The sequence below is a fragment of the Callospermophilus lateralis genome, chromosome 10, assembly GCF_048772815.1.
Source record: "Callospermophilus lateralis isolate mCalLat2 chromosome 10, mCalLat2.hap1, whole genome shotgun sequence".
In the NCBI taxonomy this organism is placed as follows: domain Eukaryota; kingdom Metazoa; phylum Chordata; class Mammalia; order Rodentia; family Sciuridae; genus Callospermophilus; species Callospermophilus lateralis.
Window position 1 is genome coordinate 93,980,923 of NC_135314.1, and position 72,089 is coordinate 94,053,011.

The following is a 72,089-nucleotide window of genomic DNA, read 5'->3' on the forward strand; positions in this document are numbered from 1 at the left end:
CTGTTATTTCCATTTTATCAGGTAAAGAAACTAAAGGTACATACAGAAAAGTCACAAGAAGCCACTTGTTTAAGGTCACCATCAATAAAGTGTTGAAATTCAAACCCAAGCCCTTTACTCTCTGAAGCTTATTCAAGTACTGTTTAAGTCTGTAACAGCCTCTGGCCACCCAGCCCAGCTCTGAAGCACAAACTCCACAGTACTGGTTCTCCATAGAGAGAAGTGTATTTGCCTCCCATGTCCCTGTCTTTGTCATCCTCATAACACAGCATGATAGCCCAGCATATTTCAGTTTCTACAAAAGGCCCCACAGATTCCTCCTTTCTTCTGATCCCCATAATTGCCATACTTAACACATGTGATCACCTCTGATTTGTAACTTACTCCTAAAAAGATCTGTGCCCATTTTCTTTCCTGATGGAACAAAGGTATTGCCCCAGGTCGCTGAGGCAGAGGATTTATTGATTAGCTTCCATCAATATTCAGCCTCTGTTGGGAAGATTAGACTTGGACTCTTGGTTTGAGGTAGCCCTGCTCCTCCCTCACCTTGCTCCTCCTCCTACAATGTATAACTAGAGCTTGGACATTCAGGCAGGGGCTGTGACTACACACTCAACACGGGACCTGGAATTAAGAGGAGGACTCCTGCCCAGTACAATGACAGAAGATAAGGTAAAGCAGTACCAGGTTCTCTTTAGAATCTGTCTTTGAGGAAATGAATAGGAGAATCTGTTCAAGTCAGTAAGAGGGTTTGGGGATGTTGGGTGAAGCTACCACAGATCAAGGCTATATCCCTTTACTTGGCCAATTGATTATTAATTTGACCACTTTACAAAAGCAAACAGTTTCTTATTCAATCACTGGGGTTTTAAGGACATTGCTGTTTTCTGACTAGTCCGAGTAACTTTTTTCAAGTAATTCTGCATAACCACCTTGCTGAAGGAATGTAACTCTCCCCACACAGGATAGATTCACCTGAATACAACCATGAAAACTGATCTAGAATTTTCAAAAATGTCAGTGCATGAAAGACCAAAGAGGTGGAAGGACTGTTTTAGGTTAAAAGAGACTAAGAAGAACAGACAATGAAATGTGACATGTGACCTTAGGTCATGGAAGAAGAAAACAGTTGTGTGAGACAAATGGGGATAGCTGGAAATTTTCGAATATGAACTCTACCTTAGTTAATATGAACTAAGTTAATATGAACTTAGTTCTTGGAGGTGATAATAGTATTGCAATCATGTAGGAAGATGGCTTTGTTTTTAGTACTTGTTGAAATATTTAGTAATGAGATGACAGAAATAACTGCAGCTTATTTTTAAATAGTTCAGATGCGCACACGCACACACACAGTGAGAGTTAAATGAATGTAATGTTAACCACTGGTGAATATAGGTGAAGACTATGGAGTGTTAACTGCATTACTAGTTCATCTTCTCTGTAGCTATGATGCTTTTCACAATAAAAAATTTTAAGGGATGTACACTCTTGATTCCTTATAAGTTTGCCCCGACCAAACCCATCCACCCCGTGCACAGTCATACAGCTGATAAACCTGTGCCTGTGTTAGAGTAGGACCTTTAAGCTCTGACCTGATCACACTTGCTCTGCTGAACAGTCCTTCCTGTCAGTAAGTGGCACAGTTTGGAGCAGGAGTTCTGGAGTCAGCCAGGTTCAGATCAGGTGTTAGCAGATCTGCCTCCCTGCTGTGGGACCTGGGTTAAGTTATTCAGTTGAGCTTTTGGTTTTATATACTATGATAAAATAAGAACATATTGGGATATGATATGCCCTATTCAGGGATTGTCCTAGTACTTTTAGTTTTGAGAATAATTAAATGATAGTAGTAGAAAGGCGCCTTAAATGACAATTTTTTAATAATAATAATTGTCTATGTAATGTGAGTTTAAAGAATAGTTAGCATGTCATTATTTTACTGGTGTTATAGCCCATGATAAAGCTAAGGTAATTGGAACTTTAAAGATCATATAAAGATGAATATTCAACTAATAACTATGTAGATGGAATGTATTTTGGGCAAAAATCATGAAGGTTGTATTTAAATAATTAAAATTTGGAGGATATTTGCAAAGGGGAAGGTAATGTGCCTCACATAAAGTCAGGCATAAAGCAGATGCTCAGGGTTCATTTAAGTATAATTAAATTCCCTTAGGGGATTATCAATTATATTGTAGGACTCTCCTTGAGAACCAAGGAATTGCCTAATAACAGACCCCACAAAGAATGAGAACCTATTTGAAGAGCAATGTTTTCAGCCACATGAATCCACCCAGTGTTTGAAATGGGTAGGATAATCACCGGACTGTGGGTCAGGAGCCCTAGGGTGCAGCTCTGGATGTGCCCTGACTGTGCATAGAACTCAGACGAGGGATGTGGCCTGGAACTTCAGTTTCTTCAGCAAAACTGGGAGAATAGATAAAAATCCATTGCTCTCTATGCTCTTATTCAGCCTGAATATTCTGTAGCTTGAGAAGCCCCTGGGCTTTTCCAAAGTTGGGTGCAAGATCACTTTGGCTTTGGCTCTTAGAAGCATGTAATTTAGAGGAAAGTGCATAAAATTGTGTTCCCTACATAGTGAATCTACTGTTGCTGGAAAATCTACTCTTTTGCTTAGCAGTGAGAGTTAAGAACCTCAGCTCAGAGTCCCATAGTAGGGTGTCTGTCACACAGGAACTTAATCTTCCCTGACCCTATTTTACACAGCTGTAAATTGAGAATAATTCAATGGATTTATAGTATTATTGTGAAGATTATTGGTAATATATAAAAAGTTAGCACATTATTGTGTGGCAAAAGCAATTAATGAAATGATAATGTAATTAAAGATGCACTTGTTTCTTTAAAGAAAGACCAAATTGTTTTTCTTTTGTTTTTACAGTAATCCTATCCTATGCATTAACTATTATCATATGTGGTTCATACTCAAAGAAACTGAGGCTTGGGATGATAGAAGCCAGTTAGCACTCTTTTTTAGGGTTTTTTTTGGGGGGGGCACTGGGGATTGAACTTAGGGGCAATCAACCACTGAGCCACATCCCCAGCCCTATTTTGTATTTTATTTAGAGGCAGGGTCTCACCGAGTTGTTTAGTGCCTCACCATTGCTGAGAACTCACGATCCTCCTGCTTCCTCTTGTGCCACTGGAATTACAGGCATGTGCCACCACACCTGGCTCTTTTTTAGTTTTATGAAATCCACATCTACTTTTTTTTTTTCCTGGATAGACACCATCTGACTTCTAAGCTACAAAACACTTACCACGTTTTGTTTTATGTTATGGTTCAGCTTCTTGCTTAATCTAACCTTCCACATTTATCCTGCAGCATATTTTACATGGATATGGGACTTTGTTTCTCTAATTTAAAATTATTGAGCTCTATGTAAAGGTAAGCTTTTAGAAGTGCCAGCTGAATATCTTGTAGTCTATGAAGAACTTTAGAGAAAAAGAGTTGAAGATCTTCTGCCACTTACTAGGGTTGTGGCCTTTATACAGCTAGCCCTTTCCATATACACTTGCTCATACCTTAAATGATATCACTAATTCCTGTATACAGGGTTATTAAGATAACAGATCCTGGATGGAGTAAGTTCCTCTCTAAGTTCTCATTTTCTTTTTATGTACATATCCTGTCAAACTCCTGAACCTCAGAGTGAATGGATGAAGGTTGATGGGGCTTTCTCAGACTTAGTAGTTTTCAGAAAATTTTCCCTCTCATAAGCAAAACTTTCTTGGACTAAGTCTAGTGTCAGGTCACATAGAAGGCAAAATGTACTTTGCACATGTGATTAAGGTTATAGACCTTAAAATGGGGAGATTTTCCTGGATTGTCCAGATAGATCAAATCTAATCCCATGCATTCTTAAAAGGGAAGAACTTTCCTGACTGTTTTCAGCATCAGAGCGATGCAACATGAAAACTGGACCTGCCATTGCTGGTTGTGAAGATGGAGGAAGGGCACCATTAGCCAAAAGACTATGGTGGCCTGTGCAGCTGAGAATGGCCCTCAGCTCACAACCAAGATGAAAACAGCTCAGTCCTACAACCATGCGGAACTGAATTCTACTATCAACCCACATTTTCTTCTACAACCTCCAGAAGGAACATAGCCTGCTAACACCTTGATTTTAATCTGCTGAGATGCGTACTGGACTGCTGACCTACAGAACTGTAAGATAAATAAGTTTGTGCTGTTTAAACCACTGAGTTGGTGGTAATTTGTTAGAGCAGCAATAGAAATCACAAGGAGTACATGAGATAACCCACCCAGAGCAGTGAGCAGGCATGAAGTAAAAACGGATACTCAGCATTAGACGCAGAAGCTGTGTCTGCACTGTACCTCACACCACGCTGTCCAGACTGGAGTGATGGAACGTGACAGAGGGAGGCTGAAGCCCTTCACAGGCCCCCGGCACCCTCACTGCTGTGATAACTAGTACTCTGGAGGGGAAAAGAATTTGAGGAGAAAACACCAAGCAAGTCAATGGTACCCTATCTTAGCTTTGTCTGTCTGGCCACTGGGTTCTAAATGTATAGTTACATTTTAGCAGATAGTTCAAAGTTTTTCATAATCCTGTTACCATATAGTGTGTGTCCATGCCCATACTTTAGATATAATATATACTAGTTATTTCTAGTAAACATAGCAAATATAATATGGTATGTGTGTATATTATATTATATTATATTATAATCATATATTTTGGGTCAGCTTTGAAATCTTTCAGAGAAGGAAGTTGTTGGGAGGGAAAGTATCTATAGAGATGCCACCTACAATTAGTGAAAAGAAAGGGAGTTTTGTAAACCTGCAGATTCCCAACCCCAATTTAAGATTCCAATCCAGCAGAAAGTCTGGGTAAGTCTCTGGAAGCTACATACATAACAAGCTCTCCAAGTAGGGGTCTGGTTTTAGAGCCACCAGACTCCATAACTTTTCCAGCTTTATCGGGGAATCAAGGTCCTGGTTACTAAGCCATACTTCATGCCTGAGTGGGGAGATTTATAATCATCCTACAATTTAGACAAAACCAAAGCTCCTATTGAGGAAGTGGGTTGAGTCATATATCACTGAAGTAAAAAACTGGAAACTAGAAACCATGATTCATTCCTTCATCCAACAATGTGCCTATTATAACCCATGCTTTTATTTAAAAATTTAAATTATATAATTAAATATATCAAATCTTTTCTCTATAAAATATTTAATAATATAAATAAAAGAACATGTAACATTCCTTCTCAAAGATTATCATCTTATTCTTCAAGAAAATATTCTATGCAACATTCACAAATCAAAGAATATTCATGTTTAAGGTTTTTATAAAAACAGTCATATGATCAACAACTTCTTTTACCACTTAAAAATAAATTATTGCATACAATCACTTTATTTATTTATTATTTAATGGTACTGAGCGCTGAACCCAGGGGCGTTCTACTATTGAGCTACATCCCAGCCCTTTATATTCTTTATTTTTGAGACAGGATCCTGCTAAGTAGCTGTGGCTGCTTTCAAACTTGTGATCCTCCTGCCTCAGCCTTCCAAGTAGCTGTGATTACAGATGTGCACCACCATGCCTTACTATTTACTAATATTTTAAAGGATTTTTACATTTATATTCTTTTTGACTGCTATACAGTATATTGTATGTATCTGACATATGTACCAGGATATATCTGAAGCTATTTGACATTTGTCATTAAATAACATCAAAATTCTTTCTACAGTTTTTTCCATTATCCACAAATGTGAATCTGCATGTATCATATAATTTTCCTAAAGTTGGTTAGATATATAATTATAGGTTGATGGAGATGAAAATGCTCTGTAATAGCTTCATGGAGTTGGGGAGAAACAATATAGCTTGAGCCCCTGACTCTAGGCTCAATTAGATGCAAATCCTTTAAGGTAGATCACAGTGAGGCTAGTTGATGCCTCTTATATGAGTGCTGAAGTGTTTCTGTACCATGGCAGTGTCCAGAGAGCTCCCTGTCCCTTCATTGTATGTAACTTCTGCCAACAACATAAATGTTTCCATCTTGGTGATTTTTTTTCTTCAGTAGCAATTCTAGTTCTCAGTTCAGATTCTGAATTCTAAAAAATATATATGTAAGGAAAAAGATGTTTGGTTCCTCCCCTGGGAAAAGCCATTCCAAACCTTTTTCAGTTCTAAAAGTGTAAGAAAAGATGAATGGTTTTCACATTCTCCTGTGAATAACCCCTACTCTGCCAAAGTGCATAGTGGATATCGAGGGAAAGAACCAGCCTGTGGAGCCATTGAGAAGCCCACAGTGCAGCCTGATGGGATGATGAGGAGCTGAAACTGCCTGCTGTTTCCCAACTCTGTGTTTCATCCCACAGATCACTGGAACTTTGATTTTTGCTGTCTTCACTGCTGCCCTGAGTTCCTTCCAGTTTGGGTATGACATTGGTGTGATCAATGCACCTCAAGAGGCAAGTGAAACATACACAAGTTCTTTTGGGGGCATGTCCTATGAGTTCCTCATGTCCAGAGAGTATCACATATTCCCCATGTGTAAGATAAAGTGTGTCCACGTGGTAGACACGGGGTAATCCTGGTCTGCCAAGTACAATGTGCATGGTTCCAAAGCTGATAAGTTGGCCTTGACTCTCCAGTTAACAATCCTCCCAGAAAGAGTGAAACTAATTCTTGATCTCTGGCTCTGCTAATCGCTGAGCTCATAGAAATCTCTAACTAGAGTACCACATGCCCAGGATGTTTTTTGAAAAAGAGTTTATTGCAGCATTCTTCAGAGCTCTCATCCATACATGAATGAAAAATGCCAGAGAATAAAGAAAACAGCAGAAGGCTATGTTTCACTCAGTGAACCTTTCTTTATTGGACACTTACTGCATCAGGTACTTCAACTATCCCCAATGGAACCTCCCAACAACTTTATTAGGCCTGTTGCCAGGCCAGATTATAACCTTTAGGAGCCCTAACACTAAAAAGATGACAGTCCTTTCCTTCCTTCCTGCCTCCCATGGGTTATTCAACATAAAATAATACAACATTTTAGAACCAAAGTAAAAAAATCCAACAAAGTTTAGATTTTCTCCATGATGAGTATTTTCCTGGTAACTAAAAATGTATATCAGGTATTTTCTACCATTTTTCTCATTATTTTTTTACATCTCTACTCAGTTATCTAGAGAATATCAGAAAATTAGATTTTATCCTCTCAAGGTCCCATAGCCTACAAAGGGGGCAAGGAGGGGACCAGAACTTCATCCCCCTCTGTCACTATTGTCAAGCACAACAGTTGACATAAAGAAGGTGCTCAAAAAAGTGTTAAGTAAATAATGGAGAGGGAGGGAGGGAGGAAGAGAGAGGGAGAGGGAGCACACCTGGGAGAGGGTGGTATAAGGTGGAGTTATGAAAATTGAACATCATGTGAATCCACCACGTTTCATCTGCTTCTCTTATAGCACAGAACTTCAAGAAAAATTCGACACTACAAGTTGTGAATGTGTGTAATGTATAGGGTACAATCCATTACCTGAAAAGAGCTTCTCCTTTGGCCAAAAGATGTGTCCCCATTAGGGGATATGGCTCAGTGGTTAAGTGCCCCTGGGCTCAATCCCCAGTACCAAAACAAACAAACAAACAAAAACCAAGATGTGTACCACATTCCATCATGAGTATGGCAGCCTCACTATGGCTAAGATCCAGGGAATAATACTGGGGGTCAACAGACGGGGCTTATATCTTTTTTTCTTTCTTTTTTTTTTAAAAAAAAAATTGTTTTAATTGTAGTTGGACACAATACCTTTATTTTATTTTTATGTGGCACTGAGGACTGAACCCAGCGCCCTGCACGCGCTAGGCGAGCCCTCTACCACTTAGCCCCAGACTGAGCCCCTCATATCTTTTTTTCTTGGGTGATAACAAGTGTCAATTTAGGAAGCTTTCTAAAATTCAGTTCCACATTACCATGACTTCAAAAGAGAAATTGGTAGAACTTCTATCTTTATGGAAGACCTTTTCACATCTTATTTAACCATCCTCTCCAGTCTTAGAATGAAAATTAGGCTAAGATCTCCCATCTCTCCATCTCCATCTCTCTGACTCTCCTGAGTCAGAGCTGAAAAACAGGGACCATAATTATTTTTTTATAACATTTTTTAGCTGTCAACGAATGTTTAGCTTATTTATTTATATGTGATGCTGAGAATTGAATCCAGTGCCCTCACACATGCTAGGCAAGTGCTCCACCACTGAGCCACAACCCCAGCCTGAAAACAGGGACCCTTCTAATTTATCAGATTAGTGCCTTCTTGACAAACCCCTCTGTGTTTAAAGAGCTGCTTAAACACCATTAATAATAATGGGCATTTAGGTCCTCTATTTCTTCATTAGCTGAATGATATTTGGAATGTATTTTAAAGTCATATTTTTTATAATTCTAAAACTACAGATACCTAGTACAGAAAATATATGAAAAAAATCATCCATAATTCTATGTTATAGAGCAAACTGCTAAGAACATTCTGAATATTTCCTTCCAGCCTTTTTTTTTTTTTTTTAATGGCATGTTATCCATGTAAGGCAGCCATCTAATGTTTCTCTCCTTCACTCAGGTGGCTTTACCAAACAGGACTTTCCTTATAACTGGTAATACAGAGCAACTACATTCCAGGAACTGTCAGAGAGGACCCCCAGCTCACTATGGCTGAATAGTGATCTAATCAGCAAGAAAAATGACATGGGAGAAAGATGACCTGAAGGATATATTTCTACATGATTTTTCTTTGGTATCATATTTGTCTCTACCAAAGCACATTATAAAATATGGCTCTGTAAAATTTAGTTTTGAACATCGTTCCTTCTGTTACACACTGAACTCTATGAGGACCCACAGGACAAACTTTCTTCAGTCTTTGTACCTTCTCAGGGCCCACTAGGATATGTTTTTCTTTGTAATTCATGCATCATTGTTTTCCTCTGTACTGACCACCTAGAAGTTAACTGCTAAATTTATAACTCAATTCTCCCAAGGATACAATACCTAGTGTTTTAATTTTGTATAGTACCAACTTTATTTTTGACCCTCATCTTATCTTCCCTAATCATTTTTCTTTTATGTTTCTATTTCAGTATTTAAGTTAATTTAAATCCTGCTGTGCAGAAGTAATTCTGGTGTAAACACATCTTTTAACTTGAAGAATATTTTCAATATTTAAAGAGTTGCCAGCATTTAAAACCTGAAATTTTTAATATAAAAAAAAATACTAGAATTCTGGTTTCCGTTAAAAAAATTAAAGGTCGTCCAACACTAGTCTAACCTTTTAGCTTCCTCCTTTAGGTGGAGGAAATGCTACCATTCCACAAGCCCACACTCCCTATTCTAGCCCGGGGGTGGGGTGGGGGGGGTGGATGTGCACTTCAGGACTCTAGTCACCAGGTACCATGCCTCCTTCACTCATCTATCTGTCCCTGCCTGATTCCTGGTGGCCTCTGTTTTATAAGATATGATCAACGTAAATACATCTATCCATGTTTATTAATGGAATGGTCCTGTTTAAATACCTAACAAACATTTTAATGAAAAAAATCAAACAAAGTATATAGAATGTTTAAAATATTGAATTAACTTTTCTTTATTTTATTTTCTCAGATAATAATATCCCATTATAGACATGTCTTGGGGATTCCACTGGATGACCGAAAGGCTACCAACAACTATGCTGTCAACAGCACAGAGGCACTGCCCACAGTCACATACCCAGCAAACCCATTACCACCTGGGGAAGAGGCTATGGCATCTGCTGGCCTAATCACCATGCTCTGGTCCCTGTCTGTGTCCAGCTTTGCAGTTGGTGGAATGATTGCATCATTTTTTGGTGGATGGCTTGGGGACAAGCTTGGAAGGTGGGCATAAATTCATAAATATGCAAAAATGCAAAAACTTTCGTATCTTAGAGGTGTTAGAATTTTTTTTTTTTTTTGGACAGATGCCATCTTTCTTTTTATGGAGTAGTTTTAGAGCTGTTTTCTCAACTCATAAACATATGAAGCAGGTCAGTGTTAGACCAAATCAGCAGACAATGTTCCTGCAATTATCTAGTTAATTATGTAGTCAAAATAGCAAAAGTGAATTTATTGTGTATTTCTAGATAACTACTTTGATACTTTGGCTTTGTAAGTTATAGAACATACTAGAAAACCATTGCATAATGGTTACCTCGGGAACTTAGAAGAAGAGCTTAAATTGGATTTTTTTTTTTTAAACTGGAGATTGAATCCAGGGGGTGGTTAATCACTTTGCCATATTCTCAGCACCACCAGTCTCCCTTTCAAATTTTGAGACAGGGTCTTGATAAGTTGCTTAGGGCTTCACTCAGTTGCTGCAGCTGGCCTTGAACTTGCCATCTCTTTGCCACCGCCTCCCAAGTCTTTGGGATTACAGGCACGCATCACCACATCCAGCCTAGATGGGAATCTTTAAACTTGGAGCCCATTGTATACTTCACCAAATCATACCGTTTCTCAAACATCAGCTTTTTCATTTGTAAATTAGAACTTGGCTTTTGGTTTAGTCAAGTCCTAAGGTCAAGTCAACATTCCTGATTCCCAGTAACCCTGTGTACTTGGCATGCATTTCTAGCTGCTGCTTTGGCTACTGCTATCTCAAAGTCTGGACCCGAGTGAAGCAAGATGAAACATTTCTCAATTCTGGCTTCTATTAGACATTTTACATGGAAAATATCTGTGAAACTCCTTTACCCTCAAGCTGCACTGAGACAGAGGATATACTGTAGCTGCTGGGGTTTTCCTACCATATAGGAAGGAAATAAGATTAGAAAATCAAATGATATTTCTTTAGCTTTATTTCCTGCTCTTTGAGCCCATATTTTGTGTATTAATTATCTTTTATTCTTATAATAAAAATAATACACAGATCAGGAGACTGAGGCAGGAGGATCACAAGTTTAAAGCCAGCCTCAGCAAATCAGTGAGGCCCTAAGCAACTTAGCAAGACCCTGTTTCTAAATAAAAATATTTTTTAAAGGGCTGGGAATGTAGCTCGAGCACCCTTGGCTCAATCTCCAATACCAAAATAATAATAATAGTAATAATAATAATAATAATAATAATACATGCCAAATTTGGAAAATTTAGGAATTGCAAAAACTTCTAAAGGTATAAATAAAAATATAGATGACTAACTTAATAATTCTGAATTACAAATTATTTAGTATTTCCAATTTTGCTACTATAAATTAGAGTCTTTAGTTTTCTGGTTATTTAATTGTGATGATTTCTTCCTCTTACACTAGAATTTTATATAATAACACTGTAAGACATTTTCTCAAGGGTATCATGGTAACTCAAGTTTTATTACTTAAATTGGAGTCTCCTTCAATTTCTTACATTTTTATCAATGTACTGGTATTTGGTTGAAAACAGATTATGTACACAACAGAATAAATAAATCGCCTTTCATCATTTAAAAAATGCTAAAAATTAGCCGGGGCACAGTGGCACATGCCTGTAATCCCAGGGACTTGGGAGGTTTCGGCAAAGAGGATTGTAAATTCAAGGCCAACCTCAGTGACTTAGTGAGGCCTTGTCTCAAAAGAAAAAATAGAAGATAAAAAGGTCTGGGGATGTAGCTCAAATGATAAGACCCCTGGGTTCAATTCCCAATACCACACACACACACAAAAGTAAGAGTCATTTCAAATTGCATCGGATTGGCTTAAACAGTAAATGGAGAATTTTCTAGATTATTTATAAGTCAAATCAAACTGAGCAAAATTAAATTTTAAAATATGAACAAATCAATTGGAGCTACTTCTCATTCCTAAAGGAAAAATTAAACCCTTCCTGTATTCAGAGATGAGATTCTCACAGGCCTAGTGACTTACCTTGAAACATGTAACCAGTTGCCTAGCAATAAAGCCAGGATGCATATCCTCTGAAGCCAAGATTTAGCATCAACAATAGTCATAACCATATCAAATGACCATTTATTAAATAACCTATTATAAGGAAATTGAAACTTCTTCCAGCACAATAAAAAAAATCATCTTCCTTGAAAAACAGCCATAAATCTCATAAATTCAACTTAAAAATTAAGATAAAAAGTTCAGTATCTCTTGTGAAAGTTTTTTTTTCTTTTTTCTGGGGAAAGTCACTGAGAAATGACATGAATAAAAGTGTTGCTAGGATGATTTCTCTACTAGTTAAAAGTAAGTAAATAAAAATGTATTCCTTTCATTATAGCTTAAAAAAAAAAAAAAAAAAAAAAAAAAAAAGTCTTTCCCTGAAACTGTGTTGTAGTCAATAGACCAACATTTTATAGACTGGGTTTGCAAGGTCAATTTTTCCAAAGACTGTGCACTTACCTTTTAAGTAGGAGAAAAGTGTGTTGGGCAAGACATGGTCTATGCAATCCACACTATCACAGTCAAGGGAGGCATACACAGCAAACAGAACTCATAGGGCAGGGGGGATAGCTCCAAGGTAGAGTGCTTGCTATGTCGGAAGCCTGGGCTCAGTCCCCAGCATCACACACACACACACACACACACACACACACACACACACACAGGAATTTATTAAATTGCAGCATCATTAACCCCTGGTGTTGCACAGATCAGGTTCAACTCTGTCACTTAATATTAGTATGAAAATGACCAAGTTGCTTAGGTTCTCTAAGACCGTTTTCTACCATCTGCAACATGGGATGGGGGAATATATACCTACCTCATGGCATTCTTATGAGGATTAAATTAGAAGGAATATAAAAGTTTTGGCCCGATGCCTGGCATATAGTCAACAGGCAACAAATGTGGCCTTATTTTGATGATGATAATAAAGACAATTATGACAGTACAAGAATGATGATGATGATGACATTCATAAGAATGAAACCAACACTAACAGGGGTATTCAGAGCAAGAGCTTAAAAAAATACACTTAGGAAGAATTAAGTTTCTTTCTCCCTGGTTCAATCACTGCATGTATTTTTGTGATTTTCATATGATTATTTTTGAAATTATTTTCACTTATTTTTGGCCATTTCTCACATCTGAGTAGAAATTAAAAATCATTTATATTGTGTTTTGTGTTCCAGCAACCACTGTTTGCAGTAAGGAAGAGAAACAGTCTTGTATCAAAAATCTTCTCAGGACTTTATTGGTTTTACTTTTTGTCTTTTTTCCCTCCTAACAGAGTGGACTATAAGCTAGCTGCTAATAATTTCTTAGGGTTAATTGGTGAATTTGCATGCTCTCTGTCCTTGTGAAAAGAAAAATCATTTCACAGTAGTCTAGCAGAGAAAAAAAACACCCTTTATTTCTCTATGTGGCAGCTCAGGGACTGGCAAGTTCTTTTTAACTGTTCCCTATATTTGGATAGTTAATAATTTCCTTATATTAATTTCCTATTGCTGTTGTAATTAATTACCACCAACTTGATGACTTAAAACAACACAAAATAATTTTCTTACAGTTTTGGAGGTCAGAAGTCCAAAATCAGTTTCACTTGGCTAAAGTCATGATATCAACCGGGCTGGTTTCTTCTGGAGGCTCAGAGAGGAGAGAATTTCTTCCTCTCCTTTTTCAAGTTTGCAGTGGCCCCTTCCTCCACCTTAGAAGTGCATCAATTCAATCTCCACTTCTATCACATCATCTTCTCTTCTGCCTTCCTCTTATGAGGTCACTTGTGATTACATTGTTGGGTTCACCTGGATAATCAGACACTCTCCCTGTGTCAAGATACATCATCACATTTGCAAAATCCCTTTTGCCACATAAGGCATCATTTACAGAATCTGAGGATTGAGACTTGAACTCTTGAGGGACATTATTCAGCCTATCAATGGGAAATCATTTCACTATGAGATTTTAAAGTTTTACTCTGTAGAAAATAATGTGTTTAGTGTTAAAGATATTTGCTTAGAAAAGGCCAACCTATCAGAATTTGAAACAATGAAATAGAATACAGCAAGGTGCTTACATATCTTCATGGCAAAAACATTTTTATACTGACCAGTCAGATTCTTTTATTTACTTTGGCTATTTAACTTTGAACAAGGTTTTTGTGCGATTTTTGTATGATTATTTTTGAAAGTGATGTTTTTGTTGCCGTTGTCAGCTTTATAACACATTTGACCTTGGTTGACATTAATTCATGGATTCTGGAAACATGCTGGTGTACAGTGTTAAAATGAGGATAATTATAATTATAATTATGATAAGCTTTAAAAAATATGTTTTAGTTATCAAAATAATTTATACTAAAGGAAATTTGACTTTGAAAGTTCCTCTTCAATCTACATCAACTGAAACCTTTACATTGAAAGAAAACAAAAAGAAAGAAACAAGTTATAGATTACAACCACAGAATTGAATTCATCTATCACCAAATAATTATTCCTTAAAACAATCAATTTCTGGGAAACTTAGTTAACTGTTTGGAAAAGTGTCAGAAGTACTATCTTAAATCAAACTAGTCATCATTGTGAGTGAATCATCTCTATCAAAATGTGGAGATTAAGTGTATAAAACCCAGGTTGTCTCATCATAAATATTACTTTTGTTAACATATTGGTCCACAGATGAGTCAAAGTAACAATACTGGTTTAAGATTTCTGAAGTAGCATTTATGGCAAAATTAAAATAATTGAACTTAGGTAAAAAAAAATCTCAACAAGCTCTGGAAGCCAATAACTTTATTAAGTTTTGATGCCTAATTTGTAATTCTGGCTTTATGAAATTTCAGAATCAAGGCCTTGATGGTAGCAAACATTCTCTCATTAGCTGGAGCTCTTTTGATGGGGTTTTCCAAATTGGGACCATCTCATATTCTTATAATTGCAGGAAGAAGCATATCAGGACTCTACTGTGGTAAGTGACAAAAACACATATATACATCTTTTCTGAAAATCACTCTGAAGCACATGTGTTAACTTGCAGGGATATTTTTGAGCTTAGGGTTAAGTCACAGAGGGAAAGACAATTGCATAAAGTTAGGTCCTGAGTTGTGAGTTTTGGACCAGTAAATGGGAATTGTGATGTTATCTTAGGACCTATACACCACAATAGCAGCATCTTTAGTTGTCTGATCTCAGACAAATTGTTTAACTCTGACTCTTAGTTCCTTCATCTGTGAAATGAAGAGAATGAAAGTATCTACCCTACAGGGTAATTGTGAGAATACATGTAAAACACTAATCATGGAATCTGATATACAAAAACTGCTGTTATTACTTTTGTGGTGCAGTAAACAGTGGAAGACTGCTGCACTCAGACCCCCCAGTGCTGACCTGTGATCTACCTGGTTGTCTCTGTTTCTCATACCTGACCAGACATAGACACCTGTACCCATCTCTTTAACCATACACCCCAGCCCTGTCTGATCCCAAGCATGGCTGAGTGAAGCATTAAAGAGGTGGTGTCTGTAGGGAGAGGAAATCAGGCAAAAGCAGCAGCAAAGTTCATAAATCTCCTCCCAGGAACTTCATGTCTCAATATGGGAATCACTAGTTTTTGGATACAGATTTTCAAATGTCCAGAAGCCACAAATTATCAGAGATTTGAACAAAGGCAGGAACATTCACTCACTAAAATAGACAAATATTTAATTTCTCAAGGCCAGTGGATCCTTAATTCTGATGGTTCTGGGCTGATGTTTTAACCTATTCTCACAAACTGGAGTTGCCCTTCAATGCACTAATACCAAGCGGGGGCAGGGAAGGAATGATGAGGGCACAGAATTTGTATGTAAAGTATTTCTAATATTTTGACTATTAAAGTTGCTAAAATTTATAGAAAATATAATTTGACTTCAGATTCATATGATTTCAGACTTGTGAACTTAGCTGTATCATTTTGATCTTGAGATATAGTATTAGATATTATGAAAGATAGTACAACCTCAAATGTTTTTTTTTTCCTTATTGAAGCTGAATAGGCAGCATGTTATAGTCACATGTAAAATTCTCCAGAAGTTCAGATGCCATATCAGATATTCAAATATTCACTGGAGATATTAAGAGTTTGAAGCATTAAATATGCACATTGAAAATAGTTGCCAAAGCATCTTTCACACAGAGACCATCTACTTCCATTTGATAATCAGTAGGCAACCTCTAAGAGATTGCCTTCTGACAGATCTTAATTTTTAAGAAAATGCCAAACACTGCAATCAGCCAATGGCTGGATGGGTGTGCCACCTTTTCAACATGACTGATCAAAATTTTCATATTCCTTTACAGTACAAAAGTCTTTTTTCAAATAAAATCTTTTCTGAAGCCTAATACGTAGAAGGAATAAAGGAGCTGGGTTGCTCTGACAACTGGGGGAAGAGCCCTTGAGTTCCTTAACTCTTCCAACTCTTCCACCTACCTCTCCACCCTAACAGGGACCTTGCCATACTTCCATATTGTGGAGATTGGTAGTTCTCATGCTAACCCTCCATACCATGGGATCTTGGCACATCATTTCTCACCTCCATTGAAAGGATGGTCTGTTGGTGTCCTAGTTTCCTTTAATTCCATGAGTCTATTAAGAATATTATTTAAACATTCTTCAGTCTCTTTTCTCAAGAGAACTTCAGGCACTATGATGTAAACTAAACATTAAGGTAGGTTTTTTTTTTTTTTTTTTTGAAAACTGAGACAACACCATGAAGAATTGCAAAATACATGACCAAGCATTTCTCTATATCAATATTTTCAACTACACCTTCATCATAAGGTTGTATACAACCTTCATTGATAAGGTTGTATCAACAAATTTGTTTTGCATGAATTGTGTCTTTGGCTGAAGACAAGGGCCCTTCATCTCAAGGAAGGGAGTTTCAGTCTGGATATTGGGTTTACTTAGATCAAATCATTGTTATTGAGATGTTCCTGGATGTACTTTAACATTTGTTATATTCATGTTTCATGCAGGGTTAATCTCAGGGCTGGTTCCAATGTATATTGGTGAAATTGCTCCAACCACGCTCAGGGGTGCTCTTGGCACTTTTCACCAGCTAGCCATTGTCACGGGCATTCTTATTAGTCAGGTAAAAACTCCTCATCCTCCACTTTACTTATCCTCTACTTCACCCACTTCTCCTTTCCTTTCTATTTTCATGGTAGACTAGCACAGAGGAAGATAATGATAATAATAATTATTATTGTAATTATAGCAGCAGATTAATTATTTAAGTATAACAAACAGCAGTAGTGAAAATGGTACAGAAACACAGGCGTTTTAGCTCAAAGTTAAACTATTACCACTTCTGACTTTTCTCCTTAAAAGTTGTTTGGTGGGATTGGCACTAAAATTGAAACTTCCAATACTATTCAGGAATTAAATTATTTGATTTAGATTTCAAAAAATAGGAAACTTCATGTTTTTGACTACATGGGTTTCCTTTGTTTTGATCATCTTTCCTGGAAACCTAGCATGCAAATGATGATTACAGGAGCTCTTGTTCCGATGGTTCTCTCCTTCCCTTCTACCCTATGGCCTCAGAGGGAGTTTTAGAACCTCATATTTAATCATCCAGAAGGATCTCTGAAATAGGATTCATAAAGCTGATTTTCGCTAAGCAATTGTTCTATCTATGATGGAATTAAGGAGCTGGGTTGCTGAGTAATCTAAGCAATTTAAAAAAGAAATATTTTCTTCTTTTTTGTACATTCTTTTTTTTAAAGAATTTAACCTTTATTTTTTATTTATTTGTTTTTATGTGGTGCTGAGAATTGAACCCAGTGCCTCACACATGCTCAGAAAGCACTCTACCACTGAGCTACAACCCCAGCCCTAAGAAATATTTTCTAAGAAAAAACTTTGGAACAAGGTCCCAAAATTATGTATGATTTTAATACAGTATTTTTCCATCTGGTTGCCTAGAGACTATAGCCATATGTCGCTTTAGATATCAAATGTGTTTTTTAAAAATTGGGTTGATTCCCAACTTAAGTGTGTAAATGAAGTTAATACAAACAAGCCCAGTTAAATTATTTGCCAAGTAAATTGTCCCTATTTTGGTTAAGATGAGATGTAATGGTTTCCAGCTTGTGCTTACATGAACCAGGACTGTTAGGGATTACTACTGAATAGCCAATGTGTTTTTTCAACAAATTGTAGAAGGCATATGCAGAGCATTGTGTAGCTGATAAGTTTCCTCCTTATTCTCTCAGATAGTTGGCCTTGAGTTTATCCTGGGCAATCATGATCTATGGCACATCCTGCTTGGCCTGTCTGCTGTGCGGGCCCTTCTCCAGTTTCTGCTACTCTTCTTCTGTCCAGAAAGCCCCAGATATCTTTATATCACGTTGGAAGAAGAAGCAAAAGCAAAGCAAAGTGAGTATGTAGATGTTTTTTTCTTTCTTTCTATTGTTTTTGAAATACCTACTTTCTATTGTTTTTGAAACACCAAACAGTGTGTATGAATGGTTGCTAGCAAAATTATTCCAAATGAAGTCAGCAATTACATGTAATAAGAATGTGCAAAATCACTTTGATAGGACTGGTGTGTGCCATATCACACCTGTAAGCATGCACTAAAGCCCACATACAAGGGACTTAACCAGAGACTTCCAAAAGACTGTCTAGATTTATGCTTCTATGATAATGAGGATCATAGTTTTCTGGCAAAAGATGAAGCCAAATGTTCTGCCTTTTTACATCAAAGAGCAGGATTTAATTTAACAAAAGAGAATTTCCAACCCCCATGCTATAACGTAATGGAATGGGACATGCAGAACTATAGCTGTTTCATGAACACAGTAAAAAATAAATTAATTTTTGTTTTGATCTGAGTGAATTGTTTCAACTTGATAATTTGGGGGAACAGGCTTAAAAAGACTCAGAGGAAGTGATGATGTCACCAAAGACATAAATGAGATGAAAAAAGAAAAAGAAGAAGCATCAAGTGAGCAGAAAGTCTCCATAATTCAGCTCTTCACTGATTCTAGCTACAGACAACCTATCATTGTGTCATTGATGCTGCATGCGGCTCAGCAATTTTCTGGAATCAATGGGGTAAGTTGAGAATATCTTCTAAATTTAAGAACACAGAGTGAACTAAGAAGGAAAGAGGTTAAAGTTTAAATAACTAAAGGATGCTTTAAAACATTGACATCAAGTGTTACTACATAGATATCAAGTGTTACTAAAACAGAAAATTAAGTGAAAATTTTCTATTCTAAAATAGGTTGCAATTCTTTAAAATGTCAGTACTCAATGGTGATTTATTTCTATTAAGATGAAACAAGGGAGGGGAGGGGGGATAGTAGAGGATAGGAAAGGTAGCAGAATACAACAGTTACTAATATGGCAGTATGTAAAAATGTGGATGTGTAACCGATGTGATTCTGCAATCTGTATTTGGGGTAAAAATGGGAGTTCATAACCCACTTGAATCTAATGTATGAAATATGATATGTCAAGAGCTTTGTAATATTTTGAACAACCAATTAAAAAAAAGATGAGACAAAAAGGCAAAAGTCATAGTAAATGCAATGAGAAAAAAGGAGAATAATCATCATTTTCAAAGGGGGAAGGTCCTTAAATTACAAGAGGCTTCCAGAGGTGAGAATGAAATTTAGGTTTTTTTGATAGTGAGGGCAATAGGGAGTCTATGGTTCTTTTTATTTAAATGAAGGATGCCAGATAGCTAGGTGCAAAGAACAGTTTCTTGCCATCAAAAAACTTTTTTATTTGTGAAGACAGCCTATAAAAATAAACAATAGAATGAGTTGGCATAATATTGATGAGTGAGGGTAGTAGATAAGATGTGATTGAAAAATATGGTAGTATCAAACTTTTAGGTTCTGATTTTAAACTCCTTACTGTTACACTGTGTGCATGTATAAATACGTTACGGTTAATCCCACTATTATATATAGTTATAATGTGCTGATAAAAAATACACAAAGAAACCCGTGTGTCATGCAGACTAAATTAGCCACTAGAAGAAAAATGTAAGGGAGCTGAGGTTTTGGCTCAGCGGTAAAGTGCTTGCCTAGTATGTATGAGGCACGGGTTCGATTCTCAGCACTGCATATAAATAAATAAAATAAAGATCCACAAAGCTGAGTATATGCATACCCTAAGGTCCAGCAATTGTCTATTTATAGGTATGATTACATATTCACCAAAAGGACTATTAGACTGTGTAGAGCAACACTATTCATAATCACCCTAAGTGCCTAAATATTCATCAGAAGTGGATTGAATAACCAAATTGTGGTGTGCTAATACAACAAAATTCTATAGAGTAATGATATGAACAGTCTGCAAATATGACAATAAGGTAGCTCATAAGGGTAACTGTGAACAAAAGAAGGCAGACAAAAAATAGTACATATTATGTGGTTCCATCATCAAGTACAAAACTAGGCAAACTTTATCTATAATGTTAGATGATGGGAGAGTGATTTCTTCAGGACAGTGGATGAAGGAACAAATAGGGAGTTTCTGCAGAGTGTGCAATGATTCATTTCCAGATCTAAGAGCTGGTTATACAGGTGTGACCCATTCATTAAAACTAATTCAGTTGTACACTTATGTGTATTTTCATATGTGTTATACTTTAACAAAAAGTCTACAAATTTAAAAAATAGTAGCAAAGTTTTCTAACTGTAAATGTAAGGAGAACTTTTAAGCAATCAAAAGCTTTAAATGCTAAAGGAAGTCTGTTATCTACTCTGGAAAGAGAGGGTGGAGAAAATCTTTAGGAAGTTCTAGGGACTATGGTTCTAGAGGAACATGGAAAAACAAATAACCTAAAATATTTCTTGCCTTAAAGACATGAGTGTGAGACTTCCTGATTAAGGCCAAACTGTTTGTACTTTGCAGATATTCTACTACTCAACCAGCATTTTTCAGACAGCTGGAATCAGCAAACCTGTTTATGCAACCATCGGAGTTGGTGCCATCAACCTGGTTTTCACTGTTTTCTCTGTAAGTCGATACCCTAGATAAACACTGCTTGTTTTCTAGTCCAGAAATGGAGGGAAAAACTTGTGATATAAAAGTGATCAATGATTTCTGTCCACGTGCAGTGGGTGTGTAGAATTAAATGGGTCATGCAAAAAGTCCTCTCTGTAAATAAGCCAACTATTGCACTACCAATAGGCTTAACTGAGAATGTGAATCACTGGCTCACCCCACTTCTGGTATGCCATTCAATTAACTCTTAGTGAAAGAATAACTTACTGGGAGGCACAGAGGAAATTCCGTTGGTTCCTTCTTCATCACTTTATACTTAAACCCTTTGAACTGGCTGGCAGCTTGTCATTTCTATCAATATGTATAGTCAGTATGCACAGTTTACCCAGGATCCTCTCCTTCCATGTTTGAAATACTTTTTCCATCCTGATGTCTTGGGGAGAACATTTAAAAATAATAGACAAGTTACTCTCAGATATCTTGGCCTCTAAGCAGAATTCAGCAAACTTGGGAAATTCCTATGATGTTAAGTCATTGGACAGAAGTTCTAGGTAATTCCCAAGGAAGTAGCTTCTGGTGATGTATTAGAGGTTTATGTGTGCTTTAGAGGATGGGGTAGAAGTATAAAACTAGAAATGTTATTTATCCTTTTGCAACTACTACAAAAAAAGAGGTCAAATGTTCTTCTTAAAACCAAATATTGCATATAAAGAATGATTCAACATCTTGACAACAATATTTAACATAATCTAAAAGATAAAGTAAGTAAACAACGAAGACAAAAACTTCCAGCTAATATAATTCACTCTAAAGTGAGGATAATTTGGCCCATTTTAATATTTGAATAAAAATATTAAAAATAAATGTGCTTGGGCCAGGGTTGTGGCTCAGTGGCAGAGCACTTGCCCAGCATGTGTGAGGCACTGGGTTCGATCTCCCGCACCACATAAAAAATAATTAAAAATAAATAAAACAAAGGTATTAAAAAATGTGCTTTTCTGTGTCAGTCATAATACTATACTCCACTTATTTTAGACACTTGTTTTTCATTCTTTGAATATGGACTTTTAACTATTACCTTGGGGTGGTCAATAAATTACAGCCTGGTTATCTAGACCAAAAAGCAGGTTTGTCTAGACCACATTGAACAGTGCTTAACCTTGGAATGAGAAGGAAGAACAAATAGCAACAGAACACCAGGGTTTCTGTAGAAATAACTCAGAGATAATACCTGCTCAGGCCAAGAGGCCACTCTCAAAGAAGGCCTGTTACTGGGATGGAATGCAAGGGACTACATGCCCTTTTTGTCTCCTGGAATAATATTTTTTATAGATACTGCTGTATCATCTTTTCACAATATGAAGATTATTATTCAAACACTTGTGACCAATAAGATTTTCTATATAAAGTATTGAGTTGCCAAGACTGACCCAAAATTTGAAAAAAACCTAGAGAGGAACTATTTTTTTTACTATTATTAATTTTTTTGGAATTTATATATGACAGTAGAATGCATTATAATTCTTATTACACATATAGAGCACAAAGTTTTCATATCTGTGGTTGTATACAAATTATATTCACACCATTCGTGTCTTCATACATGTACCTTGGATAATAATGTCCATCACATTCCACCATCATTTCTAAGCCAATGCCCCCTCCCTTCCCCTCCAAGCCCTCTGCCCTATCTATTCCTCCCATGCTCCCCCTGCCAACCCCCCTATGAATCAGCCTCCTTATATCAGAGGAAAATATTCAGCATTTGGTTTTTTGGGGTAGGCTAATTTCAATTAGCAATTATATTCTCAAACTCCATCCATTTACCTGCAAATATCATTATTTTATTCTCTTTAAATGCTGAGTAATATTCCATTGTGTATATATGTCACATTTTTAAAATCTCTTCATCTGCTGAAGAGCATCTAGGTTGGTTCCACAGTTTAGCTATTGTGAATTGTGCTGCTGTAAACATTGATGTGGCCGTGTCCCTGTAGTATGCTATCTTTAAGTCCTTTGGATATAGACTGATCAAATGGTGGTTACATTCCCAGTTTTCCAAGGAATCTCCATACTGCTTTCTATATTGGCTGCACCAATTTGCAGTCCCACCAGCAGTGTATGAGTGTACCTTTTCCCCCACATCCTCACCAACACTTATTGTTGTTTGTCTTCATAATAGCTGCCATTCTGACTGGGTGAATGAAATCTTAGAGTAGTGTTGATTTACATTTCTCTAATTGCTAGAGATGTTGAACATTTTTTCATATATTTGTCGATTGATTGTATATCATCTTCTGGGAAGTGTCTGTTCAGGTCCTGGGCCAATTATTGATTGGGTTATTTGTTTGTTTTTGTTTCGTTTTGTTTTGTTTTTGTTTTGGGGGCTTAGCTTTTTGAGTTCTTTATATACCCTAGAGATTAGTGCTCTATCTGATATGTGAGGGATAAAGATTTGCTCCTAAGATGTCGGCTCTCTATTCACCTCACAGATTGTTTCATTTGCTGAGAAGAAACTTTTTAGTTTGAATCCATCCCATTTATTAATTTTTTATTTTAATTCTTATGCTTTAGGAGTCTTATTAAGGAAGTTGGGGCCTAATCCCACATGATGGAGATTAGGACCTACTTTTTTTTCTATTAGATGAAGGGTCTCTGGTTTTATTCCTAGGTCCTTGATCCACTTTAAGTTTAGTGCATGGTGAGAGAAATGGGTTTAAATTCATTTTGTTGCAAATGGATTTCCAGTTTTCCCAGCACCATTTGTTAAAGAGGCTATCTTTTCTCTTATGTATGTTTTTGGCACCTTCATCTAATATAAGATAACTGTAGTTATGTGGGTTAGTCTCTGTGTCCTCTATTCTGTACCATTGGTCTACCAGTCTGTTTTGGTGCCAATCCCGTGTTGTTTTTGTTACTATTGCTCTGTAGTATAGTTTAAGGTCTGATAGTGATGCCACCTGCTTCCCTCTTCCTGCTAAGAATTGTTTTAGCTATTCTGGGTCTCCTATTTTTCCAGATGAGTTTCTTGACTGCTTTTTCTATTTCTATGAGGAATGTCTTTGGGATTTTGACTGAAATTGCATTAAATCTGTATAGTGCTTTTGATAGTATGGTAATTTTGAAAATATTAATTCTGCCTATACAAGAGCAAGGTAGATCTTTCCATCTTCTAAGGTCTTCTTTGATTTCTTTCTTTAGGGCTCCGTAGTTTTCATTATATAGATCTTTCATCTCTTTCATTAAGTTGATTCCCAAGTTGTTGTTGTTGTTGTTGTTTTATTTTTTTGAGGCTATTGTAAATGGGGTAGTTTTCCTCGTTTCCCTTTCTGCAAGTTTGTCACTGATATAGAGAAATGCATTTGATTTACAGGTGTTGATTTTATATCCTGCTACATTGCTGAATTTATTTATTAATTCTAGAAGTTTTCTGGTGGGACATTTTGGGTCTTCTAGGTATAGAATCATATCATTGGCAAGTAATGCTAGTTTGAGTTCCTCTTTTCCCATGTGTATCCCTTTAATTTCTTTCGTCTGTCTAATTGCTCTGGCCAGTGTTTCAAGAACTATGTTAAATGGAAGTGGTGAAAGAGGGCATCCCTGTCTTGTTCCAGTTTTTAGAGGGAATGATTTCAATTTTTCTCCATTTAGAATGATGTTGGCCTGGAGTAAGATAGCCTTTATGATGTTGAAATATGGTCCTATTAGCCCTAGTTTTTCTTGTGTTTTGAGCGTGAAGTGGTGCTGTATTTTGTCAAATGCTTTTTCTGCATCTATTGAGATGACATATGATCTATTGAGATGATCATATGATTGATCATATGATTGATGTGATGAATTAGATTTATTGATTTCCGTATGTTGAACCAACTTTGCATCCCTGGGATGAATCCCACTTGATTGTGGCGCACTATCTATTTGAAATGTTTTTATATTCAATTTGCCAGAATTTTATTGAGAATTTTTGCATCTATGTTCATTAGATAAATTGATCTGAAGTTTTCTTTTTTTGATGTGTCTTTACCTGGTTTTGGAATCAGGATGATATAGGCCTTACAGAATGAGTTTGGAAATGCTGCCTCTTTTTCTATTTCCTGTTATAAATTGAAGAGTATTGGTATTGGTTCTTTTTTAAAGGTCTTGTAGAACTTGGCTGTGCATCCATCCGGTCCTGGGCTTTTCTTGGTTGGTAGGCTTCTGATGGCATCTTCTATTTTGTCACTTGAAATTGATCTGTTTATATAGTGCATATCATCCTGATTCAATTTGGGCAAATCATATGACTCTAGAAATTTGTCGATGCCTTCTATATTTTCTATTTTATTGGAGTACAAGTTTTCAAAATAATTTCTAATTATCTTCTGTATTTTTGTAGTGTCAGTTGTGATATTTCCTTTTTCATACTGTATGTTAATAATTTGAGTTTTCTCTCTCCTTCTCTTCGTTAGCATGGATAGCATGGTTTGTCAATTTTATTTATTTTTTTCAAAGAACCAACTTTTTGTTCTGTCAGTTTTTTCAATTGTTTGTTTCAATTTTACTGATTTCAGCTCCGATTTTAATTATTTCCTGTCTTCTACTGCTTTTGGTGTAGATTTGTTCTTTTTCCAGCTTTGAGATGTAATGTTAACTTTTTGTAATGTTGACTTTTTCTTCTTTTAAGGAATGAATTCCATGCAATGAATTTTCCGCTTAGAACTATAGTGTCCCAGAGATTTTAATAAGTTGTATCTGTGTTCTCATTCACCTCTAATTTTTTTTAAATCTCCTTTCTGATATCTTCTGCAACCCCTTGTTCATTCAGTAGCATATTATTTAGTCTCCAGGTGCTGGAGTAGCTTTTATTTCTTATTTTATCATTGATTTCTAATTTCATTCCATTATGATCTCATAGAATGCAGGGTAGTATCTCTACTTTTTTGTATTTGCTAATAGTTGCTTTGTGGCATAGTATATGGTCTATTCTAGAGAAGGATCCATGTGCTGCTGAGAAGAAAATATATTTACTCGTTGAAGGATGAAGTATTCTATATATGTCAGTTAAGTCTAAGTTATTGATTGTATTATTGAGTTCTATAGTTTCTTTGTTCAGCTTTTGTTTGGAAGACCTATCCAGTGGTGAAAGAGGTGTGTTAAAGTCACCCAAAATTATTGTGTTGTGGTCAATTTGACTCTTGAAATTGAAAAAAGTTTGATGAATGTAGATGCTCCATTGTTTGGGGCATATATATTTATAATTGTCAAATCTTGGTGTATGGTATGGTTCCCTTGAGCAGTATGTAGTGTCTTTCTTTATCCCTTTTTATTAACTTTAACTTTATTTGATATGAGGATGGAAACCCCTATTTTCTTCCCCAGTCCATGAGTGGGGAAATGAAGGATACAATAAACACTATGATACAATATACACTATGAGTGGTATGATTTTTCTCAACCCTTCACCTTCAGTCTGTGGATGTCTTTTCCTATGAGTCTCTTGGAGGCAGCATATTGTTGGGTCTTTTTTTTTTTTTTATCCAATCTGCTAGTCTGTCTTTTGATTGGTGAATTTAGGCCATTAATATTCAGGGTTATTATAGAGACATGATTTGTATTCCCAACCATTTTTGGTATTTATCGTGACTTGGTTTCCTCCTCTGATTAGATTTTCCTTTAGTGTAATACCTCCCTCTACTGATTTTCATCATTGTTTTTCATTTCCTCTTGGTGGAATATTTTGCTGAGGATGTTCTGTAGTGCAGGCTTTCTAGTTGTAAATTCTTTTGATTTTGGTTTATTATGGAAGATTTTTATTTCATCATCAAATCTAAAGCGTAATTTTGCTGGATATAAGATTCTTGGTTGGCATCCATTTTCTTTCAAGAGCTATATGTTGTTCCATGATCTCCTGGTTTTGAGGGTCTGGGTAGAAAAATCTGCTGAGATACGAATTGATCTCCCCCATAAGTGATCTGATTCCTCTCTCTTGTAGCTTTTAAGAATCTATCCTTATTCTGTTTGCTAGGTGTTTTCATTATAATGTGCCTTGGTGTAGATCTATTGTAATTTTGTACATTTTGGTGTTCTGTAAGCCTCTTGTATTAGGTTTTCCAATTCATTCTTCATGCGTGGGGAATTTTCTGCTATTATCTTCATTGAAGAGATTGTGCATTCCTTTGGTTTGAAACTCTGTGCCTTCCTCTATCCCAATAACTCTTAGATTTATCTTCTGATGCTGTCCCATAATTCTTGGATGTTCTGTTCATGATTTCTTACTATCTTCACTGTGTGATCAACTTTATTTTCCAGATTACATACTTTGTCTTCATTATCTGACATTCTTTCTTCCAAGTGATCTAGTCTGTTGGTTATGCTTTCTATTGAGTTTTTTATTTGGTTATTGTAAACTTCATTTCAAGTATTTCTGACTGGTATTTTTTCAGAGTCTCTAACTCTTTCTTGAAGTAATCTTTTGCTACCTGTATTTACTCTTTTATCTCTTTGTTGGCGTGATCAATTTTGACTGTATTTGCTCATTTAGGTCATTCTTTAATTCACAGATCATTTTAATTATGAACCTTCTGGACTCCTTCTCTGACATTTCATCAACTTCTGTGTCCATGGGTTCTGTTATTGTAGTATCCTGGTTTGTTGGGGAACTTTCCTCCCTTGTTTTTTCATGTTGTCTATGTGTCTTCCTTTCTTGCAGTGTGGATCTGAGATATTACAGTTTCTACTCTTATATTCTTGTAATATCTGTGCATATTGTCTGTACCTCACTTTGATGTTGGGCTTCCAGAACCTGTTGGTGTCCCTCAGCATATACTACTGCAACTAAAGGTGGTGGCAGCAATAGCCAAAGTAACTCAAGATAATAGTGGAGGTGCCCCAAGATGAGGCAATGACTTACAGAGATGGGGCTGAAAGGGTCAACCTTACACTCTCTTTGGGATGCCTGCTCTGAGTCGCAGCTGTGTCTAGGACCTTTCTGTTGTGGAAAACGGTAGGGGCTACTGCATGGGGTAGTCTATGGTGATGACTGCAGTGTCCCAAGATGAAAGTGAGTTAGGCTTGGGCTCCCAGGTGGTGGTGGTAGGGAAGAACTCAGACTTGCCCCGCAAGTCAAGTCAGTTCAGTCAGTCTGTGAGGGCAGATCTGGTCTGGGCCTGATCTCCTGTGTTAGTCTGCTGGTTGGAAGGTGTGGTCCTGTGCTGGAGGCTGGGCTCTGTCGGGTGTCTGCCAGTGACAGGATGGACCCGGTCCTACTGTGAGCCTGGGTCCTGTGCAGGCTGATGTTGAGAGAAACATTCTTTAAAATTTTATTTTTGCACTTTGCACCTAATCTCATTGGTGTAGGAGGAGTCATTGTATTTATAATAGTTTCTTAATTATTTTGAACATAACTTCTGGAGCTCATCCTTTTATTCTGTAAAAATTTTGAGCAGATGAGTGACACATTATTTGTTAAAAAAATCAGTTCAAATCATTTCATTAACTCTCCAAGCCTACAGGTAACATTTTAAAATTTTAATTATATTTGTTTTAAAAAGTCATTTTAAAGTTCAATAGTACAAAAAGAAGGGTAACTTAGTCACCCAGTTTCTCTTCCCATAATTAACCAATGCTACCAAATCCTGTGCATTCTTTTCAAATAAATAGGATAATATATTATTGATAATATAGTAATATTTCACCAGCCTGGAAGCAACATAATCTATCTGTTTTTTTCTGAATTAGTGTTTGGGAAAAAGGGATTTTCCCAATAACAAAATGAACTATGTTCCATATTCCATGTTTTCTTTTATGCTAATGAGCTGGTAGAAAGCAGCCTATAATCTTGAGACAGAAAACAAAATAGGAAGAAATGTGGAGGGAACTGGGAAGCAGGGTGGGTCTGGGGCATCAGGAGTGACTACCAAACTCTAACTAGGTACCACCTGGGATGTGAATGATGCACAGAGTCAGGCAAAGGTGAATGTTAGGTGGGACAGATGTCTCCAGCTACTGACCATGTCTCACCCTTGTCATAGGCATCCCTGAGAGAATACCCAGTCTCAAGGAGACAATCCAACTCAATTTTCAGGACATACAGTTTTAGGGTTTATTATCCAGTAAATACACATTGTTTTAGAAACAGCAGAAACATATAGTAAGAGCCCTTATTCCTGAAGAAATGTTTCTATTTTTCCCAGTATCTTGACATGGCATCATCAAGACAGCTTTGAAAGTCAGAATTAAAGAATCAAAATGTATACTGATATTTGATGAATTTGAGAAAGGTTTGTTTTTCTACTTCTTCCTTAATACTTAAATGTGGGCCCTTTGCTTATCATCATATCTGAAGTGATTTGAAGTTCTGACATGCATGTGTCTCTTAGATGAAAAGGGTTTTCACTGTAGGTGTAAAGAAAAGAAATGCTTCTCAGGTATTTTCAGAGCTAGAGCTCACCATACTAAGCATTTTGTATTGCTATTAATTTATTGATAGAATGATGAAACTAACTGATTTACTCACCAAGATGAGAAATTGTGACAGGTGTGTTTGTGTGTGAGTGAGTGTGCATGTTACCAGCTTTGGTAGTATTCCATGGATCATGGAGGCAAGAGCATATTCAACAAATGTTGGTCTTGGTTCATTGTAAATCTTAACCATTAATGCAAAGGTACCCAGACTCAAAGGAATCAGTGACATATTTTCTCAATTAGAATAGAAAAGCACTCTAACCCTTTGCCTTAAAATTTTCTCTCTTTAAATGCATAGTTCACTTCCAATACCAGGTACATTTAAGTGCACCAGAAAAATGCAGACCTGTCTATTTTGGTACAATGATCAAATTCTGTATGTTGCCAGGTGAGTGGTCATAATTTGACTTTATTAAGCAATGAGAAAGTTGGATGAGAAAAGTTGATACCTGAGCAGCTGTCCTGTTTCATTTGCAACAGTAACTTAATCACCAGGAGAGAAATTAATGTCACTTTTTAATGTAGGTCTTTCACATTTTAAATGTACAGGTAATCTATTGGGAGAGATGCAAGCTGTACAGCCTCTGACTCTTGTACTCAAGGGGATAATCCTAGAGAGGTGGTAACACTATGGTTCTATCTCTAGAATGGCCTATTTAAATCAATATAAACAAATTAAACAGATATCTGTTAATTATCCCTGTTCACTGAGTCAATTCTGCCACCTGAGGCCAGAGTCCCTTCCTGCCTCAGTCTCACATCTATAAAATGGAATAACAGCACTGCCTCCTCCCCTACTGTATAAATTAAAATGACCTCTCTTGCAATAAAGTTGATTTAAAGGCAAGATTTTGTGACTCACAAAACTAAGATAATATTTTCCAAAACTTTCCTAGGTATTGCTTGTGGAGAAGGCAGGGCGGCGCTCTCTGTTTCTAATTGGAATGAGTGGGATGTTTTTCTGTACCATCTTCATGTCACTGGGACTTGTTCTTCTGGTGAGTTTTGGTGTCTGGATAAATGTTTGGTTACCATAAAATAACATCTCTGTGTTCCAGGCTAAAGTGCTTTCAATGTCAAAAACATTTCAGAATGGTTTATGGAATAAAGCCAGAGGGACCACACATAATAAAATAAGACTAAATGGGGAACTCATTTCTTCACCTTAGACTAAATATCAGTGTGTCACTTACACTTGTTTTCCAGGGAGGCAGTGTGGTCATGTGGTTAGGGCATAGGCTTTAGAGTCAGCTCCAATGAGATTCAAATTCTAGCTCTGCACCTGGCTGCCTGTGCCTCTCTGGTGAGTATTTGAAGCTCTCCCAACTCAGGGTCCTCATCCACCACTTCACAAGAAAAATATACCTTGCCTAGTTACTTTGGTATAATTAGGAGCAAAGGATATTGGATCTTTCATAGGAAAGAGCAAGTAAGGATCAAATAAAAAATCTAATCCAGGGGCTGGGGTTGTGGCTCAGTGGTAGAGCACTCACCCAGCATGTGTGAGACCCTGGGTTTGATCCTTAGCAACACATAAAGATAAATAAATAAATGTATTGTGTCCATCTACAACTAAAAAAAATAAATAAATCTAATCCAGCCAGTGCAGTGGCACACGCCTGCACTAGGGAGTCTGAGGCAGGAGGATTGCAAGTTCAAAGCCAGCCTCGGCAATTTAGTGAGGCCCTAGCAACTTAACAATACCCTATCTCAAAATTTTAAAAAATAAAAAGGGCTTGAGGTGTGGCTCAGAGATTAAGGGCACCTGGGTTCAATGCTCTGTACCAAAAAAAAAAAAAAACAAAAACAAAAACTCTAAATCTACATGATTTGCCTTAATATAAGGACTATCCAGACAAAAATATTCTAGTCTCAGACTAGAATAGTCTGAGACTAGAATATTTTGTACTTAACAGAACATAAACACATTAGGAAGAGAGCTGTGTCCACCTCTGAACTCAGAGGGGTCACCTAGCTAAAGGAAACAGCAGCCAGTGAGCCCAGCCCCACTTTTGTTCTTATTTTGCTTTTTTCTTCAGGATAAGTTTGCTTGGATGAGTTACATGAGCATGACGGCCATCTTCCTCTTTGTCAGTTTCTTTGAAATTGGACCAGGCCCCATCCCCTGGTTCATGGTGGCTGAGTTTTTCAGTCAAGGACCACGCCCCACCGCTTTAGCACTAGCTGCATTCAGCAACTGGTTCTGCAATTTCCTTATAGCTTTGTGTTTCCAGTACATTGCGGTAAGTAGCCTGATGCGGTGCAAATTTACCGAGCAGGAGATGGGTCAAACCGCTGCTAATTGGAGCTCTGTGTTTGTTCTTCATCCAGGACTTCTGTGGACCTTATGTGTTTTTCCTCTTTGCTGGGGTGGTCCTGGCCTTTATAGTGTTTACGTTTTTTAAAGTTCCAGAAACCAAGGGAAAGTCTTTTGAGGAAATCGCTGCAGAATTTAGAAAGAAGAGTGGCTCAGCCCGAAGGCCAAAAGCGGCTGTAGAAATGGAATTCCTTGGAGCTACAGAGACTGCGTAAAGATGACTGCTTTTTTATATGAACAGGAAGGAAACTGTTTTTAAGTGACTCCTTGAGAATTTTGTATCTACATCTTCAAGTACGCTTTATTTTTTTTTAGAGTTTGGTAGACTGTGATCAGAAATGTGTCAACAAATATTACCACAGAAAGTATTTTTATAATTTAAAGAATATATTTTTGATGGGAAAACTGTAAGTAAGTAAACCAAAAAGGGTAGCTCATTTTGCTACTGTCAAAAGCAAGTATGTCCTAATCTTCTGACCCCTATTTTTTTATATAATAATGCTTCCTTAAAATTGAAAGGCTTTTAAGGTATGATATTATTGCTTCACGAAGCACAGGACTAGAAGACCAAGGATACAACTGACATTTATATATTTAAATCTGATTAAACTGGAATTTTCTTACTAATCTCATTCTAAGGGAGTTACAGGTAGTGGAAGTATGATTCATGTTAAATTAACTTTCATTTCTCTCAGTCAGCTTCTTTCTTGTGTATTTGAACTTCTATTTTGCTTAAAATACTATTTTTTTCTGTATTTTCATATGGGATATTTTGGGTACATTAAAATATGTTTATGAAGAAAAAGCTTAATTTAGTACTCAGAAAAAATCATTTTAGTTCCTTTGATGACCAAATGGCTTTTTGCAAAGTTGAACATTCAAAAAATTTTAACCGGTTATATACCCTGGATTATCAGTTATTATTAACATCTATTTCAAATCCATGTTAATTTCTTGCAGGTTCAATTCTTTTGTTTTACTTTTAAATTGAGTATAGCCTGGTTGTTTGAGCTGTTATAAAATACTCTCAATCACGAGTCAGGCATTTTATGTATTTCTCATATCTCTAACAAGTTGGATCAACCTTACTTAGGAAAATCAAGGAGAGGATCGCTCTTTTAAAAAATATTTTCTGAATTAGTATGTCTCAAAATAAGTTGAAAACTTCCTAAGGGTGGGCTTCTGAAACTTCATGAATTTTCAGTTTCAGATTTGATCAAATTCCCTATTTAATTTTCTTGGAAACAATGAGTTCCCTAACACAGGACAATCATCCCCATTTGACTTTTCCTTCTTTGTCTGAATAATTAACAGATCCCGTCTACTCTATTCTACTGCTCTGTGTTGTATGCTACAAATGTGCAGGCACGGTTCTGAGTGCTTTGACCTTTTTGGCAAATTGAAAAGGAACAATGATTAAACAAACTTCAGCTTACTGTGAATTTTACAATTATGGAAGCACACTTCTGATGGATACTAAAGAGTTTGTGGGAACTAAAATACCTCCAAACTGTTTTCCCCATAAAATGGGATACTGAATAATCTCTTTATGTTTACTTTAATGTGCATTGAAGAAAAGCACTTTTTATAAAGTACTTAAGAGAGAAAGAACCCCACTGAATATTTTTCTTTCTTTTTTGTTATTTTTTTTTGTTGTTGTTCTGTTACTTCCCCCTTGATGGAAGTTGTTCACGTGTATGTAACTTGGCAATTCAAACAAGATGAAATTATTTCTTCTCACTTCAATTTTTTTCCTTTTGGGCCAATTTGGGGAAAAAAAAGAAAAAGAAAAAGAAACTATTTTCACTTAGGACTTTAGGAAGCAGTCAAAATGAGCTGGACTCTGAACGACAATGCAGAGACTCTGAATAGGGCAAGAGCAGGAAAATGTTCATTGGTGGCTTCTGTCTTCTACCTCAGGTTGCTGATGGCCTTTGGAAAATTCAAAATTGCAATGATAAAGGAGTTTAGTATCTTTATAAGGGATGGATGTGATTTATATCAAATCATGATTCCTGATTTCATTTACTCAGAGAATAAAGCAGTAAAAGGTTTTTAAAAAAAGAATTACAAAGACTACTTTTAAGTTCTAATTAGTTATTTTGACTGACACACAAAAAACAGATATTCAGATTCTGAAGTTTTCTGCCTCAGAGAAATAGAAATACCTAACTGTGTTTCCTCTCCATAATTGTTTCCTGGCAGATATTATTGTACCTTGTATCCATGAGGGACTGGTTCCCAAACTCCATCCCACCCCTGCAGATACCACAATCTGCAGATGCTCAGATCCTTTGGATAAAATGGTGTAGTATCTGAATAAAACCTACACACATCCTCTTAATAAACTTTAAATCACCTCTAAATTACTTAAAAGACAATGTAAATACTACATATCCAGTTATTATACTATGTTGTTTAGAAAATAATGACAAGGAAAAATACCTGTATATGATCAATAGAGATACAATTTAGAGAAAACATATATTTTTAATCTAAGGATACAGAATCCACCAATAATAAATATTAAGGGGAAATAGGCCGCTAATAAAACTTTATAGGAGGACCCAAAAACCAGCTTAACATAATAAAAATCCCTAGGTCTTCACGGTATACTCCATAGTAAATAATAAAACAGGTGATATCTAGATTTAGCCCCAGGAAAATGAGATATGAATTTGAACATTTACAAGTATCTTTTTTTATAAGATCCAAGTATTATTTTTATGGAAGGTATTTTATGTTCTAAGTTCCTTACAAATGCAACTTTTCTCTTAGCTTCTGTGAAGCATGATCACACTTTCTGGTCTATCCATTCACTGGCTGCGTCTAGTTCTTGCACCCAGGACTAGGCCGTCAAACTTCCTACTCCCTGCTTTCCTCTACACTATCACACTGCAGTGAACGCTAAGATACAATCAGACATGGTCCAGTTCCTCCATCTCAAAGATTTGCATCCTAAGGGCGAATTCAGGAAGACCAGGGTATTAGTGTCCCATCTGTGTCTATTGCCTTCCATGAACCAGGTGCTTGGAAGGTGGGCACAATGATGTTACCTACCTCAGAGAATTGCCATGAGGATTAAATATCAAGTGCTAAGCACAGTGCCTGGATTAAAGGAGGTGCTCAATAAGTGTTACCTAGATTTAGTATTCACAGAAATACTGATGGATAAAGGGTTATCATATATGAGAATTAAAATTTTTCTTTTGACTAAAAGGAGTTTTATAAGTTAAAGATAATATTTTCTTACTTGAATAATTTCAAAACAAGAAAATGGTAAGAACCAGGGGTGATATTCATCTTTCTAATTTCTAAACCTAAACTTAACATTTCCTAGTAAGGCTTTAAGAGTTTTTATTTTATTTTTAACATTTGCTTTTGTCTAAGTTATGTTATTTCTAAGCAGTATATATGTAATATTATTTCTCTGGATAATATTAAACACAAAACAAAATGTTCTATATCACATTTAAATTAAATTTAATACTATTATGATCACAGGAAAAGACTAAACCTGTTGATGATTCTCAAAAATTGTAAAAGTGCTATTGACATGTAAACCAGCATACATGCGTAAACTATTCCTTATTGCTACTTAATTATTATATACGCAGCAAATAAAACAATGTTAGGCAACATTTGTGCTTACAGTGTCTTAAGCAAAGTTGCAGTGTAGAAAGCTAAAATATATGTGTGTGGGTAGTGTGTGTATGTATTGTGTATGTGTGTGTATGTGTGTGTATGTGTGTGTGTGTGTGTGTGTGTGTAATTTTTTCATTAAAATTCTACATTAGAAACCCAAGGAGAAAAAGTTTATTTGCCAACCACTCTGAACACAATTTGCTGTGGGTTTTTTTAATATTCATTTTTTAGTTATATTTTACTTTATGTGGTGCTGAGGATTGAACCCAGTGTCTCACACATGCTAGGTGAGCACTCTACCTCTGAGCCACAACCCCAGTTCAAGGTGTGTTTTAAAAAGGATTATGAAACACTACTGTTTTGGGTCAATAAACGTGTTTTATTCATATATATATATAGAGAGAGAGGGCGGGGGGAGGTGGTGCTGGGGATTGAACCCAGGGACACTCAACCACTAAGCCACATCCCCAGTCCTATTTTTTTTTTTTTTTTTTTTTTTTAGAGACAGGGTCTCACTGAGTTGCTTAGCGCCTCCTGGTTGCTGAGGCTGGCTTTGAACTCAGATATGTGCTACTACACCTGGCTGAAAATAACCATATTATTTAAAATTGGTATTGGTTTACTATTTGTTTCTTTCTTGCAGTATTTTCCTTATTCTCATTTCAGGGATAAGCCCAAATTTTAGTTCCATTTGGTAGTTGTTTTGTTATCGGTAGTAAAAAAAAAAAAAAAAAAAACCTAACTTAAGGCTATGAAGAGTTGAAAAAGAATGAATAACTCCTTTTAATGAAAATAAAAATAATTTAATTCAGTTTATCTTAACTAAGCTCCTATTATAAACTAGCAGCTATTTGGTTAAAAGATTAGGAAACATGGTCTTTACTCTCAATTACGTGCATTCTCAAAAAAGGAAAAAATATTTAAAAAACATTTATAAATAAATAGTATACTATAAATAGTATAGCAGAGGATAGAAAAGTCCATTGTTTTCAAAATTTTAAATTGACATCCAAAATTTTCATTATATATTTATATATGATGAAAAAGGGTATAATTTTTTAGAATTTAGTATATAATAACATTAAAAATTACTGAGCTCTAGCTATCCAATGGAATTTAAATATTATAGTAATTTGTTACCTTTAATCATTAAAAAATAAACAAGTTTTTTAATATAATGTAGATATATACATATAAGCTTTTTATATACAAAAGCTTTTATATACATATGAATATATATAAACTTGCTTTAACAGAAATTTTACTTTATTTCTTTCTTATTCTCATAATATCATTACATTTCCCTCAAAGAATTTTATCCCAAAGTAAAAAATATATAAGCTTTAAAATTTTTTGCTCATTATAAACACCTACAACAAAAATACTTTAATTTTTAAAATTTCTTGTACCTACAAAAGTCAAAATGTTTAACCATTTTTCTCTGAATTGAGTTAGCATCTATGATTATTATTAGTATATAATAGATGAAAAGTCTGTATTTTGAATCTTGATAAAATTAATTTTACCTGATACATATGTAAACGTAGCACTTTCTCCTTTTGCAAATAATTGTTTTTATTGGTGTGAAGTAGGCATCTACCTTTATTTTTTCTAATATAATAACTTTATTATAAAGATGTAGATGAGTTAAAAATAATAGGATTGAAAAATATATTATGTAAACATTTTTTAAAAGGAGGAAGAGAAGGTGGCATATGAGGGATTATATTACTACATAACTCAGTCTTCAGAACAAGGAATACTATGGAGGACAGTATGAAGAAAAAAATTATATAATTAAAAGATCAATTAAACAAGATGATATAACAATCTTAAATATGTATGTATCCAGCAACAGAGTTTCAGAATACATGAAGAAAAACAGAAATGAAAGGGAAAAAATAGGTAAATCCACAACCATACTCAAAGACTTCAACATCCCTTGCTCAGTAATCTGTAGAACAAGTAGATGAAAAATTATCAAGGACATACAAGACCTAAACAACAAACAAATTAACCTAATTGATATTTTTAGAGCACTCTCCCCTTCAATAGCAGAATACATATTCTTTTCAATGGAACACATAGAAAGCATTTGCCAAGAAAGATCATGTTCTGGGTCATGGAACATATATTAACAAATGTCAAATAATTGAAATAATAAAAAGTATATATTTTAACTATAAAAAATTTTACTAGAAATCCAATAACAAAATGATGCCTGACAATAACAAGGGCTAGTAAGAATAGAGAATAACTGGAACTGCATTCATAGCTGGTGGGAATGTACAATGATAGAACCCTTTTAGAAAATAGTTTGGCATTTTCTTCTAAAGTTTTCAATATACACTTAACCATAAGAACAAGAATCTCACATGTACATATTTACTCAAGAAAAATAAAAACTTACGTTTACATATAAACTGATATGCAAATACATCATGACTTTTTCCACCCATGTCATTCAACTGATGAATGGATAAATAAACAATAGAATACTCTCTGCATTAAAAAAGAACTGATTCATGCAAGGAGATGGAGAAATCACAAATGTATGATGCAAAGTGAAGGGAGCCAGACTGAAAAGGCTACCTAGTTCAATTTCATTGACTGGCATGTCAATGAAAGGGAAAAGTTTAGAACTAGTTTCAGAGCAGTCCTTGCAAGGAGTTGAAGACAACTTACAAAAAAACAGCAAAAATTAATTTTAGGCAGTAATAGAACTTTTCTTTGTCTTAATTGTGGAGATAGTTTACTTGTCTACATTACATTTAAACTCAGTTTGTGTGTGTGTTTTGTTGTTTTTTTTTTTTTTTTGGTAGTGAGGATTGAACCCAGCGGTGCTTAACCACTGAGCCACATCACTAGCCCCTATTTTTAAATATTTTATTTAGAGACAAGGTCTCACTGAATTGCTAAGTGCCTTGCTAAGTTTGCTGAGGCTGACTTTGAACTTGAGATCCTCCTGCCTCAGCCTCCCAAGCTGCTAGGATTATAGGAGTGAGCCATGCACCTGGCTAAACTCAGTTTTATCATATGCATGTATAGCATACAAATTTATGCAATTCATTTTTTGTAAGTTTTTAAAAAACATTTTTTAGTTGCAGATGGACACAACATCTTTTATTTATTTATCTATTTATTTTTATGTGGTGCTGAGGACCGAACCCAGTGCCTCCATACATCAGAGGCAAGTGCTCTACCGCTGAGCTATATATAACCCAGCCCCTGTTTGTAAATTTTAAAAAGTAAATTCTAATATTTTTTAAAGTTCTGATATAATGACTTCTCGGGTCACTTAAGAAGTGTTTTTTCCCCCATGTTTTCTGCCATGGTCATTCATCAAAATATCAATCAAAACCAATTAAGCCTTGTTTATTAAATCTGGGTTATTTGTGACAGGAGAGGCACTGCCAAGCATCAAAAGCCAGTGTTAATCCTAAAGCACATTTTGAGCTTTTCTTTACAACCTCTGAACTGAGATTTGAAACCTCTTTCCAAAACAGCCAGAGAGGCTTGATTAAGTTTCAGCATCATTTCCAGACCTCCCAAGGTGGAGCCATTAATAATTAGTGAAATGGCCCAAAAAAAATAATGCACTGGAAAGAATATGATTTCAAAAAATCTGCTGTGACATAAATTTCCAAATGATTGAAAATTGAATAAAAACCCCATATCTCCACCTTCCCTGCCTCACATCCTACCATAGCTCTGAAGCAGAATCAAATCTGCACCAATGATCTCATGATAGCAGCCCTGAAGAGGTCAGGGTGAGGCTGGTTGGGTCTAGAGTGTCAACTGGCACCTATAAATCTACACAGTCAGTCAAGACTATCTGTACTCAGAGCCTCTGACAACCAGTCTAGTTTAGACTTGTTCCCAAGAAACACTGGTGATTATTTTTATCTCTTAATGTTATAGTTTAACTAATTCACTAATGATTAAGACAATTTTAAAGGCTGAGCAGGCCCCACTAGCTAAATGGCTGGTGCATTTTAGTTAACATGCAAAGGATGTCAGCTGCCTGCAGTTAGCTAATAATGCATTATAATTAATAATTCTTGGGCAAAATGTCCTGTCAGCAGGAGCCCCAAGGTTGTTTTCCTAATGCACCAAGATGATCTCCACCAGACCTCTTCTGTTTCATTAAATAAGTAGCTGGTGCTGTTCCTACTTTGATTCTTTTAATTCTAAAAGTAATTTAGGTCCTAATTCCCAAAACTCACAGCACTTGTTTTCATTAGCATTTTCTTGTATTGACTGACATGTAGGATGCTGTGATGATAAAAGCAAATAAACCTGTTCTTATTTACTCATTCCCCAATTCTACCTTACAAAAGCACATCTATCTCAGCGGAAGGGCCTCAGCAAGCAAGAACTCAGGGAAGTTAGGACAATGATGCATCCACCCCAGTATAGATTCCTTTATCTGCTTGTGTGTGTGTGTACATATGTTTTTCTTATGTATAGGATCTGCACTGTCCAATTATTGGTGCTAAAGTGCCTATTTTGCACACAGGGAAACTAATCTTGTATGCTTTAATTAGCATCACCTAATGCAATTTTGATGGAATATGAAACAGATGATGATGGTTTCCAAGAGCAAAGCAGATGATTCAGAGCCAAATTACATAATAGCATAACAGTAGTATAACAGCATGGCCAAAGACCTAGCCTCTCCTCCCATGTTATTATTATTGTCAGATAACAACATACATATAAATGTTTTTCAAAATTCAGTACTCATCCTCAAATTCACCTGTCCATCTCTGTCATCCTCCTTTGCCCATCCCTTGAGCCAGGGGAAGGAGCAAGAGAGAGATGAACGAGGAACACGTCCCTCACTCACTACTTCCTGGGTGGTGAAAGTGTCTAAATGATGTACACTTGGAACTACCAAAAGAAAAAATGAAGATGAGCTGTGTAAACTGTGCAATAAGAACCATAGTCCTACTGGTTCTCCAACTGTATAAAATGTCAATTTTTATGATGTTAGAAATTAGATGCCAAGGAAATTTTTACTTTGGCACTAGATCCCCTGGTGGAGAATCTAGTTGAATAGTCTGTGCTGTGGGGTAGAGTTCTATGAAAGTCAATCAGGACAAATTGTTTGATAATGTTGTTCAGGTCTCCTACACTATTACTGATGATTGTTTTGTCTACTTTTTCCATTTACTACTGAAAGTGAAGTGTTGAAGTCTTGCCTATAATTGTGGATGTGTCTAGTTGTGTAACCTGTCATACACACTCCTCCCCAATATTTTTACCATTCTAAACTCTACTATTAATACCACCATTTTTAAAATAAGGAGATTGAGTCACAGGGAGTTAGGCATTTTGTAAAGCTCACTCAATTAGTTAATAGTAAAACAGGATTTAAGTTGAAGCAGTTGGACTCTTGAGTCTCTCTTTATCCCCACTGTACACCAAATCCTATCTCATCTACGAAATTTAAGAGCAGCTAAAATAAAGCCAAGACTTATTTGCCGTTTACAAGGTGTCTGTGGCACAAGCTGACTTCTGGGAGAGTTCAAATACAGCTTCTCCCTCCCTCTCCCATCTTCTCCCTCTCAGTACAATCTCATTTGTCCTTCAGGATCATAGACAGAGGGCACTATATGGGTGTGTTGCTGGGAGCTGCAGCTTCTAGTGGATCAGAAACAAGCAAAAGCCCCTGCTCCAGCATGAAGGACTATTTGGATTCCCTCCCTCTCTCCAGTCCCCCTCAGTTCTTAAGTGTCCATAACTTCATTCTCTTGAAATACTGATATGGATAAGTATGAGGTCTGCCTTTGGGAGGGGTCCCCTGCCCTGGAAAGGCTTGGAGGTGGGGAGATAAGTCAAACCTTGTTTGGGGATTTAACAATTCACCTGTCCTTACTTCTTTTTGTCATCAATATGATACGACCGCAAAGGTCCAGAGTAGAGTGTAAGAAAGAGATAAGGAAGACCTATTTCCAGATTTGGCATTAGGCTAGAAAGGCAAAGGACTTGTCCTGGTTCACTCACAGTTCGGCGTAGTTTAGCAAGGCCAGAATGTCTCCCAGGAGTTGGTGTGAGTGATGTACTCTCTCCTGGAGTGCACAGCTCTCTCCTGGAGACTGAATTCGTGGACTGGGGCCACCTCTGTGTTTATCGATAAAGCAAGCCATAAGATTCTCCATGGGAAGGATAAGGAATAACCTCTTCTAAACCTGAGAAGTGTAAATCCCCATTCATAACTGGCAGAAGAACTATTCTATTGTAGGCCTCAGAGATTTATTTTTTTAGACTTTCTGGTCCTTCCATTTAAATTAGGGAAAACTGAAAAATCTCAGGGTCACTGAAATCTCAGCACAGGACCATGTGTTCAATATCTTGAAAACAAGAAGTGACCCATTACTCTTTTGTCTGTTGAAGATCGGTAAGTCCAAGTACAGAGCTGTTATCCAGGTACTCTGGAAGACTAGCTCCCAAAGGAATACAGATGAGACCCAACAAAGTGGTGTTTGTCTTCTTCATTAGCAAATGGTCATCCAACCTCTGCCTTATAGGCTGAGAAGTCAGTCTGGTAGTTCCGAGAGCTTCAGGAATGCAGAGTATGTAGGGCTAAAGAACAGGGACTCCGGAGTCATGGCCTCAGTTTGAATCTGGGCTGTACTTCTTACTAGTTGCAAGTTAAGTATCAGTCTCTGAATTTTAAAAATGGTGATGGTAATAATAGGTGTTGCCTATAGGGATTGTTATGATAATTAAATGAGCTAATATTTGAATAGTGTTAAGATGAACATCTGGCACATAGTGCTATGTGTTATTATAAAATTGGTAAAAGCAACAAACAAACAAAACAAACTTTAAAAAGAGGCCTAAAATAGGCAAAGCAATCCTTAGTAAGAAAAGTGAAACAGGAGGTATCCCAATACCAAACCTTAAATTATACTAAAGGGCTATAGTAACAAAAACAGCATGGTATTGACACAAAAACAGACATGCAGACTAATGGAACAGAACAGAAGACACAGAAACAAATGCACATAAATACAGTTATCTCATCCTTTCCATAAACATACATTAGAGAAAAGATAGCCTCTTCAATAAATGGTGCTGTGAAAACTGGAAATGCAAATGTAGTAGAATGAAATTAGACCCCTATCTCTTACTCTGCACAAAATTCAACTCTTGGTGGATCAAGGACCTAGCCATTAGACCAAAGACCCTAAGCCTACTAAAAGAAAATGTAGGCCCAACACTCCATCATGTCAGCTTAGCATTCTTTAACAAGACTCTTAAAGTGCAAGAAGCAAAATCAAGGATCAGTTAATGGGTGGAGGGGCATGGGAAGAATAGAGGAACTTTGGATAGGGCAGAGGGGAATGTGGAGAGGGGAAGGAGTATGCAGGTAGGAAAGATGGTGGAATGAGACAGACATCATTACCCTGGGCACATGTATGACTGCATGAATGGTGTGACTTAACAGAAATGAAAAGTTGTGCTCCATCTGTGTATAATGAATTGAAGTACACTCCACTGTCATGTATAACTAATTAGAACAAACTCAAAATAAAATGTTCCTTTCAAGAGTAAAAATATTATAAATGTATATATAGTTGTTGGAAAATTTTCTACAACTAAGATAGCCACAGAAATGTAATTGATCATTTGTTAAAATTTCTCTGATCTCCTTTACAAGAGACCCCCACCTACTCTTTGGGGATGGGATGGTGGGCAACTTAATGTTAAATTGATCAAGATTAAATTTAGTCCGATTTAATAATATAAACAAACTCAGGTTAAAAAAAATTGAATCAGTAAATGGGATGGTATCAAAATAAAAATTTCTTCACTGCAAAGGAAATAATCAAGAACACAAAGAAAGAGCCTACAGAATGGGAGGAAATCTTTGCCCCTGCACCTCAAATAGAGCATTAATCTCCAGGACATACAAAGAACTTAAAAAACTTAACACCAAAATCCAAATAAATACAATCAAGAAATGGAGAAAAGAACTGAACAGGCACTTCACAAAAGAAGAAATGTGAATGGCCAACAAATATATGAAAAAATGTTCAATATCTCTAACAATTAGAGAAATGCAAATTAAAACTATACTGATATTCCATCTCACTCTAATCAGAATGGCAGTTATCAAGAATATAAGCAACAATAAGTGTTGGCAAGAATGTGGGGAGAAAGGCACACTCATACATTTCTGGTGGAACTGCAAATTGGTGCAAGCACTCTGGAAAGCAGAATGGAAATTCCTCAGGAAACTTGGATTGGAACCACCATAGGACCCAGTCATCCTGTTCCTTTGTATATACCCAAAGAATTTAAAATCAGCATACTACAGTGACACAGTCACATCAATGTTTATAGCAGCTCAATTCACAATAGCTAAGCTATGGAGCCAACCTAGGTGCCCTTCAATAGATGAATGGATTAAGAAATATGTAGAGCACTTGTCTAGCATGTACGAGACCCTGGATTTGATCCTCAGCACCATAAAAAAAAAGAATAAATAAAATAAAGGTATTGTGTCCAACGAAAACTAAAAATAAATTAAAAAAGAAAATACACAATGGAAAATTACTCAGCCATAAAAAAATGACTTTCTGACAGTTGCTGCTAAATGGATGGAACAGGAGACTATCATGCTAAGTGAAACAAGTCAATCCCCCCCAAAACCCAAAAGCCAAATGTTCTCTCTGATATGTGGATGCTGACACATAATAAGGTGGGAGGGGAATAGAAGCTCACTGGATTAGACAAAGGGGAAGGAAGGGAAAGGATGAAGGGATGCGAATAGAAAAGACAGTAAAATGAATCAGACATAACTCTCCTATATGCATACATGAATACACAACCAGTGAAACTCCTTATCATGTACACCCACATGAATGAGATCCTAATCAGAATAAGTTACACTCCATGTATATATGTCAAAGTACACTCTACTGTCATGTATATCTAAAAAGAACAAATAGAAAAAAGAAATTTGGTTAAAAAAAAAAAAGCTCTCAATATGAGAGTGGCAAATTATTTTGCAGTGAGGAAATAGAGTTGTTAAGCAACTGGAGACTGATGTAGGCCTGAGCAAGGGAAGTCAATCAACATGGTTGTTGGTGAACATGGAATATCAATGAATAAGGGGAGTTGTTACAATGTAATTATCTAGTTATAATAGCCTCTGAGGTAGTTTCAGATTGGACATTTCTTCTAGAGTTATGTTAGCATATTATCTGTCAAAAATTATGACAGGGTCATCCTGTCATTACACAGTTCTTTTGTGTATGCCTGCATTTGTGTATTCCTGTAGAAGTTGTGATAATAATAATTCTGTGAGCAGTCACTGTGTCTGTTACAAACAAGTATTGTCTCATTTATTCTACCAAACACTTCTTTAAGGTAAATACTACCACACACAAGAAAACCAAGATTGAGATAAACACAGAACCTCTGGTATTTTTCCCTTGCAGTTTCCTTGCCTGGCACACACATTTGCCAGTCACCTGGATCACTCCTATTTATCCTCTAGGACACAGTTCTAGTATTCCCTCCTCTAGCCAGCAAGGCCCAACTCCTCCCCCCTAGAGCCTCTCTGAGCAAGGCACTCTTCCTCTCTTTCCTGGTGCTTCTCAGCATTACTGATACAAGCACTCACTATATCATATTAATGTGTCCTTGGCTATCTCCTCCATAGGGTGGCTATGCCTTGTTCTGACTGAATATTTTACAAAAATTATTCTTCAGTAGGATAAAGTACCTGAAAACTGGATAGGTTATTACAACTTATATGATGATAAAGGGTTCAAACATCACATGAGTGATTGATCTAAGAACTCTAAGGTCTGTTTCAATTCTGAGACACAGGTTTGATCCTGGCTGGCTTGAATGGGTAATGCCATCCTTCACTAAGAAACATGTTTCAAGTAGAAGATAAGAAAGTCAGTTTTCAGTTAAAATAAGCCCACTTATCTGAAAGTAAAGGACTCAAACATTTTTTTGAAGAAAACACTAATACTCCTATAAGGGATCATATACCACACTATTTCCAATTTTCCAGTGTAAATTTCTACATAGTTCCTGGGTATCATATTGATTTGAGCTCAGGAATAGTCTAATTTGAGAAATATCCTCTAAGAATAAACTGCTTGGTTATATAGCACAGATTATGTCTTGACTGATGTGAAAAGACCATGCAAGAAAAGATAAGAGACCTGTCACAGAGGCAACCCTTCTGGTTACCAAAAGGCTAGTGCAACAGCAACAGTGAGCTCCTGCCAGGATTTGTTCCTGCCTTGATGTACTACTGTTGACCTCTATTGATTATCCCTGAGGCCTTCACCAAGCTGCTGTACTTAGGAGTCATTCTTTTCTGCCATGTAAAGCCTTCATGAATTTGTAAATCAATTCAAAACTGATCAGTACACATCAACTCCCACTTAAAATCTGTTTCAAAGCATAGTTGTTTTCCATTAGTCCCTAATATGTCAAAAGCCTTTCATGTTAAGAAACCTACGGTGAGAATCTTGCTCAATAGCAAGCACATTTATTTCACTTAAGCCTTCGCAATGTGCTTAACAAAATGTAATACAGTTCTTTTTGTCTTATTTTCAATGTACCTCCATTGCAGGAAAAATATTGGAAGAGGTCTTTGGTAGAAGGTTAGTTTTGATTGTGTCATAATCTAAATTTCTCCATATTGATCATATTGATTGATACAAACATACAAATAGAGTGTCGTCTCCAATTCACTGTTAGGAAGCCTAATTTACACTGAGGATTGTGGACATATTAATTAATTCCTTTGTGGGATTCAGTTCAAGATAATGTGCTCATGTCCTGATGCAAGTCGGTAATTTGAAGTTTGCTTTGCTGATAACAGTGTCACTGTCGTACAGAATCAAAGTTTAATGTACCTTTGTTCATGTGTTCTCCAAATGATTTCAGAGTCCACTGTAGAACAGATAAGCTCTGAAATCTGTAGTTGTGGATTTTATCCAGAGGATTTTGCAACTAAGAAAGTATCTAGTTATTTTGACTTGTGAAAATCACCTCACCTCAGAGAATTTTTAGTACAATGAAACTATTCTGTATGATGTTAGACTGGTGGACAGGTTAGCATACATTTGTTCAAAATTATAGAATGTACAATTCCAAGAGTGAACCCTCATGTAAACTATGGACTTTGAGTGCTAATGATGTATCAACATGGGTTCATCTATTGTAACAACATGCCATCGTGGTAAGGGATGTTAGTAATCAGGGAGGAAGGCTGTGTATGTGTAGGGGCAGGAAGTATTTGGGAACTCTTGTATTCCTTTCAATTTTGCTACAAACTGCTGTAAAACGTAAAGTCTCTTAAAAAAAAACAAACAAACAACAACAACACAAAAAAACCCCACCCTTCCTGAGGCAGTTGATTTCTTTCAGACAGCTCTAAATGTTGGAAACTACTTCAATTAGTGGAACTGCAATCTGCTTCACTGAAAGCTCTTCCATTTTCAGGTGGGAATGCCTTCCAGGTGAAATCTATAGGGACCCAATTTCAGACAATCATATAGAATGACTTCCTAACAGTCCCAATGCCTTGTCAATCCACAAGTTCCCTATAAAAATGACCACTGTATGAACAGTTTATACCATGTGGCAGGCATTAATTTCAGTATGTCACCTGTAGCATACCTTCTATCATGACAGCACCTTTATGTGAGCATGTTATTGTCCCATTATGGGACAGCTGGAGTGTAAGCATTCTTATGGCCTTCATGTATTTCTGCCAGGATTATTTCTTTTCCTTTCCTTGGTCCCCCAAACAGTCTTCCAAATATTTGTTCCATCTTCTGGAAAGGCTAGTCCATATAGAAATCATATTCTGGAACCCAAGAGACCAGGATTGGAACCTTGCCCTCACTACTGTGACCAGCTTTGGGAACATGGGAGCATGTTCTCCATGCCATGGTTTCCTCATCTGTAAATGAAATGCTAACGAGTAAAGCACCTGACACATTGACATTTTGATAAATGTTCACTCATTAATTCCAGAGTTTCCTCCCTAGGAAGGAGTCTTTTGGCTAATGAACACAAATTATTCTGGTCACTGCAGAGTACTTTCCTCCTCTGAATAATACTTTATCATTATTGTGTGAATCTATCCTTAAAGTGGAAGGTAGACCCACTACGGCAAAGGCAGCTCATGAGACCTCAACAGAGCAACCAACCTGCTTCCCCTCTGCTGTCTCCCTTTCCACAGCCTGTTAACAGTTAGTTGCCTGTGGGACCAAGGCTCCTTTTCATCTGATCTTATAGTATATTTACTCCACATTACTTCCCTTACTTCATACAAACAGTTGCCCAGAGCCCATTATGAGCCTGACATATTGGGCCCAGGGTAAAGAATCTGGGCTGCCCTCCACACATTCTCAGCACTTAGCTCACATGGGAGTCTTTTTTTTTTTTTCAAAACTCATCAGGAGATTTGATTCTTCATATTCAAAGATGACAGTCGGGTGGTAAATTCTGGCATGGTATTCATTTGAAATAACATTAGAATAACTGGCAGATCCTGCTTGTATTGCTGAAAGCCTGATGTTTGCAAAATATCTGCAGCTTCTACTGCCCAAATTACTGATTACTCTTTACTACAGGCAGTGGTGGCATGCTTAGACATACCCAGCCACTGAAGACTGCTGTATGCCAACTGGCCTCTCTACCGTGCTCATTTTCTAGTTGCCAATGTCAACTATAGCCAAAGTACCACTTAGCTGTAGATCCCAGCATCTCTTATTTTGGCCTAGTGTATACAAGAGCACTAACCTATCATTCACTTAAAATAGTACTAAGTAGTTCTCAACCCTACCTGCACATTTAAATAAACTGTGAAGCTTAAAAAATACTCCCCAGAAAGACCGTGAAATGGGATGGACATCATTACCCTAAGTACATGTATGAAGACATGAATGGTGTGACTCTGTGTACAACCAGAGACTATGGAATGCATTACAATTCATATTACACATATAGAAAAATTGTGCTCTATATGTGTAATATGAATTGTAATGCATTCTGTTGTCATATATAACACATTAAAATTTAAAATAAATAAATAATACAATAGTTAAAAAGAAAAACTACCTGTCACACCCTACCCCCATTCTAGTTTAATTGTTTTGGGATGAAACTGATCATGGTTTTAGATTCATAATGTGCAGCCTGAGATCAGAACCACTGATTTAAGAACTTTGAAAGGATACACAAAATATTAATACTGGATCTACCTGGATGGTAGAATTACATACAAATTCCATTTTGTTTACTGTGTTTTCTAATCTTAAAAAAAAATGACAATGTTTAAATGGCATTAAAAATTTTTTTTCTCAAAAGGGAAATCCTTCAATTAAATTAAGCATGAAATTGTATTTTTATTCTTATTTCCATTAAATTCATATCCTCACTTTGTAATAAATTCAAGGTGAATTGTGAAAGTAATATTTTAAGAAAACATGATGTAAATGGGATTAGTACAACAACCCATACTCCAAATTTTAGGGGCTATAACATGCTTTCATAATCTAAAGAGTGTCCTCCCTACCCAGAAATAGTTCCACTGGGTCAGAGCCCCATTTCTTGCTCCAATTCATTCCTTCTCCAATTCAGGCATACGAACTCATCCTTTTCTACACATTTGGCCATCTCTGCATAAGTCAGGAGGGATGTCAGAGACCTCTTTCTGACAAAGATTAAGCTTAAAATCAAACACATGAGACGTTCTATTTGCTGGTGGTTTGATTTGACTTGCACAGATTTGGGGCATGTGCCTGCCAACTTTAGATATCATCATTCTCTAGAGTCTCCCAACCAGAAGAAAACACTCCTTGATGAGATACATACTGAGTATTTGGAGGAGATTTTATGTTAAATGGTAAAATTTTAATTTCTTGGTGAACTGCTTCTAAATTTTGGCTTTTATAAATATATCCTTAAAATTATAAACATATCCTTCCAAAATTGCTGTAGTTAGGCTCCCTCACTGAGACTTCCTGTGGGCTACGTTATGGTTAATTAAGGCCAGAAACACTGTGATTCCATGTATAGACTCAAGGTCATAAACATTAATTTGTGAGCATGGGTCGCCCCATGTACCTGTTGGCAGAGTGTCTTCTTGGTTTGGCCTGCATTAAAAAGGGCCTATGGAGATGGGCTAAGAGGGGCCAAAACGGAACTGGCTGGGAGCTGAAGTTGAAATTGGGGGCTGGCTAATGGCTATGGCCACCACTGAATAAAGCATGTCTGCTATCCTAACTGCGTCTTGCATCTTCTTCCACCTGCCGAAACCCGAATCTGTTTCCTAGGTGAGGGCTTACGTGCTTTCCTTCTCACCAGACAACTTTTTTCTCCACGCTAACATGCCTGTCGCCCCTCACAACAAAGAAGTATCTGGTCCAGAATTCCAATAGGGCCAAAATTGAGAAACTTGGCTTTAACATACATTTATATTTGAGGACAACTTTATACGCTTGTAAAGTGGAAATAAAAATATGTTAAAAGTATTTTTCTACCCTTGAAAATATAACTGATCTGTTCAAGATCACCTAAGTGAGTAAATAATACTAAATAATGGACCTAACTATGTAAGTGTATTACCTTCCTACTTCATTATAATCCTGTTATCTTCCTCATTCCTATGGCTCTCCTCTGTTTCTAAGAATGGCAGCCACACTCCTTAACTCCATTTTTTTCTTCCTGGATTTTTCAACTTTTCTGACCTCTAATGCTGTCTTCCTTTGTATAACTGTTTGATCTCTCCTGTCCCCTGGTTCTGTGTTAGGCCCAAGGATTTCCTTCCTACATTAAATTTTGTGTATATAACAGTTACATTACAGTTATAATTGATTTCTTAAAAATAAATTATTGTTTTCATAATACAACAGCTCATAGTTAAAAATTGTTAAAAAGATAGCAACAGAGAAAATTTAAAAGTCAAACTCCAAACTTAGAAATACCTCTGTCATGACTTTCAATCTTTTCTCTATGCCTATGTATATTTTTTCCATTAAAAGTTAATGTAAGACCTGGAGGTATGGCTCAGAGATGGTGTTCACCCTGGGTTCAATCTCCAGAACTGCAAAAAGGAAAAGAAAGAGTTATTGTGATGTTAATGCTATTCTATAGTTTTTTTTCTATGTAATAACATATTTGGGACCTCTTTCTATGCCCCTAAATATTATTCTGTAGCTATTATTCTAATGGCTCCAATGTAGAACATTGTATAAGACCTTAGAATTTTCTTAACCAATAAAGTATTGTTGGGTAGTTAAGCTACTTCTAAATTTTAGCTTTTATAAACATATCCTTAAAATCTTTTTTTTATTTCTTACATAAATGACAATAGTGGAGTGTATTACATTCATAATTATCCATTCACAGCACGATTTTTCGCAACTCTGTATATAGAGTATGTTCACACCAAATTATGCCATTATACATGAGCTCTCTCTCTTTTTTGCATTACAATTCTTAATACACCTTTATACCACAATTTATCATATCTCTGTTTGTATATAAGGTATGTTGACACCAAATTCACATCTTCAACCATGCATTTTGTATAATGATGACCATCCCCTTCCACTGTCCTTGCTATTCCCCTTCTCCCTCCCTTTCCTTCCCACTCCTATTCCCTATCTAGAGGCAATTTTCCACCCATGCTCTCCTTCCCTACCCCTCTCTGAGTCATCCCCTTATATCAGAGAAAACATTCAGCATTTGTTTTTTTGGGATTGGCTAACTTCACTTACCATGATCTTCTCTAATGCCATCCATTTCCCTGTAAATGCCATAATTTTATTCTTTTTTAGTGCTGAGTAATATTCCATTGTGTATAAATGCCACATTCTTTTTATCCATTCATCCACTGAAGGACATATAGGTTGGCTCCAAAGTTTAGCTATTGTGAATTGTGCTGCTATAAACATTGATGTGGCTGTGTCCCTGTAGTATGCTGTTTTTAGGTCCTTTGGGTATAGTCCGAGAAGGGGAATAGCTGGGTCAAATGGTGGTTCCATTCCCAGCTTTCCAAGGAATCTCCATACTGCTTTCCAAATTGGCTGCACTAATTTGCAGTCCCACCAGCAGTATATGAGTATACCTTTTTCCCCTGCATCCTTGCAACACTTGTTGTTGTTTGTCTTCATAATGGCTGCCATTCTTACTAGGGTGAGATGGTATCTTAGCATAGTTTTGATTTGCATTTCTCTGATTGCTAGAGATGATGAGCATTTTTTTGTATATTTGTTGATTGATTGTATATCCTCTTCTGAGAAGTGTCTGTTCAGGTCCTTGGCCCATTTATTGATTGGATTATTTGTTTTTTTGGGTGGTTATCTTGTTGAGCTCTTTATGCTTTAGAGATTAGAGCTCTATCTGATGTGTGAGGGGTAAAAGTTTGTTCCCAGGATGTAGGCTCTTATCCTTAAATTCTTATCATATTATTACCAAGAAGTGCAATACATGGATCAAATGACATGCAAACATTTAAGGGTTTTGATAAATAGTGTCAAATTGGGAATTTTACTTCAAATTGATGACTTTTTTCATAAGTAGGGGCTACCAAGTAAACTAGGGACACACTTCACCCAGGTCGATTCCTCACTATGGTGGCTTCTCATTGCTTATCTGTGAAATGAAAATCCAGAGTAAGGCTGGCAATTGTTGGTGATTGGTCAACACTTTTACTAGTACTATAAACCAGCTTTGAATCACCCTGAAGTTGAATTCCTCTGAACTTCAGTAAATGCCACATGGTATTAAACACAATCTGAAATTATAAACTACTTACAAGGAAAGTGTTTATAGTTTAGTGTTCACACATAATTATTACATAATATGAAATGTGATTAATTTGATAAGAAAATTATTAAGAGAAAAGGGAATAAGAATAGTTCTGAGAAGTGAGTTTGGAAGAATTTCTTAAAAGAGATGATTTTTAATCTGCACTTTATGATGAATAAGGTAAGATTTTGACTGGCAATAGGCAGAAGGGCATTTGAGGTATAGAAACATACAAATCAAAATATGCAAGGGCAAGAAAGTGTGTGTCATTCATTTTCTTTGAAGTGTAGAATGATATTTCATGAATAAGAGTAAATAAAACAATAATGGGATACAACTGGGGAAGTGGATTGGTATCAAATGTTAACACTTTGCTGCGGAGTAGAAACAGTTTGCAGGAAAATAGGGAGCTGATTAAGGGGAGTGGAATATACAGGAGAGTTATTTCATCAGCAGTGTGGATCACCGCAGCATCCAGTACAGCAAATGACTGCACTAGTCATTGTGAGAAATAAATAAGGGCCTGGAAAGAGGAAGGGTCCATAGAAAGGCAGACAGTGGAAGACAAATGTGTAACTGAAACTCTTCAAGTAGTGTAGAATATAATAATACAATAAAGAGAGGAAAATAGTAAAATTGAAAGGCTTGAGTTACAGTCTGTTTCCCCATGCAAATGTTTCCTCAATTGATATCCAATTGTCAACATATGCTGTTTATTTAGCTTTATTTGCAAAGCACTAGCACCACCTGGTGACAAAAATGTAGATTGATCCCAACAGTCCACAGTTCCATCTTTTTTTTTCCCTCTAATTTTTATTTTGAAAATATTTCAAACCTCCATAAAAGTTGAAATAATAAACAACCCTATGCCTTCATGTGTACTTTGGTTTAATGTTTTCCACATTTTTTTATCTTTTTCTCTCTGTACATATATGCTGAGCCATTTGAAAATATATTGTAGACAATAATACACTTTAATTTCAATTTTTCATTCCTAAGGAAAAGATACCTTCTGCATACCACAATATCACCACCTTACCTAAAAATTAAAAATAATTTAACGCCAGTATCTATTATTCCATATGTATTTAAATTTCCCTATTTGTCGCACACACATAAAATATTTTTACATTTATATTTTTAAACTCTGTGTGTCTAACCAAGTCTTGTGCTTTGTACTTGGTTAATTTGTTTCAGAAGTCTCTGTTAATCTAGAACAATTCTCACTTTTTTTTTTTTTGGCCTCCCATGACATTGCCATCTTTAAAGTATCCAGGTCAGTCATCTTGTAGAATGGCCCACTTTCTGGATTTGTCCAATTTACCCTATGATTCAAATAATATTAAGTATTTCTTGGCAAGAATACTTTATAAGCAATTTGTTTACATTTTATTGCATGATTTCATGAAATGTAATGTTAGGTTTTATGTTATTGGTGTTGCAAAATGTGAACATTTGGTTAAGGTAAATTTATCCTATATAATCAATGCCATGAGGGCAATATTATTTTGAGAATGTATCTAACCCCCTAATAAATTTTTACTCAAAGTTTTAACATACTTTAATGATTCTTATTTCACTCGGCTATTACATTGGGAATTGCAAACACATTTCTATTACTATCATTCCTTTGAGAATTCTGGTTAGGGAAAAAACCCAGCATCACATGCATGATGTTGATTTAGAACATTAAGACTTTTGGAAAACCCTGCTCCTTCCCTGAAAGGTTCTGTCATCTAGTTTCTGCTGTAACTGAAGTCTTTAGAAAATCATTCTATTGTTCTATAAACTAGCTGCTTCAAGCATGTGGAAACCACAGTAAGTAAGAGCAGTGAATTCTGTGATCATGGCTGTACTTTTTTTTTTTTTTTTTTTTTTGCTGTGAAGAGAGTTACTTGATCAGAAGCACTGCTGTACAAGACACCATGATAGTGGATAAACTGGTAGGTCCATGGATATATTTTGGCAAGACAGCTGTATGCAAGGAAGGAAAATCCATATCCAGAGTAAGTTAACCTTCTGTGATGGAATCTGTCCAATGTACTTAACCTGTCACCAGGAAGATCATTAATCTCTCTCCTAGGAAATGGCACCATATCAGAAACTCAGTGTTAGTCTCTGCTGCTGGCAGATTGGTCACTCAGCCATGGCCATAGCCTCATGGGTCTTGATGAGTAGAAGTTCATGTTGCTGAGAGCCCATACATAACATGTATCTTCATAATTCTGTTTTTTTGAAAGCCACTCTCAACCCCCAAATCTATATTGGTCAAGGTTCTTCAGAGAAACAGAACCAATAGTACATACTGGTTGTAGGTTATAATAAATTATATTATACATGAATACAACATAACGTAGACAAGTAGATTTATTATAAGGAATTGGCTATATGATTATGGAGGCTGAGAAGTCCCCAAATCTATAGGTGGCAATCCAAGTTCAAATTATAACCCAAGTCCAAAATTCTGAGAAGCAAGGGAGCTAATCATTGAAGTTTCCATCTGAGTCCAAAAAAGAAAATTGTGTCCCAGCTCAAAGACAGGCTCTTCTTTGCCTTACTCTTCTTCTCTGGCTATAAGATAAAATCTTATGTCTTTGAATATTGAGTTTTCTTTTTTTCCAATATAAGCTTTTAAGCCACAAATTTCCCTATAAGTACTGTTGTAACCACATTCTACAATTTTCGATATGTTTAATTTCTATTATTATTTACTTTGAAATGTTTTATAATTTCCTTTGGGATTTTTTTTCTTTGACCCACAGATTGTTTCATTTTTTAAGAGTTGGTGGGTTTCTGTATATCTTATTGTTCTTTATTTTAATTGCTTTACTTTAAAAGACTATATTCTGCGATTTCAATATGTTGAGATGTAGTATGACCCAGTATGTGCTCCAGCCTGGTGAATCTGCCTACACTTGAAAAGAATATGTATTCATTTCCAGGTGTTTTGTTTCATTAAGGTCAACTAGCTAAAATGTAGTTTGGAGTCTTTCCAAACTTCCTTGTCTTTAGGTTTGTTTTTGTTTGTTTGTTTGTTTGTTTTTTGGGGGGCAGTTATTCTATCAGTTGCTGACAGAATAGTGTTAAATATCTTCAAAATATAATTGAACAGTCTGTTAAATCCGTTTGATTATTTCAACTTGTTATTTCATGATTTGAAGTTCTGTTATTAGATGCATATAAAATTTTGATTATTATGTTTTCCTGATGAATTATTCCATTTATTGTCATAACATATCTCTGTACATTTTCTCTGGTGAAACTACCTTATCTTGAGTCTATTTTATTATTATTAATATAGCATTCCGGATTGCCGCAGTCTGGCTGGGCACAATTCAGGAGCCACTTGTCAAAAGAAACTAACTTTATTTTTAGAACCACACAAGATAAACAAAACAGCTCCTCAGGAAAAAACCCTCAGAGCCCAACTGCCACCACCGGCTTCCCACAAGCCACACACCCCAACAACCTCTTCCTCCCACAATCCTCCTGCTCTTGAGGCCGATTGGCTGGGTCGCATGGGCGGAGCCAAAAAAGTCCCCCAATGAGCAGCTCCGTGGTCTGAAAGGGCAGGGAAACAGCCCAATGAGCATCACCGCAGAGGAGCCAATCAGCTAGATGTTGCTGGGGCCGCTGTGAGCCAATCATCAGCTGGCAGTCTGAAAGTTTGCTGGGGCCCCTTCGGCTGTGGCTCTCAACACCGGATGTTTGCTGACACTAGGTATTTTCTAATTTTTACTTTCAAAAGCATACTATGAACAACCAAATTTGTTCTCTTGTTTATTCTTCCTTTAATTTTTTACTACTACTCTCTCTCTCTCATCCTCTCAGTTATTACATCCTACATCTTTCCTGCATTCTCCCTCTTCACCTTTTGGAAATAGCAAACTCTTTTGTAAACATAATATTTCTACTGTTGGCAATTGCCTACCATACTATTTCTGTTTGTAATGCCAATTAACATTATAGAGGACATTTCAAGATGACAGAATAGAGCAGGTCACTTTCCTGGCTGCTCTGTAGCATAAAACTAGAAAAGAGACAGGCAGCTTCTCAGCAAGGTGGTAAACAAAACAAGGTGAGGTGGTAGGGACTTTACTGGAATTTAATACTGGACACTCAAAGCAGATCAGGGACTCAGGAGGTTGAATATAATTAAAAAAAAAAAAAAAAAAAAAGAGGAAGAAAGAAAGAAATCTCCAGTGCCACAACCATTGCTGTAGCCAGAGGGACCAGCCACAGTGGCCCCTCTGCAAGCACAGTGGAGGGCTGAGGGAATTAAAAGAACCCACATTTTAGGAGGACTGAGGCATGTCTGGGTACAGAGAGTTTAGGATCAAAGATACTGCCCAGCTAAACTGAAAGGCATGCTGTACAATAATAGCCTTGCGCAGGCAAGAAACTGCATCTCTCCCAGCAGCCCTCAGAGGACAAAGGAAGGAAACATTTTGCAGACACAGTGCAGGGATAGCAATTGAGAGAGCCTGGAAAACCTGAGTCCGGCCTGAAATACAGGCCTGGCAAACCCACACTGCATGGCATAGGGTGTACTTGGTGACCAGGAAAGAATCGAATGTGGAGAGAAGTTTACACAGGGGACAATTGGTCTAGGAAACCCACCCGGCTCTTCCCTTCCCCTTCTAGTTTGGCTACTTGCAAGACCAGATGGGAAAGATGCACCTGGCTGGGTGCATCCAAAGGGCAGGGCATTCCAAAGGGCAGGGGTGGGAGAGATTGAATTTGGAGACTGAACTCAAAACCAGTAAACTTGGGGTCTGCTGGTGTCATAGTAGACTAAGAATTGGCTCCTCTGCCACATTAATAAACCTAGGGGAGATGTCTGGGGTACAGTCTTCCAGTGTGGACTGGCAATTGCTGGACCCTGGGGGTGCAGTGATTTCTTTTTTTTCTTTTTTTTTTTTATTGGTTGTTCAAAACATTACAAAGCTCTTGACATATCATATTTCATACATTAGATTCAAGTGCATTATGAACTCCCATTTTTACCCCAAATACAGATTGCAGAATCACATTGGTTACACATCCACATTTTTACATAATGCCATATTAGTAACTGTTGTATTCTGCTACATTTCCTATCCTCTACTATCCCCCCTCCCCTCCCCTCCCATCTTCTCTCTCTACCCCATCTACTGTAATTCATTTCTCTCCTTGTTTTTTCCCCCATTCCCCTCACAACCTCTTATATGTAATTTTGTATAACAACGAGGGTCTCCTTCCATTTCCATGCAATTTCCCTTTTCTCTCCCTTTCCCTCCCACCTCATGTCTCTGTTTAATGTTAATCTTTTCCTCCTGCTTTTCCTCCCTGCTCTGTTCATAGTTGCTCTCATTATATCAAAGAAGACATTTGGCATTTGTTTTTTAGGGATTGGCTAGCTTCACTTAGCATAATCTGCTCTAATGCCATCCATTTCCCTGCAAATTCCATGATTTTGTCATTTTTTAGTGCAGAGTAATACTCCATTGTGTATAAATGCCACATTTTTTTATCCATTCATCTATTGAAGGGCATCTGGGTTCGTTCCACAGACTAGCTATTGTGAATTGTGCTGCTATGAACATCGATGTGGCAGTATCCCTGTAGTATGCTCTTTTAAGGTCTTCAGGGAATAGTCCGAGAAGGGCAATAGCTGGGTCAAATGGTGGTTCCATTCCCAGCTTTCCCAGGAATCTCCATACTGCTTTCCAAATTGGCTGCACCAATTTGCAGTCCCACCAACAATGAACAAGTGTACCCTTTTCCCCACATCCTCGCCAGCACTTGTTGTTGTTTGACTTCATAATGGCTGCCAATCTTACTGGAGTGAGATGGTATCTTAGGGTGGTTTTGATTTGCATTTCTCTGACTGCTAGAGATGGTGAGCATTTTTTCATGTACTTATTGATTGATTGTATGTCCTTCTCTGAGAAGTGTCTGTTCAGGTCCTTGGCCCATTTGTTGATTGGGTTATTTGTTATCTTATTGTTTAATTTTTTGAGTTCTTTGTATACTCTGGATATTAGGGCTCTATCTGAAGTGTGAGGAGTAAAAATTTGTTCTCATGATGTAGGCTCCCTATTTACCTCTCTTATTGTTTCTCTTGCTGAGAAAAAACTTTTTAGTTTAAGTAAGTCCCATTTGTTGATTCTTGTTATTAACTCTTGTGCTATGGGTGTCCTATTAAGAAATTTGGAGCCCGATGCCACAATATGTAGATCGGAGCCAACTTTTTCTTCTATCAGACGCAGAGTCTCTGATTTGATATCAAGCTCCTTGATCCATTTTGAGTTAACTTTTGTGCATGTCGAGAGAAGGGGATTCAGTTTCATTTTGTTGCATATGGATTTCCAGTTTTCCCAGCACCATTTATTGAAGATGCTATCCTTCCTCCATTTCATGCTTTTAGCCCCTTTATCAAATATAAGATAGTTGTAACTTTGTGGATTAGTCTCTGTGTCCTCTATTCTGTACCATTGGTCCACCCGCCTATTTTGATACCAGTACCATGCTGTTTTTGTTACTATTGCTCTGTAGTATAGTTTGCCGCCTGATTCACACTTCCTGCTTAGAGTTGCTTTTGCTATTCAGGGTCTTTTATTTTTCCATATGAATTTCATGATTGCTTTATCTATTTCTACAAGAAATGCCGTTGGGATTTTGATTGACATTGCATTAAACCTATAGAGAACTTTTGGTAATATCACCATTTTGATGATGTTAGTTCTGCCTATCCATGAACAGGGTATATTTTTCCATCTTCTAAGATTTTCTTCTATTTCTTTCTTTAGGGTTCTGTAGTTTTCATTGTATAAGTCTTTCACCTCTTTTATTAGGTTGATTCCCAAGTATTTTATTTTTTTTGAGGATATTGTGAATGGGGTGTTTTTCCTCATTTCCGTTTCAGAAGTTTTGTTGCTGATATACAGAAATGCCTTTGATTTATGTGTGTTGATTTTATATCTTGCCACTTTGCAGAATTCATTTATTAGTTCTAGTAGTTTCTTTGTAGACCCTTTTGGGTCTTCTAGGTATAGAATCATGTAGTCTGCAAATGGTGATAATTTAAGTTCTTCTTTTCCTATTTTTATGCCTTTAATTTCTTTCGTCTCTCTAATTGCTCTGGCCAGTGTTTCGAGAACTATATTGAATAGAAGTGGTGATAGAGGGCATCGATAGCTTTTACAATGTTGAGGTAAGTTGCTGTTATCCCTAGTTTTTCTAATGTTTTGAACATAAAGGGATGCTGTACTTTGTTGAATGCTTTTTCTGCGTCTATCAAGATGATCATATGGTTCTTATCTTTGAGTCTATCAATGTGGTGAATAACACTTATTGATGTCTGTTTATTGAACCAGCCTTGCATCCCAGGGATGAATCCTACTTGATCATGGTGCACAATTTTTTTGATATGTTTTTGTATCTGATTCGCCAGAATTTTATTGAGGATTTTTGCATCTAAAAAATCATTAGAGATATTGGTCTGTAGTTTTCGTTCTTTGAGGTGTCTTTGTCTGGTTTTGGAATCAGGGTGATGTTGGTCTCATAGAATGAATTTGGAAGAGCTCCCTCTTTTTATATTTCCTGAAATAACTTGAAAAGTATTGATATTAATTCTTCTTTAAAGGTTTTGTAAAACTCTGCTGTATACCCATCCGGTCCTGGGCTTTTCTTGGTTGGTAGTCTTTTAATTGCTTCTTCTATTTCATCCATTGATATTGGTCTGTTCAAATTGTGTGTATCCTCCTGACTCAGTCTGGGCAAATCATGTGACTTTAAGAAATTTATCTATGTCTTCACTATCTTCTATTTTATTGGAATATAGGTTTTCAAAATAATTTCTAATTTGTCTTCTGTATTTCTGTAGCATCTGATGTGATATTGCCTTTTTCATCCCGTATGTTAGTAATTTGAGTTCTCTCTCTTCTTCTCTTTGTTAGCATGGCTAAGGGTCTGTTGATCTTATTTATTTTTTTGAAGAATCAACTTTTAGTTTTGTCAATTTTTTCAATAGTTTCTTTTGTTACAATTTCGTTGATTTCTGCTCTGATTTTAATTATTTCTTGCCTTCTGTTACATTTGCTGTTGTTTTGCTCTTCCTTTTCTAGGGCTTTGAGATGAAGTGTGAGCTCATTTATTTGTTGGTTTTTTCTTTTTTTGAGGAATGACCTCCAAGCATTGAATTTCCCTCTTAAAACTGCTTTCATTGTGTCCCATAGATTCCAATATGTTGTGTCTGTATTTTCATTTATCTCTAAGAATTTTTTGATTTCCTCCTTTATGTCTTCTGTAACTCATTGATCATTCAGTAACATATTGTTCATTTTCCATGTGATGTAGGATTTTTCCTTCCTTCTTTAATCATTGATTTCCAGTTTCATTCCATTATGATCAGATAAAATGCATGGTATTATCTCCACCCCTTTATATTTACTGAGGGTTGCCCTATGGCATAATATATGGTCTATTTTTGAGAAGGATCCATGTGCTACTGAGAAAAAAGTATATCCACTTGATGATGCTTGATATATTCTATATATGTCAGTTAAGTCTAGGTTATTGACTGTGATATTGAGTTCTATAGTTTCTTTATTCAACTTTTGTTCAGAGGATCTGTCCAATGGTGAGAGAGGTGTGTTGATCACCCATAATTATTGTGTTGTGGTCTATTTGATTCTTGACCTTGAGGAGAGTTTGTTTTATGAACGTCACAGCACCCTTATTTGGTGCATAACTATTGATAATTGTTATGTCTTGTTGGTGAATGGTTCCTTTTAACAGTATATAATGTCCTTCCTTATCCGTTTTGATTAACTTAGTCTAGAAGTTGATTTTATTCGATGTGAGGATGGCCACCACTGCTTGCTTACGAGGACCGTGTGCGTGGTATATTTTTTCCCAACCTTTCACCTTCAGCCTGTGTATGTCTTTTCCAATCAGATGTGTCTCCTGGAGGCAGCATATTGTTGGATTTGTTTTTTTAATCCATGTTACCAGCCTATGTCGCTTTATTAGAGAGTTTAAACCATTAACGTTTAGAGTTACTATTGATATATGGTTTGTACTTCCAGCCATGTTTGATTATTTATCTTTTTTTTTTAATTTAGTTTGTTTCTCCATGATTAGCTTTCCCCCTGCCCTCTGTCTTTACTGAGGCACTTCCCACTGATGGTTTTGGTTATTGTTTTTCATTTCTTCCTCGTGTAGTGTTTTGCTCAAGATGCTTTGCAATGCTGGTTTTCTGGCTGCAAATTCGTTTAACTTTTGTTCATCATAAAAGATTTTTATTTCATTGTCGTACCTGAAGCTTAATTTTGCTGGATACAGAATTCTTGGTTGGCATCCATTGTCGTTCAGTGTTTGAAATACGTTGTTCCAGGATCTTCTCGCTTTCAGCGTCTGTGATGAAAAATCCGTTGTTAACCTTATTGTTTTACCCCTGAATGTAATCTGCCTCCTTTCTCTTGTAGCTTTTAATATTTTCTCTTTGTTCTGTATATTGGATATCTTCATAACAATGTGTCTTGGCATTGGTCTACTGTGATTTTGTATGCTCAGTGTCCTGTATGCTTCTACAATTTGTATATCCGTTTCCTCTTTTATTTCTGGAAAGTTTTCTGTAATTATTTCATTCAGCAGGTTACTCATTCCCTTGGTTTGAATCTCTATACCTTCCTCTATCCCGATGACTCTTAAGTTTGTTTTTTTTATGTTATCGCATATCTCTTGGATGTTTTTCTCGTGATTTTTTACCAGCCTTTCTGAGTTGGTTAGACTCTTTTCAAGATGATATATTTTGTCTTCATCATCTGACGTTCTGGCTTCTACTTGCTCCACTCTGTTAGTGATACTCTCATTTGAGTTTTTAATTTGGTTTATAGTTTCCTACATTTCTAGAAAATTATTGTTTGATTTTTTTTATAATCTCTATCTCCTGATAAAGATGCTTAACTTCTTCTTTTATCTGTTTATGTAATTCATTTTCAATGAGTTCTTTCACTGTTTGAATTTGCTGTCTCATATTCTCTTTAAGGTTCCATTCCATCTGTCTAAGGTATTCCTTGAGTTCTTTATTTGGCCATTTTTCTGATGCCTCTAGGTCCTCCTGAATATTTAGGCTGTCCTGCATTGTTTGTACTCCTTTTCTTCCTTGCTATTTCATGCTGCTCATGTTACTTCTTGTTCTGTTTGACTGCTGACTTACTGTTTATTCCTATAAATTTATTTGATGCTTGGGAGGAAAGGTATTAGAAGGGAAGGGAAGAAGTCACTAAGGAGAATGAGAATAAGCAGGTAGAATTCAAGGAAGGGTGAATAAGAAAATTGAAAAGAAATGAAAAGACAAAAGAAAAAAAAGAAAAGAAAAAAATTTAAAAAATATAATTAAAAAATTAAAATTAAAATTAAAAAAATAATAAAAAATATTTTAAAAATTTAAAAAGTTAAAATGAAAAAAACAACCCAAATAAAAAAATATTTAATAAATGCAGTCTTAGAGTTTGATTAACTTCTCTTCCAGTAGGTGGAGCTGTGCCCACTGGGCCAAGCTTCTCCTCTCAATACGTGGGAACCAATCCTTGTGCAGCAGGTCTTCCTCCCAGACTGGGCGGGTCTCCAGTCCTGAGTGCCTAGGGCCTTCTCTTGTGTCTAGTCACTTCCCCACTTTTTCCTCAAGCCAGGCCCCGCTCACCGGTGACGCTCACCACAATACTGGCTACACGCCAGGTCTGCTGCTCCCAGGAGCCCTATTTTCTTGAACGATTGGGCACACTCTCCCCATTTGCTATTCCCTCAGACCCTAAGTTTGTGGAGCTTGGGGCTGAGAACCCTCAGCGAATTTTGCTTGCCCTCCAGTAGCCACGCCCCTGGTAGCTGGTGCAAGAGACCTCAGTTGTCAGCACTGGTGGGAGCGGTAGCCTGGGGTTCCGCACCACGGGTCCCGTGCCACTCCTGATTCCCTCGGTCTGACTATCGTGCTCACAGGAGAGCTGGGAGGGACCCCGCTGTGTGGAGAGGAAGGGCTAGGGGGTTACATACCTGTTGCCACCGGTTTCAATGAAGTTATCTCGTCCGCCACATTCTGGTGACGTCAATTCTCTGCCATGGTGGTATCCCATGCAAATGGCGACACTTCGTTCCCTTTGCTGGGTGACCAATGCAATGGGTGGGTCCTGACTTGTTAAGGTACATAAACAAGTCAGGATGGCACCTGGTATTTTGCCAGAGAAATGTTAGAGTCTGTAAACAAGTCTGGATGGCGCCTGGCAAAATGCCAGAGGAGTGGTTTGTGAAGTAACAAAAGCGAGCCATTAAGTGTGGAGATTCCTTATTGGTTAACTGCTGTATCTATTTTATGTTAATTAGATAAGCTGTGTAAAATGTATAAATACCGCTCCTGTCTTACAATAAACGGCTTCCACTCCTGCTGTATCAACGTACACAAGTCATTCGTCACCCCCCGGATATTTTGCTGCAGCCGGACTGCAGCACTGACTGGCTCTCCCAAGCCCTGTCTCAATCCTGTGGCCACTGCCTATGAAGGCTCGGTTGGTATTAACCTCCGCAGGTTCAGAAGGGCCGACCAATAGTTTCAGCGAGATTGTTTAGTGCTGAGTCACAGCGGTTTGTCTGCGAGATGCAGGCGAATGGGAGCTTGAATTCAGCCGATCCAGGCTCAGTGTGTGTTCTGAGAGGCCCATTCTGTTTGCCCCAGATCCACATCAGCTCAGCATTGCCTAGTGATCCTGAGCAAACAGCATTTAGATGGTTTATGACTCCCTATGCCCGCGAAGCTGAAGAGGTCAGAGACTTGATCTCTCCACGCCCACCGCCATGTTGGATCTCGGGTGCAGTGATTTAAAATCTCCAGACCAACTGGCATCCATCGAAGAGCATGGAGCCTACCTAAGCTTAAATGCCCTCTCCAGGAGTTCTGCCTATAGGATTACCTGTCTCCCCCTAGAAACCCCACCCTGAGGGTGCAGCAAGCATCATACTCCAGACAACCCCACCTAACTGCTGAGAAGAGAAGCTGAGAATCTTTGAACTACAATGGAAATAATTTTTTAACTTTTCATCAAGATCCTTTCTCTTTTCCTTTTTCTTTTCACAGATTAATTGTGCCCTTAATGGTTCATGGACATTTATAATGTATAATTTGTAATGTATAATTCACATTTTTTCCCTTTTTTTCTAATTTCTGCATTTTTGAAACCAGTTTTTTTTGCATGGATCAGTTTTTGAGGAAAGGAAGTTTTGTTTTGAATTCTTTTTTTATTTTTAATTTTTTACTTTATATATACTTTCTCTCACTTATCTGTTTCCCTTAAATCTCTTTCTCTCTTTTCTTCTGTTAACAGTCAATCTCTATTATTCTCTTTCCCTCTTCCTGTAATTTTTTTTACTTCTATCCTCTCTCCTCTTCCCTCATAATCATCACATCCTACATCACTTCTGTCCTCTATCTGCCATTCAAAATTGTAAACCCTTTTGCAAACTTGCTGTTTTTATTGTAAGCAATAAGTAATCATATCATTTCTGTTTATTGTGACAACACTGTAGATATCACACCAGGAAATATTTGGTTTAATGCTGTACATTGTTTGCATTAGTTACTGTTATTATTTGTCTCTGCCTAAACAGTGAGGCACTAGAAACCCTTAAGGACACTATAATTCTACAGGGTAGAAAGTCTACTGCCTCAGATCCATACTGTTAGATGTATAAACACACAAACAACATGAAAAAGCAAGGAAACATATTACCCCAAACAAATCAAGATACTACAATAACAGAATCCATCGCCACCACAGTAGCAGAAATTTCAGAGAAAGAGTTTAGAATGTACATTGTTAAACAGATCCCTGAGCTAAATGGCAGTATAAGGAGTGAAATCAGAGAGAAAATACAGGAAGCGAAAGACCACTTCGATAAAGAGATAGAGATTCTGAAAAAAAGTGAAACAAAAATCCAAAATGAAGGTATCAATAAACCAAATTACCAATGGAAAGCCAATAGACTACACAACTTGGAAGACAGAGTTTCAGGCAATGAAGACAAAATATATACTCTTGAAAATAAAGTAGACTATGGAGAAAAGATGTTAAAAGACCATGAACAGAACTTCCAAGAAATATGAGATAATCTGAAAAGACCAAACTTAAGATTTATTGGGATAGATGAAAGCTTGGCAATAAAAACCAAAGGAATACAAAATCTTTTCAGTGAAATAATATCAAAAATTTCCCAAACCCAAAAAGTGAAGTACAAAATCTTACACAAACCAGAATATACAAAATTACAACAGACCCTACACCAAGGCACATTATTATGAAAATGACTAACATACAGAATAAGGATAGAATTATAAGGGCTGACCAAGAAAAACAAGTCACCTTTAAAGGGAAACCAATTTGGATCTCAGCTGATTTTTCAACCCAGACCCTCAAAGCTAGGAGGTCTTATAATATATATATCAAGCTTGAAAAGAAAATGGATGCCAGCCAAGAATTATACATCCAGGAAAATTAAACTTCAGAACTGATGATGAAATTAAAACTGTCCATGACAAACAAAATTTAAAAGAATTAACAACTAGAAAGCCTGCTTTATAAAATATACTCAATAAAATATTACTTGAAGAAGAAATGAATATAAAAGTAAAAACAGCAAAGGCAAGAACTACACTAGAAGAAAAGTCATTCAAAGGAGAAAATAATAGACATACAAATTAAAAACAAGAACCAAATCAAAATGAAAGGAAATAAAAATTATATCTCAATAATAATATTGAATGTAAATGGTCTAAACTCATCAATCAAAAGACATAGACTGGAAGATTGGATTAAAAATCAAGACCCAACAATATGCTGTCTCCAAGAGACTCACCTCATAGACAAAGATATCCACAACTGAAGGTAAAAGGATGGGAAAAAAATATACCATTCATTATGTATCTCATAAACAAGCAGGGATTTCTATCCTCATATCAAATAAAGTGTACTTTAAGCCAAAGTTAATCAGAAGGGACAAAGAAGAACATTTCATACTGCTTAAAGTAATTATATATCAACAAGACATGACAATCATAAATATTTATACCCCAAACAATGGAGCATCTACACACATCAAACAAACTCATCTCAACTTCAAGAATCAAATAGACCACAACACAATAATACTGGGTGACTTTAACATATGTCTCTCACTACTGGATATATTCTCCAAACAGAAACTAAATAAAGAAGTTGCAGAACTAAAAAATACAACTAATAATTTAGACTTAATAGAAATATATAGAATATTTCACCCATTAATGAGTGAATACACTTTCTTAGCAGCACATGGATACTTCTCTAAAACAGACCATATTTTAGGCCCCAAACAACTCTTAGCAAATACAAAGAAACAGAGATAATACCTTGCACTCTATCAGATAATAAAGGAATGAAATCAGAAATCAACAATAAAATAAAAAATAGAAGCTACTCTAACACCTGGAGACTAAATAATATGCAATTGAATGACCAATGGATAGCAGAAGAAATCAGATAAAATAAAATAAAAATACTTAGAGGTAAATGAGAATAGTGATACAACATATCAAAATCTCTGGGACACTATGAAGGCAGTGCTAAGAAGAAAGTTCATTGCATTGAGCTCATTCATTAAAATATTAGAAAGTCAACAAATAACCTGACATTATATCTCAAGCCCTAGGATAAAAAGAACATATAAACACCAAAAGCAGTACAAGGCAGGAAATAATTAAATCAAAGCCGAAATCAATGAAATAAAAGCAACAGAATTGAAAAAAAGGACAACACAAAAAGTTCTTTGAAAAAATAAATAAAATTGATAAACCCTTAGCCCAGCTAATAAAGAGGAAAAGAGAAAACTCAAATTACAAAAATTCATGTTGAGAAATGAACACTACTGAAATACTGATGATAATCAGAAACTATTTGGAAAATTTATACTCTAATAAAATAGAAAATCTTGAAGACTTCAACAAATTTCTAGAGACATATTTCCTACCTGAATTGAATCAGAACATAGAAAATTTAAACAGATAAATTTCAAGCAACGAAATTGAAGAAGCCATTGAAGAAGCCATTGAAGAAGCCATTAAAGTACCACCAAGAAAAAAAAGACGAGGATCAGAAAGATTTTCAGCTGAGTTCTACCAGACCTTCAAAGAAGAACTAACACCAACCTCCTCAAACTATTCCATGAAATAGAAAAGGAGGGAACCCTACCAAACCCATTCTATGAAGCTAGTGTCACCCTGACACCAAAACCAGAAAAAGATACATCAAGAAAGAAAAACTTCAGGCCAATCAATCTCTCTATATCTATATATATCTATATATATATATATATCTATATATATATATATATATATATATATATAGATATATATATATATATATATACAAAAATTCTTAATAAAAAACTGGCAAATCACATACAAACATACATTTAAAAAGTAGTGTACAATGATCAAGTGGGGTTCATTCCAAGGATGCAAGGTTGGTTCAACATATAGATGCATAGTATTTAAAAAAATCACCATTACTGGATTATGTGTCTACTACACTATACTATTTATCATTGAATTTAGAGAATATGCCTAAAAATTAATGAAAATAGAAGATAGTTATTAGTCTGTAGCCAGACTAATCAGAAAAAGGACACAAATTACCAATAGCATAATATAGAGAGTTGGCATTACTACAGAATCTACAAATACTAAAAGGACAGATAATAAGGGAAGATGATGAACAACTTTATGCAAATAAATTCAACAAGTTAGATGAAATTAACAAATTATATGAAAGATAAAATACTCAAGAACACATGAATATCTTGAATAGTCTTATTATCTATTAAGTAAATTGATATTAGAGTTTAAAATTTTCCAAAAACAAAAATTCAAAGTTCAAGTTTCTACATTAGTGAAATCTAACAAGTGTGGTAGAAGATACAATACAAATTCCACATAAATTTTTTGAGAAAAAAAATAATACTTCCAAACTCATCCTATGAAACTAGCATTATTTTGGACTCAAACCAAACAAATATACTACCAGAAAACTACAGACTAAAACTACAGACTAATATCCCTCCTGAGTGTTAAAATGTCTTCTCATGGCGGGGGGGGGGGGGGGGGGGATGGTGGGAGATGGCAGGCTAGAGGGAGGCAGCATTCTGTGTCACTCTGTGATCCAGATATTACCTAGTTGGAATACTGCATCTCTAAAAGTGTTAGAAGACCCCTATACAACTGCTCTCTGCAGAAATCACCAGCCGTGTGACCCCACGCAGGGCCCCAGGCCTCAGCAATAGAGTAGGACACTGGCATTTGAGCAGGACCCAAAGCCCAAAGTTCTAGACCATGCAAGGCTCCACAAGCACCTTAGCAGAATCACCTATCAAAAATCTGCAGATCCCCAAGACTTCTTTCTGCTCCCATGCAGGTCACTCAGCTGCTACATGCCCACAGCACTATACCATCACCAGGCTCCCCCCACCTCACCAGACACCCCAGCACTGAAATCAGACCACCTCCATCTTGGCACAACATTCTAGCCATATTAGGTGGGGGAAACTCCTAGATTGGATCTCCAGGGGCCAGGCACAAGCTTTCCAACCTCCCTCCTCCCCAGTGGCGGAAACCCAACACAGTAGCTGCCCAACACAAGTGTGCAGTGCAACCAGGGAGCTGCCTATGGGAGCCCCAGGGTGAGAGGTTCCTCAATTAAGAACTACTAAGGGAAAGGGAGATGGGGTTAAAGTTTGGAGCCTATCAGAGAGACCAGGAACTGGGAAATCTCCAGGCAAGATAGGGAGAAAGTATGGGGCATGCAAGTTATATGAGCGGTCACAAAAAGAGCCCCGGGAAGTGCAGTCTCCCTGCAGGGACTGGCAGATGACACTCCCTGATTTCAGGTGCCCTGTGCCAGGACCAGTCTTCCCACCCTGGTTACTTCCACCATCCTGAGGGAAGAGACACCAGCTTACAACAGACAACCCCACCTATTGGATGAGAAGAGAAGCAATAAAGATACGGATCTCAAAAACTAGCAACAACCCTGTTTTCTTTCTTATTTTTTTTTTCTCTTCTACTTCTCTATACTCCAGCCATCACATCCCCAATGTATGTGAAACCAAGAACTTTGCATGAAATAGAATTTTTAGGACTGAGTCATCTGAATAATATAATTTAGAGGCATTGTATAAGCCCTTTTTTTCTTTTCCTTGTTCTTCTTTCATTTTTCTTTCCCCCTCCAAATTTTACTATTTTAACATCTGTATTTTTCTAAATACAATTGTGTGTTTGTTTTATGTACTCTACTGTTTTCCCACGTACTTCCCTACTCTAAATTACTTCCTTTCTATTCTCTTGCTACTAACCCTCTTCATTAGATTTCTCTTTCACACTTCCTAAGATGTATTAACTCTATATCCTCACATCCTGCCGCCTCAGCATATCATCCTATGCCCCACCCCCAGTTCATTGTCCATCAGCAGAAACTGAAAACCTTTTTACAAAACTACTGATTATATTTTAGATAATAATTGAATCCAGCATTTCTTTACATTGAGACTAAACTGTACATGACTTAATAACAACAAATTGTTCATAGGTGGTATATTGTTGATGTTGGGATCTGTTAACATTCTCCTTGCCCACAAAGGAGAGGTCTTAGAACCCTACAAGAGCCCTACCAACCTATAGGGTAAAAACAATAACACTCCAGCCCCACAGAGCAGGGAAGAAACACATGAGCAACATGAAAAGACAAGGGAAGAAAGTGCCCCAAACAAATCAAGACACCACATCATTAGAATCAATGGCAGCCACAACAAAAGAAATTACAGAGAAGGAGTTCAGGATGTACATGGTTAAACTGTTCTGTGAACTCAAGAAAGATATAAGAGAGCAAATACAGGCAGTGAAAGATCAATTCGTCAAAGAGCTGCATAAACAAACAAATACAGGATGCAAAAGATCACCTCAACAGGAAGATAGAAGTTCTAAAAAAAAAAAAAACCAGAAAATCTTGAAATGAAAGAAACAATAAACCAAATTAAAAGCTCAAATGAAAGCATCACCAAGAGAGTAGACCACTTGGAAGATAGGACATCAGACAATGAAGATAAAATATATAATCTTGAAAAAAAACATAGACCACACAGTGATAATGGTAAGAAATCATGAGCAGAACATTCAAGAAATATGGAATAGCATAAAAAGACCAAATTTAAGAGTTATTGGGATAGAGGAAGACATAGAGGTCTAAACCAAAGGAATAAACAATCTATTCAATGATATAATATCAGAAAACTTTCCAAACATGAAGAATGAATTGGAAATCCAAATTCAAAAAGCCTACAGGACGCCAAATATACAAAATCTCAACAGATCCACACCAAGGCACATTATAATGAAAATGTCAACATACAAAATAAGGAGAGAATTTTAAAAGCCACAAGAGAAAGGAATCAGATTACATATAGGGGAAAACCAATTAGGATAACGGCAGATTTTTCAACACAGACCCTGAAAGCTAGAAGATCCTGGAACAACATATATCAAGCTCTGAAAGAAAATGGATGCCATGGAAATGAAAGGAGACCCTCATTGTTATACAAAATTACATAGAAGAGGTTGTGAGGGGAATGGGAAAAAAAAAACAAGGAGAGAAATGAATTACAGTAGATGGGGTAGAGAGAGAAGATGGGAGGGGAGAGGAGGGGGGATAATAGAGGATCGGAAAGGTAGCAGAATACAACAGTCACTAATATGGCATCATGTAAAAATGTGGATGTGTAACCGATGTGATTCTGCAATCTGTATTTGGGGTAAAAATGGGAGTTGAAAACCCACTTGAATCTAATGTATGAAATATGATATGTCAAGAGCTTTGTAATGTTTTGAACAACCAATAAAAAAAATGGATGCCAAACAAGAATATTGTATCCAGCAAAATTAAGCTTTAGATTTTAAAATGAAATAAAAACCTTCCACAATAAATAAAAGTTAAAAGAATTTATAGCTAGAAAACCAGCACTACAAAACATCCATGGAAAAATATTCCTCAAAGAGGAAACAAAAAACAACAATGAAAATCAGCAGAGGGAGGTAGTACCCTAAAGAAAAAACTAATCAAAGAAGAAAATCAAGTCAAATTAAATAACAAAAATAAACAAATATGGCTGGGAATACAAACTATGTATCAATAATAACCCTGAATGTTAATGGCTTAAACTCACCAATTAAAAGACATAGGCTAGCAGATTGGATAAAAAAAAAAAAAAAAGATCCAACAATATGCTGCCTCCAGAAGACTCATCTGATAGGAAAGACATACACAGACCGAAGGTGAAAGGTTGGGAAAAATCATACCACTGACATGTAGTGTAGAAGCAAGCAGGGGTTTCCATCCTCATATCAAATAATGTAAACTTCAAACCAAAGTTAATTAAAAGGGATAAAGATGGACATTACTTACTGCTCAAGAGAACCCTACACCAAAAAGAAATAACAATCATAAATATATATGCCCCAAACAATGGTGCAACTATGTTCACCAAACAAACTCTTCTCAAGTTCAAGAGTCAAATTGACCAAAACACAATAATCTTTGGTGACTTTAACACACCTCTCTCACCAGTGGATAGATCTTCCAAATAAAAGCTGAACAAAGAAACTATAGAACTCAATAACACAATCAATAATTTAGAATTAACTGACATATATAGAATATTTCAATCTGCATCAAGCCGATATACTTTCTTCTCAGCAGCACATGAATCCTTCTCTAAAAAAGACCATATAATATGCCACAAAGCAACTCTTAGCAAATATAAAAAAATAGAGGTACTACCATGCATTTTATCAGATCATAATGGAATGAAATTGGAAAT

At 36.4% G+C, this 72,089-nt stretch overlaps 1 protein-coding gene across 1 annotated transcript; it reads left to right on the forward strand.

Annotated features, from left to right (window-relative positions):
- The first annotated feature begins 657 nt into the window (after positions 1-657).
- Slc2a2 (solute carrier family 2 member 2) lies at positions 658-31,918 on the forward strand. The gene is made up of 11 exons (XM_076868577.2): positions 658-672; positions 6,383-6,475; positions 9,661-9,914; positions 14,775-14,899; positions 16,948-17,063; positions 18,190-18,352; positions 18,846-19,033; positions 20,852-20,956; positions 30,283-30,384; positions 31,426-31,629; positions 31,718-31,918. The coding sequence occupies exons 1-11, from the start codon at positions 658-660 to the stop codon at positions 31,916-31,918; spliced, it is 1,566 nt and encodes a 521-aa protein (XP_076724692.2).
- Positions 31,919-72,089: the final 40,171 nt, after the last annotated feature.

Coding starts and splice junctions, on each gene's coding strand:
- Slc2a2 (XM_076868577.2), top strand. Junction 17,064..18,189: donor CGGGCATTCTTATTAGTCAG/GTAAAAACTCCT, acceptor TTATTCTCTCAG/ATAGTTGGCCTTGAGTTTAT. Junction 19,034..20,851: donor AATTTTCTGGAATCAATGGG/GTAAGTTGAGAA, acceptor TGTACTTTGCAG/ATATTCTACTACTCAACCAG.